This window comes from Melozone crissalis, unplaced genomic scaffold (assembly GCF_028551555.1).
Source record: "Melozone crissalis strain CALT ecotype California unplaced genomic scaffold, PUWL_Pcris_2 ptg000059l_1, whole genome shotgun sequence".
In the NCBI taxonomy this organism is placed as follows: Eukaryota; Metazoa; Chordata; class Aves; order Passeriformes; family Passerellidae; genus Melozone; species Melozone crissalis.
In genome coordinates, this window is record NW_026535837.1 from 1,850,805 (window position 1) to 1,908,765 (window position 57,961).

Here is a 57,961-nt window from a genome sequence, read left to right on the forward strand (position 1 = left end):
TGCTTGCACAGGGGCTGGAAGAGCAAATTCTGTGAATCTGTTCATTTGGAGCAAAGGGACAGATTCACCTCAGCATTCTGCAGCCCTCATCTCTTACTGGTGCTTTTATTGGTGCAGCTTTGCCTGTAGCATTGATTTCAGTCCCTGTTGGTACCATTTGCTGAGTGGGGTCACTGCTAGGGGACAGCATCAGTGACTGTGACATTGCTTGGCACCATCTCCTGTGGATCCCTCATTCAGAATAAATAGAGTACAGATTAAAACACTCCCTGAGTCTGCATGGTATTGCTCTGAGGAAGAGGATGAGTTGCTTCCTCAACATTATGTTTTCTCACAAGCTGAGTGCTGAATCACCAAAAGAAACTGGTTTGTGGTCTGCAAGTTCAGCTTTCACAGAATTTGCTCATTCAGACTTAACAGGAATTTCTCACCTGGAGTCCACAAAACCACCATGGAATTCCATGTTGGTATCAGCCTTCAGCCAGCACGTTGAAAGCTTCACACTTTAGCCAGTTCCTGTCTCTTGGGCCCAAGGAAAGGAGATTCTGCAGAAATTAAAATGTCAAAGGAGGGTTAATGCTTTATTTTCATAAATGCCCCCAGGACTGGGATATGTAAGACACGGATCTCCATGGGAGTGAAAGCAATGCTTGTATGCAAAAACAGGATGAAGAAACCAAACCAGTCCCTTTGCTAAAGCTCTAGCAGAAAACAAGGAGTGGGGGACATGGATGGATTGGAATCTGTGTGCCTCACTGTTCTGAGATGCTTTTCTTGTGCCAGAGGTTGCACTACTGCCCGGATTCCTGCATACTCTGCTCCAACAACAGGGAAGCTGGGATCACTCAGGGTGGTCACAGCAGGAGAGGAGGAGAGACTGGCAGGTGCTCTGCCCAAAGCTCTCTCCAGAATGGGCTTGGCCCAAACATCCTGCAGGACCAAACAGCAGTTACTGGATTTTTGGTTATTCAGCCACACAAGCCATAACAATTTCTGAGCCACAGAAATAATCCAGTGCAGCCATTAAAGCTGGTTTTGCTACAATTTAATCTTTATTTCAAAAACAAAATAAAATCCACATTCTCCATCAGCTCTACCAATCACTTCCCATGTAAGCTCATACTGAAACTGATTCACTGGTTGATTTTGTGCAGAAGGATGTTAAAAACCTTAAACACATAATTACACATGGAACTTTATATTAGTGTGATTTTACCAACTATATTATTAGTAGCCTTACATTAATGGAGTATCAGCCCAGAAGTACATCAAGAGAATGACTAGAAAAAATAAGTAATGCACAACTCACCATATTATTATTAGGTAATCATTTGATTACCTAAACTAGCTGCAGCAATCTGATTTTGTAGGTCAGGTTTTCTTTGAAGTCCATTAGGTGTTCAGCCTTCCTGCACCTATTTTGTATTAGCATGAAATACTTTTGTAATGCAGTGTTTGGGACAAGTTCCTTACACAAGGGGCAAAAAGCACATGGATCTGGCTCTTATGTTCTCCATCCTGGTCTTTAGAAGTCACTTTAAAGATTGATTCTTTTTTCTTACACTATCTTTGCTCATTTCTTCCTAGCTACCTTCATTTAAAAAACCCACAAAACAACAGCAACAGCAAACCTAGAGAACAGCATCTTTGAATGCAGTGTTTCCTGCCTCTTCCTGGTATGAGCAGATCTGTTTGGCCATAAAAACACCCATTAACTTATTCACTGTCTCTTCAAAGTCTCAAACAGAAATGGACAGACAACACTAAATGAAATTAAAAGCTACAAGCTCCAAGGCACAGAACCCTGCTTGGTGTAAGCCAAAAGGCTCATTGGATTGATGTGGTGAGCAGAGAAGGCACTCAAAGGGGTGTTTTATAAACTATATCCTCTTCTTGCAAATCCAGTTACAGAGGGATTGAATAACAGCCTCTCCTATCTAAACACCTGCTGGCACAAGCCCATCCTACCTGAGTTGATTTCTGCTGAAAATAAGCAAAGAGCGTGGATGAAATCAATCTGGCAGCCCAGGGGTGGGAACAGTGATGAGTAGAGCTGGATCTGCAGAGCTCCTGGGCTGATTTCCAGGGATGTGAAGGGGCTGTCTGGAGTAAGGGTCCTTCTCCAGCACACGCAGGCAGCAAGAAGCATTATCAGCAGAAAAGCCAAAATTACTTTTGAGTTACAAGATAAGGCAGTGATTTAAGATTAGCACAAGGTCTGGAGCAGAAACCCTTTTATATTTTGCATGTCCAAATTCAATTACTTCTTCCTCCAGCTGCTCTTGGATCATGGTCTTAACATCCCTGCAGCAGCACTCTAAGCTGGTGAGGTGACAGCTGTGAGGACACTGGGCATCACTCACTGCCACTCTGATTATAAATGACTGCTGGAAAAGGATCTCCCACATCCCAGATCAGCTTATAGAGTCAAATCTACTTTGAAAAAACTATAATGTAGTTAATTAAACTTGCTTTTCCTCCTCATTTCTCTTGCATGAAGTAAGACTTTGATCTACAGCACCAGAAGCCAAAGCTGGGATGCAAAATCCTTCCTTTGGCACCTACCCAGTGTCTTCACATCAAAGCGCCGAGCGTGCAAGCGCTGTCTGCAAGGTCAGGAGTCAGACTAAATCTGACATTTCTGAACTGTTAGTCTGGAAAATAGCACATAAATTCTGAGCAGAAGATCTTCTCTGTGTTTATTGTCTTTTACCAAGCTGCAGGAAGCCTTTGTTTTCAACACATGTGAAATGTCAAGGCAGGAAAAAAATGTGTCTGAAACACTGGGGCTTCATGCAACTGCAGATGGCCAAATAAGCAGCCAGATGTCCAATTTTTATATGGTCCTTTTTGAAAATTGGATGCTGCTATTAAAAAAAAATTGTCCAAGAAGGGCTGACATGGTTAAAATAACCTGCAGGAACATGAAGTTAGTTGGGAAGAAAATTTTAGATGTAACATGCTGTGACATCAATTTAGGAGCATACATGTACCTCCAACATGTGAACCTGCACACCTACAGCAAACCAAATTATAAGATCCCACCAAGCCAGGGCTAAATTAAAACACACTATTGCCAAAATAAATATTTTGCTTCTCTAAAATACCCAGCAACCCAAGCATTTCATCAGGTTCTGCATTTCCCTGTCTCTTGAAGCTCTGCCTAACAGATTTGGAAGTTTATTTCTCAAAGTGTTATTGCTACAGAGGAGTTATCCAGCAACACCACACATCCATTCTGGGAGAATCCAGCTTCACCCAGCTGTTCTGCCCAGCAGAGAGCACAGCCTGCCCCAGAGGGAGGTTACCCAACAGGGTGTGGGAAGGAATGAGGACACAAGTCTCTTATCAGGGGCTGAGTTTGGATGATCTCCAAGTTCGTTGATGGGTTTGTTCTTCTGAAAGAGGCATTGTAAGCTGAAATCCATAGGCAGAGGTGCATAAATTTTTAAAAAACAAAGGTAAACTTCCTTTCCTTTCCTAGCTATAATAAGAGAAATTCAGTCTTGAAACTGGGAGTGTGACACCTGTAGCTCCTCTCTGTGGTCACAGCTCCCTCTGCAGTCAACCCAGCTCCGCCAGTGACACCAGACAGGGAAGTCTCCATCAATCCTGTGCTGTGAACCAGACAGAATGCACCAAGTTCTGAAAATCCCATGGAAGGACTCAGCAAAGCCACCAGAGGGATCTCCAACTCGCTGGAATCACCCACCTGGGCCCTTGCTCTCCACAGGAGCTGATCAGTGCCAGGTTATAGAGGGCATGGGAACCAGGACACCCAAAATCACCCACTGAGCCAGGCTGGGGGTCTGTCCTTAGTGACCCCTGATCAGAATTCTTGGTGTTGTGGTCAGACCAGAGGCTGCTGAGAGGTTATGGCTGGCTCCAGGTGGGAACCACAGCCCAGACACCTCACTCCAGCAGCAAAGGTGCAGGACCAATACCTAACTGTGCTCAAACCTCACCTTTAAAAAACAAACAAACAAACAATAAAACCTAGAAATGCTGCATGAAGATGAATCACAAAATGAGGCAGAAGGTGCCACAAGAGCCCATCTCTGCAGCCTTTGGTCCTGTTTTGGGTGGAATGGAGGGGAGTGGAAACAAGCTGAGGGCTGATGCTTTGTTCAACAACACCCCCAGCACCAGTTTCTGAGCAGCAGCAATGACACAACACAGCCCTCAGTGCAGTTTTGCTCTGGTTTATTCTTTATTTCAAAAAATAGATCCTGAAAGCAAAAGAATCTTTCAGAAAGCAAGGAAAAACACTGTCAAAGGCAAGAGGATCATTTCAGTGTGCATCACTTCACCCTGCCACCACTGCATTCCAGGGAGCATCCAAACACTTCCTCAACCTGGCAGCAGCAAAAGGCTCCTTTGCCCAGACCTCCAGACTCAAAGGATTCCCTCGCTTCACACAGCCTTGGATCAGTTGTGCAAGGCCAGTGGGAGGCTGCTCTGTTGGCCCAGCAGCTCCCAACACTGTCAGACTCATATTTCACCTGTGCCACAGCTGCCTGGTCAGGTGTGATGCCACACCAAGCCATGCTTGAGGAGCTCTGCCAGCAATCATACTCCTGTCCATAAATCCCAATTTTCTCTGTGAGTGGTTGCTGCTTTCTCTTTAGCCACTTCCTTACACTGTTGATTCTGCTGGTACCAACATCCACACTAGTAACTCCCCATGTTACTGAGGGCTTGTCTAAAACTGATTTTTTTTTTTGTTCGGCACAGAAAAGGAAGTTGGAAACACTGGAAATTCTTGCATAAAATCCTATATTGGTATAGCATCATTCTAAAGCTGTGTCATGTTAAAAACTTTTAAGAAATAAGAATAAAAACACCAAGAAAATCAAAGTGTTCTTTCAAGACTTTGATTCTTTGATTGTCTAAGACACCTGCAGCAAATCTGTTTTTCTAGGTTAGGTTTCCTTTGACATACATCAGCTCAGTGCAATTATTGTGAATTAGCATAGATCGATTTTGCAGTGCAGCATTTGGCTAAGTTACCATTACAGAGGTCAGCAAAGGGAATTCTGCCTGTCCACAATTTGTGTTCTTCCCTCAGAGAAGCTCCTGCTCAGGGCCATGGTTTCCATCCTGCTCTTCTACAGGTTGATTCTTTCCCCTTGCACAAGCCGTGCTCGGAAGTTCCAAATATCCTTCAAAACAAAAATGAGACAAAGAAAAAGCACCTTGAGGGCCAGAAAAAAGTGACCAGGATTCCAGTTTACACAGATGGAAGTAGAGGATTACTTAGTTCTTATCATCTTGTGAAGGTGAAATAAAACCTGGGCACTCCTCTGGGAGAAAACTCCAACTCTGGCTAAAAACAATCCTTAAAACTGCACCAAAACACAGAGATTTCTCTGGGGTTTATAAGAACAACTTCATCTCAATAACCCCAGGAACTGAAAGCCAAGCAAGCTGTGGCTTTACAGCCATGAAAGATCAGCTTGCAAAACACAGCTGGGCACCCCAAAACACCCAGGCACACTGGGGGAAACACACAGAACAACACAAACCAGCAAGGGTGAAATGTGGCAGCAGCTCTCTGGCCACAGAGAGCAGCAGGCACAACTTTCCCAGGCATCATCCTGGGAAAGGCTGGGAGAAGATCAGAGAAAAGAATGATAAACAATTCTTATCTTCACTTGCTCCACCTGTTGTTGTGAAGATGTGGAATGTGTCATGGAGATTTGTTTACCAGAGGGTGGTTTCCTGATTGGCCAATGTGATGGTATTTAGATCAAAGGACCAATTGGGTGCACCTGTATCTGTCTGTAAGGGTGATGAGTTTCTTAATAAGTATAGAATAATAAAGTGATTGATCAGCCTCCTGAGACTCATGGAGTCAATGCTAATTGATACCTGGCTGGGGGCCTGCAGTGACAGTGAAAAAGAAAGTCCCCCCTCCAGAAAGCCCCAGATATTGTAAAACAAGTACATTTTAAAATAAAATTGCTGCTTTTACATCTAGACTTTACTGCCTTGATACTGGCTTTGCACACGCTTGGGAACTGCTGTGGATTAAGATATTCAGAACATTTTCACCCCAGTAACAAGGTTTATTTTTCTTTCAGTGGCTGGAGCCCTGAAGAATTCACATTTGCTTTCTATTTTACTCAATGGTCTCAGTTATTCAGCAAGAGTCCATTAGTCCTATTTCTATTTTGAGGCAGATATATATCCCTGCTATAGCCTCGAGTATAAACAACTGATGTGGGATTATATTTAAGCAAAAAAAAAAAATCCATTTGTTATTGTGATCAGATGTGGCTATTTGTTTTAAAAGGAAAATCAACCCACCATTGGTGGGGGGAACTGCAAGAACTGTGGACATAAAAACTGGACAAGCACTGAATTTATTCCAGTTTATAATTTTGAATTCAGGGCAAATGACCACATTTTTTTATTTACAAGCAGAGCTTCTGAAGGAATTTCTGGAGATCATGGGATGTGAAGAGGCTGCCAGTGAACAAGGGTTGTGAAGAGGCTGCCAGTGAACATTCTGAGGAAAAAGGCCCCAAAAAAGCCTGCCAGTCATCCTCTGAACATCAGGTCTTTCATCCTGCCAAGCACCTCTGCCTGGTGCAGCCTGATCTGCCAAGCTGGGCACAGCAAAGAGCACCAGTGTGCCACAGGAGAGACTGGGGAAAGGGAACTGACCTGGTTTGTACCAAAGGGCACTGAGTCTCACCTTGAGCTCCACATCAGTTGCATCATATTTCTTGCAAACCATTTCCTGCAGCTCCTTCTCCAGGTGCTCCTGAGTTGTGTTCTTGACATCGATGTAGTGACACTCTGAGCTGGCAAAGTGGCAGCTGATGCTCTGTGTGAGGAAAGTGGGTGTCACTGTCACACTCACTACAAACAACTCAAAAAGCTGGGAAAAACTCAGGCATTCCAGATTGTGGACACATCACTCCTTCCTTACAGATCATGCCAGCAAAACCCTTCCTCCTTTGCAAGAGCTCTGGAGAGTGTCCCCTTGGAGAAATACTCTTGCTGCTGACTTCCTTCTCTTACTCTTCTTCCTCCCCTTCTCCCCCTCACTCCCTCAGCATGAGCTGTACTGCCTGATCTCACAATATCAGCAGCTGGAGTGGAAATAGGGAGAGTCAGGGCTGGGCCAGACCTGTGTGTGCTCTAGGGGCTCCTGGTTCCTGCACCCAGGGGGTCACAACCCACTTCTTTTGAATCCACCAATAAACTGCCACAGGGGCTGAAAGAACAGGCCACACAACAGGCCAACCAAAATAAAACCAGTGCCTGGATCAATCCCTCCTGAGACAGGACCAGGCCTCCAAAGGAGGGCACTTCTGCCTGTTTCAGTTAAAGAATCATGCATGTCAACAAATGCTTCACAGCAAAATAGGTTGTGCAAAATATTATTTATTGAATTATGGAGATTCCTGTTATCCAGAGATGGGATACCAAGAAGACAGGGTAAAAAGATTAGATAAAGTCCTGATATCTGGGACAGCTGAAAGGGAGCTTTCAGAAAAGCAAGTACAGCCAGACAGGCTTTAATTTAAATGTAGATTCAACATCTAATTTCTACTCCTGTTCTGTTTTTCTCAAGCAGCTGCATGGTGTGCTCTTCTTACAGAAGACAGATGTTTAAAAATAAAATAATAAACAAGAGAGTGCTGAAGCATATTAGGAAGATAAAAACTCTTTAAAACATTCATCCACATATTCATGAACTGAGAAAGGATTCAAAGGGGGTGGAGGATAAAAACAGAGGGATAGTTGGATAATTTTCTTTTAAAAAAATCAAGAATATAAAAAACTATATCAAGAGATGTTTTCCTACCTTTCGAAAACCTGATGTCCTGTTTATCCCAGAGCCATGAATGAGCAGGGGGTGGAAGAACACTGTGTCTCCCTTCTCCATGACAAGGTGAACCTTGGGAATCTTCTCATCCTCATCAAGCAGCCCATGGAAAAGTTTGTTGGTTTTACCCTAGGAAAGAAGATGCTGAACTGAAATCACTCAGCTAGAATTAGAGGAAATGCTGATTCTCAGAGCACAGCAGGGACAGCTTTGGATCTGCTTTCCCCTGGAGAGAATATTCCACATGCCAAGCTAAAAATCTGACTATTGCCTACTAGTCCTTCTACCTCAAGCCTCAGATACAGAAAAATGACACTTTCTGTATTTTCTGCAGCTGGATTTAGACAAAGAAATTCACAGCTGGAGAGAACAGAGAAGAGCACTGGGAAAGCCCACAAGGGTGGCCTGATGCCACTGCTGGAGTCCAGCCTTCTGCTCAATCACCAATGACAGGCCAGGCCAGGAAACACACACTCTTAAGAGGAAGATACCAACTGATATTTTATTCAATCCAGCTGTTTACTGTCACACTTCTCCTCTTTGGGACAGCACACATGCTACCAGGCAGGAACAAGCTGACAGGAGGAGACAGAGCCCTCACACTTGGCAAGGGCAGTGGAAAATGCTGGCATGTGTTTATACTCTCATGCCACAACGTGCTGGACATTTTCCAGGTGAAGGTGGGAACAGAGGCAAATCCACCCTTGTCACATGGAGTGAGGTCACACAAGAAACTCTCTCCCAAATCAATGTCAGTATGTAAGAAAAATGTAAGAAAAAAAAAATAAATCACTGAAAACCTCAGCTCTGACCTGCACATGCTCCCCTATTACAGCGACCTGAGTGGGTCGCTGGGGGTGAGAGATGGACGAGAATCTTGTTTCTTGATCAGAAGGCTGGATTTATTGATATATGATATATAATACATTATAACTATACTAAATAGAATAAAGAGAGAAGTTGCAGATGCTGCTAGCTAAGAATAGAAAGAAAGAATCTATAACAAAGTTGTGTCCAGGGATTCTGTCCCCAGCTTGCTCCTGTGATTGGCCCTTAATTATAAACATGGGAACATGAACCAATCACAGGTGCATCCTATTGCATCCCACAGCAGCTGATAACAATTGTTTACATTCTCTTTCTGGGGGCCCTTGCTTCCCAGAAAAAGAACAAATCCCAAAGAAAGGATTTCTGTGAAAAAATGTCTGCGACACTCCCCTTACACTGAGTCCTTCCCACCCAAAACACATCCCCTTCCCCAGCCCTCCATGAGTCCCTACCTCCCACTGTGGGTAGCCATGAGGCTTCAGGGCTGTCCTGTGTGTCCCTGGCTGCACCACCAGGCAGCCATTGTCCTGGTGAGCCCTCTCCATGGCGGTCCAGGCGCACACGATGCGGGACGCGGGCCGGAAGGGGAAATAGTGCAGGTCCTGGTGCATGGGGTGCAGGAAGGTCTGCTGGGCTGCAACACAGACAGAAACCTGCAGCCCATCACTGTGACACAGCTGCTCCTTCTGTTCTACCACTGTGGCACATCCTAAGGATGCTGGAGACACCTGGTGTACTCAGTGCTGCTCCAGCCCAGCCGTGGAAGCCAAGCCAAGCTTCCATCCCAGCCCAAAATGGACCATGGAGGTGGCTCTTGGTCACACAGTGAAGGCAGCTTGGCCTGTGACCCCTCAGAAAGCTCCTTTTGCTTCCATCCCAGCCCAAATTGGATCATGGTGGTGGCTCTTGGTCACACAGTGACTAAGGCAGTTTAGTCTGTGACCCCTCAGAAAGCTCCTTTTGCTGCCATCCCAGCCCAAAATGGACCATGGAGGTGGCTCTTGGGTCACACAGTGAAAGCTGCTGAGCCTGTGACCCCTCACAAGGCTCCTTTTGCTGGCCTTTACCACCAGCACACATTTTTTTTTATCACTCATTTTGGCTGCTCTCCAGTTTTGAGAACTTTAACCAGCACAGAGTTGCACAAACCTCCTGAGCACAAAGCCCTTCCAACAGCTGTGCTCTCTGCAGGCACTGGATGTGCTGCTGTGATGCAAGCAGAACCAACCCTGTCTGTGCTGCACCCTGCTCATGTTTATTTAGCTTTTTCTTTAAAAGAGGGAAAAAAAATCCTCAATTTATGGACTGCAGCCTCCACAGAGAGTCTCTGCCCTAGAGGCTCTCTTCCATGAAGTCTAAACATAAATAAATATTCTTGAAGTTTTGCTTATTATTTTTTCCCCCTATGGAAATGGAAACATCATCCACACCAGAAAAGCCTTTTATATATAATTTATATACTTATTTGGCCATTGATTTTGCTCCTTAAATAGATACAGTTAGGATATTTCTGCTTGCCTCATTTGCCACACTATTTAGACTTTGTGCAGCCTCTCCTGTGTTTTCTCATCTTGTCTCATTAAACCAAGGTAAAAAGAAAACAAACTATCACCAAAATTGCTTTGTAAATTTTCAATGTTATTTGGATTTAGTTTTTTTTACAGCTTTTCTAAAATACTAAGTTCAATTCTGGCATGCACACAATAATTCATCCATTTTCCACTAATCCAAGTTTTCCTTACCAGAATCTGGAAGTTTATTTATCAGCATGGTGTGCATTGCCATGATGTTTGGCCCTGTGAAGCACTCAACATATTTGAGGACCTACAAAGACAAAAAACATTAGGAAAATAAATCAGAAACATGAAAAACAAGAAGAAATATTGCTGAGGAAGCACTGGGAGCTGGATGTTTGGCTGAAGACAAGGATACAGGAGGAGGAGGTCAGGGAGGATGGAGGGATGCAGGACAGGAGGCAGGATCTGGCTTGGCACACAAATGGGAATGGTGGGAGGAGGCCAGGCGGGAAGATGGCGCTGCAGGCTGCTGAGAGGGGTGGAAAAGATGGGGAGAGTACTCCCACAGAGCTGTATCTGCCACATGGATATTGGCTGCAAGGCTGGACATGGCCTGGGAGAGATGTTTGCCTGGATAAAACACACTCAGAACACGTGGCTGATCTGCCCCTCTAGCCTGGCATGGTTTGGCCAAGTCACATTCCTGACTGGCTCCACACCAGGGGCAGGGCAGCACCAGGGGCAGAGCAGCACCAGGGGCAGGGCAGCACCAGGGGCAGGGCAGCACCAGGGGCAGGGCAGCCCCAGGGGCAGGGCAGCACCAGGGGCAGAGCAGCCCCAGGGGCAGGGCAGCCCCAGGGGCAGGGCAGCACCAGGGGCAGGGCAGCCCCAGGGGCAGAGCAGCACTGCTTTAAGTCTTCTGCCCCAACCTCCATCCATCCCCTGCTCATGCAGAACACTCTTAAAGGCTGACTTATCCTCCTTCCTCACTTGTGTGTTTATGGGAGTGACCTGCAGGGTCAGACACCTCCATGCAGGCCCTTGCACCAGCAGCACCCTTTCTTTGTTTTACCTCAGGCAGAGTGCAGTATCTGAACAGCTCTTCATCTTCCTGGAAGTCCTGCACTTTATTAACCACGCTTTCAGACTGACCAAACTCAGATTTCCGGGATTCATCCTTCATAATCATAACTCCTGGTGGCTTCACCTCTCTTCTGCAGATCCTGGTGAACTCCTTCCTGCAAACCAGAGGGCACATCCATGTTGGAAGAGCCCAATGACCTCCAGCTCCCCAGAGCTCTCCCCAGCCCGTCAGGCAGTGTCTGTACCTGAAGCGCTCGATGTCCTGGTCAGACACGAGGTTCCTGATGAGCAGGTACCCATTGTCCTCATAGAACTGCCTCTGCTCCCTGCTCAGCACAGCGTTGTCCAGGGTGTAGCTGGGACACAAGGGACACGTTAACCACCCTAGGCACATGTTAACCACGCCTGGGGACACGTTAACCACGCCTGGGGACACGTTAACCACGCCTAGGGACACGTTAACCACGCCTGGGGACATGTTAACCACGCCTGGGGACACGTTAAGCACACCTAGGGACACGTTAACCACGCCTAGGGACCAACCCGTGTGCTTGGGGGCATGTAAGAGCTGAAATGAGGGATGTGGGACTCCAGGGGCTCTCCAAAATGCTGTTTATTCCATCCAAGCAGTCCAGGGTTGTGGGTGACAGAGCCTGTGCCTACAGCTGTCAGCTCCAAACCCTTTGGTTTTGGTTACATTGCATTTTATACTTTTCTCTGCTGAGCATCTTCATACAGTAGAACCAATCTATACCTTAACTTTTATCTATAGCCTGTCATAGCTACTATAATTACCATATTCATGTTACTGTTCTCCAATCACTAAAAGTCAGTACATTACAGTTTAAGCTAGAAGTTGCTTTTCAGTTTTCTTGCAGTGGAAAATTCTGAGACCTTTTTTCTACTTGCAACTTTGCTGACTTGTTTGCCTGTGCTATCTTTCTGCTTGGTAAAAACATCTTTTTTGAGGTGGGTTTATCCTTTGCTCTAAGTCATAAAAACCCCTTCTAACTAACAGACCCTTTGCCTCCTTGGTTATGAGTAAGACAGGCTCAGCAATTCTTTTCTTCTGTATCAAAACTTGCTTCCATCTCTATTCCTTCATCAGACTCTACATTTAAAAATCTTTCTGCCAAGCACAAATATCTGTGAGACTTTCTTGTCAAACTTTCATCCTTCCCAACAGGGGAAGAAAGAGCTGAGCTCTGAAGGTTGTTTTGCTTTCATCTCTACCAAGGAAGATGGAGCTTACCTAAACCTCTCTGAATGAGGAGCAACACTGACTTGGGCTGAAGTAGGATTGCTTATCTGGGGTGGGAATTAAGGAATATACAATCAAGCAAAATAGATTGGAACATTATCTACAGGTATGGGTCCTCAATCCTACAGTGCTGTTCATCCTAAAGGCAGGTGCTGTGCTGGACACTCAATCCACATTCTTCTTCGTTTTGCTTCCATAATAATAAATTATAATAAGAAATATTCTATAAATGAAAAGAATCTGAAACAATAAAGGAAGAGGAGTAAACCTGAGGCTTCATGTTCTCACAGAGTGTTGCAAACCCTCACCTTCTCTCCAGTTACTGCAGAGATCAGGTCCCTTCCAAATGACAGGGATAGCAGGAACAGAGGAGAGCTTTAGGCTTGTCCTCCACTTCAAGTCATTTCAACAGGTTTTTAAAAAGCTTTTTTTTTCTCCTATGCAGAGACACATTCTTATCAACAGGGCAATTAAACCCACTTGCTAAAGAAGCCACACAAGAGCTTTATGCATGGTATTGAAGTATCATCCATAACAAAAATGGGCATCTTCATGCTGATCTTTTGGTCTGCACATGCATGTTTGCTTCAGGATTTCATGAAAACCACTGACTTTCCTCTACTGCTCATAAAACCCTGAATGCTTTGGGAATGAGAAATAAAGTTTCATCACAGCTGTTGTGTCCCCACACCAGGAAGCTTCAAGAGTCACACAGAGCAGGAGAAGAACAACACATGCAAAAATGTGTGGCACAAATGATGAGAGGGAGGAAAAGGTGCTGGGAACTGGGTGGAAGACAGAGAGAAGAACATGGGGGACCTGCTGCCACAGGAGGTTCCAGAGCAAGGAATCCCTCAACTGAGGGCACCAGTGCTCCACACACACCACATTTCAGGCCTAATTTCAGTGAATAAAGGACTCCTGATCATTCAGGCTCCTAAATGTCCACAGAGAGCTGATGGGGAGACAGGCACTGGCTGAACCCCAGCATGGGACCCTCCTCAGCACCTCCACCTCCCCCTTGAGGGGACAGCAGACAAGCCCACCAGTGCTGGACTCCATTTCAGCCCCTTCCTCCCAGGCTTTCTAGTGCCTCTTCCCCTCACTGGTTTTTCTCTTGACACTTGACAATGTTCAGAGGACAAGCCTGGACTGCCTGGACAACCAAAACCACGAGGCACAGATATTAAAACAAAACCAGCGAACTGATGTACCATTTGATGTACCAAATAAATCATTCTTATCAGTCTGTAATTTACTTTACCCACACACCTTTCTTGCTCCAGCCCAGCTTAGACCAGGTTTTGGTCCAAAGCTATTTGCATCATGACCCAGATTTAAACACAAACAGGTTGTGCAGCACCTCTCCTTACTTCCTGTATGTTACAACCAGGGTGTTTTTCCTATAATTTATTCTTAATTTTGTGTTCCTACTTGTGTTATGCCAGTCTGAGTCAACAACTATCCATCTGCCTTCATATTTTAATTTTATTGTTTTTAATCGATTTGAGGACTTCTACATCTTGTTTGATCACAACCTATTCTATGTATTGTAATTCAGAGGTAACTTGTTAGCATTCTGCTCTGTGAAAAAGCTTTTTTCTAAAGCAACATTTATGACAACAGCTTTAAAAATAATCACAGCAAGCAGACTCCATTTAAGTTTTGGAACTACACATAACAACGCAAAAACTTATTTGTACCCAGGTTTCCTTTGCCTTACGTTGGCAGCCTCCAACATTTCCACCTCGGTTGCCACTCACAAACCAAACCTTGATGTTTTTCCTGCTGCTGCTCTGCCAGTCCGGTGTGTACCTTTCAGCGAAATCTGTGACTTGTGCAACTTCTAAGTCATGCGGAATTCCTTGAATCTCTAGGAGGAGAACTGGCTGCAGGGAAGCCTCTGGCTCGGTGCTGGGGGGCACGGCCAAGATCCGCACCCCAGTTCCCCACAGCCTGCGGGGCGGAAGCTCAGGGAGAGGCTTTGGGATGGGTCAGGTACTGACCCCCAAATTCCACTCGGGGCTGCCAGGAAGCGCTGTTCTCCAGCACCAGGACACAGGGCAGGATCGCCCCGTGTGTCCCTGCCAGCCCGGCGTCCCTGTCGGACACACCACGGGCACACAAGGGCGCGGGGAACGAGGGGCAAAGCGAGCCAGGCTGGGGGAAGCGGGGCCCCGACCCACGGGGGGCTAAAGCGCTGCTGCCGCCCCTTCCCGACCCCACAGCAGAAGGATACAGGAGCCGGGGCCGCTGCCAGCCGCGGGGACAGGTGCCGCAGGATGGTGTCCAGCCGCGCCGCCGAGCGCTCCCCCAGCCGCTCCCCGAGCCGCTCCATGACGCCCGGGCACCCTCAGCGCTGTCCCGGCCGGGGCGGAGCCCGGGGCCGCCGCATGCTCAGAGCCCCGGGACGGCGGTGGGAAGGGCCTGAGGGAAGCCAGGGCGGAGCCGGGAGCCCTCAGAGCCCGGATCCCGCCGGGCTCCGCCGTGCCTTGGGTGTGCAGGGCGGGAGGAGGCCGTGAGGGACCCCGCGCCCTCAGAGCCGCGGGCCGGGAGTGCCCCCGGGGAAAGGGCCTGAGGGAAGCCAAGGAGAGCTTGGAATTTTCCGTGCAGATTTCTTTGTGTTCGTCCTCCCGCTTCCCCTCATTTTCCCGTTCTCTGCCAGCAGTGAATTTCATCAGCCCCGTGTGGAGAGCAGCGCTTGGCACGATGCACTCCTGAGGCCGGCATGGATCGATGCCTTATCTCCCGTCTCTAAGGAGACCGCCAGAGTTCGCCTCATCCCTCCATGAAAACGTTTGGAGAGATTCTTTGAGCCCCAGTGTTTAAACAGATCTCACACCTGCCAGGTTGTCCATAAAACCCTCACTCATGGGCAGTCCAGGCCCTGTTCCCAAAGAGGCACCATCACAGGTCTCCTGTAGCTCCAGGCAGGCCCATGATGACAGAATGTGCAGCAAAATTCTGCTTACAGCTGCTTTAGGAAGCTCAACTCCCATTCTGCAACAGGTTTTGGTGGAATCTGGGCTGACATGTTGGTAGATCAAAAACTCAGCTGTCAATACACAAAGCTTCTGGTTAGTGCTGCAGATGAACAGGAGCCAAGGCATGGTAGGAAGGGTTTCTGTACATGACCTGTATAAAGCTGGTTCCCTTCAAAACCCAGTGGCAAAACTCCTATTGATTTAAATAAACTACAGCAGATTTACAAACTGGTCTGTGGCACATTTGTGTTTATGGCTCTTACAGTATGCTTGGTGGAGTTACTCCCTTCAGGGACCTAACAGAACAGGCTGCTCATGGAAATGGGACAAACAAGGTTGGGAACCCAGGAAAAAAAAACCTCTCTAAACGATTTTGTGTAGTCACAGAGGTAAGAGTACAGGCACTGTGAAAGTACAACAGCAGCAGCAGTGACAGCACCCATCATTGCCAATAAAATCAGACCTTTGACTCCTGAGCCAAAGGAAAACTCTTAGTCATAAGAAAACAGAAAGTTAAAAGTCCTTCAAATCAAACTAGTGAGAGGGAACAGAAAAAAAAAGCAACTAGAGTAATAGCTTTATCACTGAACTCCTAATTATAACCGCATTGAAAGGCCTATATATAATTTAGATCTATGCTGCAATTGCTTTCACAATCCAAACTGAAACAGGAACCTCAATAAATCTCATGTGTTGCAAAGTTTAGGTAAAAGCCCTGTCAAAAAGATGAAGCAGAATAATACTACACATGCCTATTGCAGCATGGACCTGTTTGCAATGTAGATATTTCTTCCACAGGTACATGTTTGACAGCATCTTATGCAAAGGTGTCTTTCATACCTGTAAAAAATAAACAAAAAGTAGGGATTTGGCTGTACTTATTCAGGAGAATCAAGATACTTTTATATATACATAATATACACTTACATAAATATATATAGAATCATAGAACATCCTGAGTTGGAAAGGACCCACAAGAACCATCAGTCCTACTCCTGAAGTCCAGTACAAGACAAGCACAAGAATCCCACCCTGTGCCTGAGAATGTTGTCCAAAGGCTGCTTGAACTCTGTCAGCCTTCTTGGTCTGTGACCACTTCCTGGGGAGCCTGTCCCAGTGCCCAACCATCCTCTGGATGAAGAACCCTTTCCTAATATACTCATTTTTAAACAAGAAGACCCTCAAAAAACCCAATATCTCTGTGCATTAAATACCATTATTCCTTTTTACATACAGCCTCTGTGACAATCTCCATACCAGTGACTCCCGTGTCACTGACTGCCCTGCTGTATTCTGCCACACCCCAAAGAGTTGAGGACACCCTGCCCACCTCAGCAGGAGAGCGGGTGGCCGAGGTCATTGCCCTGTTTTTGTACCCTCCTGCTGAGGGATCGAACTTTAGCACAACTAAAGATCGATCTGGCACTGCCGGCACCACTCAGTGACAGGAGGCTGCTGGTGGTGTAGCCACACCCCCTGGAATTAGAAATGTGTGGACCCCTAAAAAAACCCCCCATCCTTTGCATCTAAACAGTCCAGAGTGAATAATTTTCAAATCCATTGATAAGCATCACTGAAATACAGGCTGAATGTCATGAACCCAGTAAAAGAAACAAGGCAGAAATTTTCTTTGTTAAGGAAACTGATGGTGGCATTAATCATTGTATTAAAATGGATGGCATTTAAGAGAGGCTGTGTCTTTGCAAAGTACTTTTACAACTATGTCTGTCAGTTCCCTGAATTTTATAGAATATTTTTATACAGATGGTTTGCATTTGGCTTTTTGTTTTAATGTTTTCTGTTCATTAAATCACAAAACTAATAAAAACTAAACGATTGAGATTCCTCCAGCAGCACAGGAACATTCCTAATGCACAGTCTTATAATTTAATAAGCATCTCAATTGACTATTAAAATCCACATTATGATCAGAACTGTAATTCCAAAGATGAGGTCTTCTGAAAGCTTAATTTACTGTGGTGAGAAGTGGCAGCTGCTCCAACTCAGCAAAATTAGCTTTTTTAACTGAGATGCCAGGGAAAACAGATGTTGATGAGACAATAACAACAAAATCCACCACCAACGTGCAGGTTCATTTCTCACCACCAGAGGAGTCAAGAAGGGCTTCCATGGATGGTAGAAGGGAGAAGGAGGGAAAGGGAGATATGGATTAATCAGAGAATAAAACAAGGGGCAGAGTGACAAAGGACATGGAAAGGGTCAAGGGTCTCCATGACTTCTCTGCCTTAGGCTTTGCTTTAGTTCCTGGCCTCTGCTGAATTCCAAACTTTCTGTCAGGCTTCTCTGCAGCTGTCCCAAACTTCTCAGCTGGGGTTGCCCACCCATTCCTTATTGACACATCCCTTTGGAAATACCAGACACAGCTGGACCCACCAGTGCTCTGAGCACAGAGTGTAAAAACCCCAGCTGTGGTTGGCTCTTGTGGTGCCAGTGAACAGAAAGGAAAAGTCTCCCTCACAGGCATGTTGTTCTGAGTGATGTCCACAGCTCCCAAAAGGGTTCCCATTCTCCCTCATGACCACCTAGCTGGGAAAAACACCTACCAAAGGGCTGAACAAGAGGGTATTTTATTGCCTTTCCTCTTTCCAAGAACCAGTCACACGGGTTGCAATCACATCTCCTGGTCAGACTGCAGACATGGACTCAGGTGGCTCTTCCCAGCTGTTCACCTGACTTCCAGTGAGACACCAGTGGAGCACTAAATATCAGCTACTGTGTCCACCCAACTCCCCCATGGCCACCCAGGTTTCCTGCCCTCTCACTGCAGCAGTCACATTAACTTTCATTATCTCATTATTAGAAAAGCTATAATCCTGGATTTAGAGTAGAATATGAAATCAAAAAATACCTAACAAAAAAGACCAACTATTCTGTCTTTATATACTGCCAGAAGTTTAAAGTGTTGTTTTTCCCTGATGCAGGGGGGGAAGCAAAACGCTGAGGAAAATAACAGCTAAAGAGCAACAACTGTTACAAACTTTCAAAAAATATATGCTGCTTATGAAATATGTTGATTAGCCTAGTGAATATTTCGATTATTAAATGCTTTCTTTTCAAAGAAAGACAGGTTTTTTTCTCTACTCTTCACAACTTGGATGGAGTTCTGTAAGCAGGAAGGGAACTGATGCATGCAGAGATTCCTGTGTATGCAAAGTACATTATGTTTGTATAAATGACTGGACATAGCTACTAATAACAGCTTTTCACTGTTGCTTTCTCACAGCTTTTTGACACCAGCATCTCAAATCCCCTTTTTTTTAAGAAGGATCTCTAAGCGTTTTGCTTAATGGTGAAGGATTTAGGACTTGCCAGTCGCTTACAAGATACCCTCCTACAGCTCACTGGGATCTCCAATCTCTGATTTAGCAAAACAAACCATAAAACTTGGTCAACAAAGGTGATGCTCACAGAGGACTTCCCAAGTTATCATCACGCACTCAGCGGCGCAGCAGGAAGCACTTTGGGATGTAAATTCCTGCCGTCAGGAGGCACTGGGAGAGAGGTTTATAAATCGGCTCACCCGAGGGTTTTCCTCGTAGCTGTCTCCAGCGGCCGTGACAGGAAATCTTCCTCCGAAAGTCCAGAGAAAAGCAGCCTCCTTGGAGATGGGCCTTCTGCCATTCCGGGCACGTCCAGGCAAGGACAAGTTTGGTTTTACACCTGGCTGATGAAGCCATTATCACAGCGAATGAAAAAACCCAACAGCATCGACCGACAGGGACCTTCTTCTGCCGGAGGGGAACTGACACACATCCAGCGCCACTTTCAACTACAAGTGACCTTTCTGCATGCACTCTCATACAGAAGAACTCAACTGTTCTGCGCCCATTTGATCTACTTAAGAGTTTTTTAAAATTAAAATAACCTATATAGATACAGTCTTGCCCACGACCATAGAGAAAATGAACAGAACAAACATCACCAAACAGAAGGGGAAAAAAAAAAGAAATCAGTATTTTCTGCACAACTGGTTTTTGATGCTTTATTTTCAGAATTGCCATGAAAAACCTAACAGTTTTTGGAGTTTTTTTCTCAAAGCAAAGTCAAAAACTTGGTTACTGCTTTGAGGTTTTGTGGTGAACCCACAACTCTCAGACTTCTTTTCCAGGAAAAGGAGCATGAGGGACTGTGTGGTATTAGCCATTCACAAGGGGGGAATTAAGAAAAAAACCAAAACATTCTAGCTTTGCAAAAGGTGTCTGTTAAAAGCACTGCTGAGTGGAAAAAAGATGAGCCAAGGTTTGCCAGAGATGCCATTAGAGGAAGACTGGAAATTTAAACCGTGCATGATGCAAGACTCGATCTGACCCAGTAACTCGTTTTTTATAGGTGGAAGCCTTTGTAATTCTTGCTGCAGTGACAATTATCCAAGATTTTCTTCTCGCTGGTCTGAGTATCAAGGAGAAAATTCCAGAACCTGGGAGAAGCTTCAGGAGCGGGTTCAGCGCAGCTCAGGACAGCAGGAGTGTCTGTGCAGAGCGGGGTCAGCGGTGGGGCTGCTGCAAGGGGCAGCTCCCCGTGCTGGCCGGGCAAACAGGGGCTCCAGCATCCCCTCCACAAGCCCTCCTCTTGCTGACAGCAGGCACAGCAGCACTCGCAGGGGAAACAATTCAAAATGTTGCAGACTTGGTGCTGGTAAGTAAAATAAACAAAATCAAGTGGGTAATAAACTTGGAGATAACCTACTTGCCCTCAGCTGTACTCGAGGTTACCACTGGACATCACAGCTTGGAGAACTGATTCAAGGAGTGATCACAATTATCAATATAATCACACATGCAATATAAATGTTAAAAATTAGGATTTCTCCTCTTTTAGTGAATAATTCAGATAGGAATCAAAAAAGTTCATGCACTTATACAAGAGCAATAAAAAAAATTAAATATTTATTTTGAATAACAAGCTTAAGTTCAAGCTGCATTGTTGGCAATGTTGGTTTTAAACACAGATCACAAAAGCGTGCAGAAAATTGTATTGAGCAAAGAACAAAATAATACTAAGAATTATACTAAACAGCTGCTGATTTTTAAAGAAACAAAAAAGGCTTGTAATCACTATACAAAATATAAAATGTATTAAACACTACCATCCACAGAACAGAGGTTTATTTTAGTTTGATTATATTTAAAAATTATTTGTGTAGTTATTTATATAGTGAATTGTAAATGAATATTATACAGTAACCTCCTTTTGGTCTGCAAAACCTTTGTTGCACTATAGCACATCCAATCACGTTGCAAAAAAAAAAAAAAAGATTTATTTGTCCTTACTATCAATAAAGAAAACAATCATTGATAATACAGTAAATATTGTCAGGTCTACAAATAATGAAATTCAAAATGACTCCTTCGACTCTGAAGCGCTTTCCATGCAAAAAGTCAGCACTTGCTGTTTAAACTGAGTGCACTACCAAGCAATGTCCAGGGTCGTAGATGCTCTTGGTAAGACTAAACTTTACCAAAAAATTTAGAAAATAAAATAAAATAATTTTTTTTTAAATCAAAGATTGAATGCAATCATGCAACCTCTTACTACTGGGTAACCCACTGTGTGTCTTGTCAATTTATTGCCTTTCTGGAATATCACTCAAGGCATCAAAATTAGATTCATGATAAATATACACATAATGAAAGGACACAAACTGCTATTCGACACTACTACTGGTAATGTCTGTGCTACGTGAAAGCACCTTTAAAAAGAGCCTATGCGGCAAGAGATAAGTGTCTAAAGATTCAAAATGAATCAACAGTATTGGATAACAATATAATTCTCAACTCAGAAGCTGCCTCAAGATTAGGTGCATCTTCAGTTAATGTAACAGGAAAAAAAGGCAATGGATTTTATTATTTGTATCCACTCATAAACTGACCTAAGGCCACCAGATGTGCAGACACAACAAGTTTTCTTTTCTTTTTACAGTTCTTTAAATTGTAGGATGATAAGGGAATAGATCTATTCAAAAACAAACAGCTATTTCATCTCTATTAAGAGGTGGCACCGGGCGTGGGGTTCACGTTCTGAGTGGCCACCTGTGGCGCCACTTCAATGATCCGGGGTTTGTCGATGATCCTGGCCGTGCGGTTCCCCTTCTCCACAATGCCGATAATCCACGCCTGGTGGCCCTCGCCGTATTTGGGGGACTTGATCTCGGCGCAGAAACGCGCAGCCTGCTCTCGTGGTAGGCAGATGAGGAGGCCTCCTGCAAAGAGAGAGAGCAGAGCATCAGAACATCTGGCTGAAAAGTATTTCAGCCTTGGTCTGCCATGTTATAGTAGAAAAGTTGCCCATTTTTTTAAAAGGTTGCAGAGTTCACAGGTTGCTGCCAGGGTGGAGTTCTGTTTGTTGTTGTAATCACCTGTTGTTAATAGTTTTTGTTAACTACCTGCTATTGATGGTTGGGAATTCCCCTTTTTTGTCGAGTAACACCTTGCTGCTTCCTGGAGGATGGCACCCGGGATGGTGAAGAGGAGGGGACATCGGGGTTGGCATGCAAATGAAGAAGCTCCTCACCAAACCTAGCAAAAACCCCTAAGAACAACGAGCCAACACAGAATTGAGGGGTCAAAGTGATGTCTGGACGTGACAAACAGAATCCAGTGTCTGCTAAGACCCTTTTGACCCCTCACCCTAACCTAAAAGATGTTGGCTGGACAGAGGACCTTGAATGTCAAACCAAAAAACAAGGAATCTCCTGGTGCTCTCGTGAGGATGGAAGCCCCAGCTCTGCCCACAGAGCAGTGGACACAGCTGCACTCTTCCTCCTCCTCTGTGCCACTCCTGGGGGCAGCGGCGGCAGCGTGAGCGTGACCCATCGGTTCTTCCCACCCGAGCTGATTTTTAATAAAGGCATTAAAAGGAGAAAGATCTATTTCATGCCAGAGCCCTACTTGGACAAGCACTTGGTGACTCCAGTGGAGTCTGCTGAACTCCAAAGACTCCAAGACACAGGAGAAGTCCGAGCTCTGACTCTACAGCAGGATGTCTGTGCCTGAATGCAGTGTTTAGTTTCAGATAAATGAAGCCAAACACACACAAAAGATGTTGGCAAAAGGCCGTGGTATTGATGCCAACAAATGACATACTGAAACAACACCAGCATTGTGACCTTCCTCACAGGACTGCAGAGTGCCTCTACACAGAAACATTTTGGATAAAGGTCATATGCAGATACCTGTAACCACATATTGGTGGCAGCTGATTCTGTGAGTAATCCCCTTGCCTGCAATGAAATCATTCATCAAAGCAGGGACCACTGCCCTGCTGAGAATGCAAGAGGCAGAACATGAAGCACAGACCTGATCCAGTGCTCCCCGTGACTGCCCTTGTGACCCCTTTGTCTGACAATTTTCTAACCTTTTTAGCCTTTCCTGTAAGTTTTTTTCTCAGATACAATAGAAATTACTTCATTCACTAATGAAGGCTTTCAGAAGCAGCACAGTAATGAGTTAGTAAGCTCACCATTCCACAATTAAACCCAAAAGCACTTCCATTCTTAGAATCACAAAGCACTGAAAAAGATAGGTTGGCAAGTGAATTGAAAATGTTTGGAGAACACAGGGAGAGAGGAGATTCACACACCCTGGAATTTGGGCACATGCTGAGCCTCACTTGTCCTTGACCCAAAGCATTCTCATCCTCACAAGTTCTGCCACCAGCTCTGAGCCAGCCCTGGGGCAAAGGGCCACCAAGCAGGTCACCGTGGCCTCGGGTGCCACATCCTCCTCCTCCTTCACAGGCAACTGCTCAGCACAGTGGGCACCCTGATGTTTGCTCTTCTGAGCACACAGACCCCTTGTGGTGACTAAAGACACTTTTCATTTAGGGCCATGAAGAAACAGCGACTGAACACGAGGAGTTAATTAAAAGGGTAAGTGGAAGTGTGAAAGCGATTTTCTTAAATTCTGTTTGAAGAAAAGTGTGCCAGCCAAAAAATGCCTACCTCTCTGACATTTCAAAATAACACCCCAGTATTTCCATCCAACACAGCAACAAAAAACCCATAAGTTTGAATGACAGTGGCTGTAACTACTCCAGATGTAACAGACAAATCAATTGCAAAGGAATTGTGTGACATTCCCATGGAAGGCTCTAAATCCAATTTAAGAGAAATTTATGTCATGGTGCAAGTGGCAGTGCAGAGAAGGTGCAAGCTAGCCAGAAGGGAGATGTGCAAGTATAGTATAAAAAGGAAACAAGAAAAAGCAGAAAAATAATCTTCACTCAATTTTTTTTTCACACACATGCTCTTCCTGCAATTTTGTATCACTTGTACACATACCCCCTTATCATCCTCTGGCAAGATCAAAAGCATGAACAAAACCCCAGTTTCTGGTGAAAAAAAGAAATCACTCCCTACCTGCAGGCTACATCCCAGTCTGATCAATAATGCTTAGAAAGGCTATGGGCTACTCTCAACCTGCAGCAGGCTTTCTGTATAGTATTTCTGTATTATAGTTATTTCTCTGGTACACTGGCCAGTCTCTTTAACCCTTTGGGTAAATCCTTAAGGTGTTTTTTAGGCTAGTCTGTGCTCTTGGCATTCCCAGCTGCTGTGCTTTTGGGGATTGAAAGGATGCAGATATTTGGTGGCTGTCCTGGCTTATCTTTGTAAGAACAAAAGGGTTTTTTTTGTAAGAGGCTTTGAACGTTGCTGGTTTTAACAAGTAGTATTTCAAGCAGGGAAGTAGACACAGAACACTTCAAAAGCAGGCCAGACCAAGCTCTGTAATTAAGAGCAGAGATACAAATAGTCCATGAATCAAAACCAAGTCCTTGCTCCTGCTAATGGCTTTCTCCTGCAATGACTTACAGCAGGATGACATCATTAGCCTTGCCTCTTGTCAGGCACTGACACAGCCCTTCCTTCTTTTCCATCCATCTGCCTATTTCCACCCCATCTCCACAAATACCAAGTTGCTGAGATACCTCTACTACACTGAGTCATCTGACACCATCCAAAAGTTATTAGGAGTGAAAAATACATACATGTATCAATGTCCTAAACAGGGTTACTCTTACTTATCTCTGCAAGTAGCCACTCTAACAAACAACTCATTCTTTTGAAACCAAATGCCTGATTGCAACTTTAACCATTACCAAGGAGTTCCCTAAAAGAGAGTTCAGAATCATATAAAAGTGCAATTTTAGGAGACTACACCATTAGCAAGAGTGCCTCAAGGATGGAACAGATGACATAATACATCTTTTCAACACTGGCTTTTGTCAACAGGTGCCCAGCAAATGCACATAGGGGGAAAAAACCCCAGCTCAATAACCTTAAAATCCATTCAAATAGTTTTCCAGTAAATTTCTTACTGCCTGTACACTCAGCTGAAAAACATCTGTTCCCAGATGAAGAAGCTACAGACAGAGTGTGTCTAGAGGCTGAAGCCAACAGAGAAGAAGTGTCAGAGTGAGCAGAGCAGCCCCAGCAGGCCTCCCCACAGCTGGGTATCAGGCACAGCAGGGCAGGCCTTGGCCTTCACATAAACCAAGGCCAGGACAGGAGGAGTGCAAACAGCCTGGTCTGAATGCAAATGAGCCAAGCCAGCAGAGCCTGCCCAGCTCACACTGCTGACACCCACCAGGCCCTGCAGTGCAAGCCCAAAGCCTGTGGGTGGTTATTCAGCTTCCTGGCCACTGTGTCCACGTGGCCACAGATCTTTTTTGGGGATCTGGCAGACACTGCCCTGTGACAAATCCCTGTGGCCACCTGTAATGCGAGAAACACAGTGCTGTGATCAAATCAGACAGATGTGTTTTGAGGCACCCACAGTTCACCACCAAGCAGATCTGTCTGGCTGTTTTTCCCATCATCATCCATCTCTGCACAATGCAAGCAGCTCAGCATTTCAAAAAGACCTCTTGCTCTCACTCCCAGAAGAGATTCTGAAGTCAAGCATTTCCCACTTCTGGCAGTGCATCCATCTGCACTATTTCACATTCCTGCAGTGAAAAGAGAATTGTGGGTATCCCCAAGGTGCAGCACAGGCAGCTCTGAAGATGTAAGCACTTGGTTTGCAGCTAAACCATTCCCACACCAACTGCAACCCAAACCTCTGCTACAGCCACTCACCTGCAAGGGCACCTTGCAGCTCCAGCTCTGTATCATGCCATTTTTCTGGCTTTTTCCAAATAATAAATGTACTGGCACTCCAGCTATGTGGGCTCCTGGGTTTTAAGAATCTGACTGGTATCACCAGCCTTACTGACACAGCTTGCCAAGCTGCCACCAGATATTTCTGCTCCCTTCTGACTCTGGATTTGGAAAGGGTTCATGTCCCATATCCTGTTACACATCATCTGAGCCACACAGTCTCTGTAGGATAGTGTCTGCTCAAGCACAGAGGGCCAAGGAACAACTCAGCAGATCAGGGTAAGTTATGTATTCACTAGGGGAAAAGTTTATTGCTCTCACTGTGATGCTTTTTTCCAAATCTTCCAACTGTTTTGCTTCAAGGGGCCCCCTCTGTTGTGAACTGCAGAGAACGTGGGTAATGCTTCTGAAGAGCCAGAAGATGGCAGGGAAATGAAATAAGAGAAAAAGACAGATGCATTGCTACATCTCTTCATTTCCCAAAGAGAAAGAAGAGTCAGACTAAACTAGAAAAAATAAAATTAAACAGAAGATTCAGACAGAAGTTAAATAGAAAGACATCCAGCAGATGACAGTGATCATGCTCATCAGAGAAGAGCCTACTCTTAATAAGGCAACTTAAAAACCATCAGAAGTTCTCATCATCTGATGACTCTGTTTTTGTCCATAGCCAGGTTTTCAGTGCAGTCTGTTGTACTCACTGTCACTGCAAGTGGCAGCTTTATTGAACTCAAAAAATAAATGGGTCAGAAAGCAACACTGATTTTTCTGCTGCTTGTCACAATCCCTAAAGTCAGATTTCATACAAGTAAGGGAGAAAAGCTGTAAGCTGTATTCTTGGATGTCTGTATGCTGTGGACAGAGAAGGCCTCAGTTGCCAACACTGGCCCACCCAACACTCTATTTTATAGTACCAAACCAAACACCACCCTCTGTCAGGCAAAACTACTGCCAGTGGCTTGGCTTTTGAGAAAACTGTGCCAGGCATGGTGGAATTTCCAGATATCCAATGTTCTGCAGTTAACAGTTTCAAAAGAATTCAGAATCATCATTAACTTCTAACTGCAAACTGGAGGGCTGCAGGGTTTCTGTAACAGTGTTCCATATGGGAGCAGAAGACACTCAAGACAGGATGGTGGTTTGCAAGTCCAGCTGAAGGAGTCAGCTGTGAACAGCTGTGTGGCTGCTGCTCATTAGCCTGGCCAGGTGCCAAACCACTGTGCCTCTGAACACACAGCACCAATTTGTGCATTTGAAATGGAATTCTGAGGTGCAGGTGTAGGGTGTTATGAGTAGACAAGTTGTCCAATTTTTTTCAAGGTTGCAGAGTTAACAGGTTAAACCAATTGCTGCTAAGTTGGAGTTCTAACCATTTGTTGTTAATAATTTCATGTTGTAATCACCTGTTGTTAATAGCTTTTCTTTAATTGCCTGTTGCTGATGGTTAGAAATCCCCCTTTGTCGAGTATCACCCTGTTGCTTCCTGGAAAATGGCACCTGGGACTGTGAGGAGGAGGTGACATTGGGGCTGGTATGCAAATGAGGAAACCTCTCACCAAATGTAGCAGGAAAAACCCCTAAAAACAACAAGCCACCATGGAATTGAGGGTTGAAGTGACGTCTAGAGGTGAGGAACGGAGTCCAGTGTCTGCTAAGACCATTTTTACCCCTCACCCTAACCTAAAGACGTCGGCTAGAAAGAGAACCTCGAATGTCAAACTGAAAAACTGGGAATCTCCTGATGCTCTTGTGAGGATGGAAGCCCCAGACCAGTGGGCAAAGCTGCACTCTTCCTCCTTCTCCATGCCACTCCTGGGAGCAGCAGCAGCGGCGTGTGCGCAAACCGTTGGTTCTTCCCACCCGTGCTGATTTTTAATAAAGGCATTAAAAAGGAGAAAGATCTCCTGCCCTGTTTATTTCATAGGGAAGGAAGAGGGTGGCCCAGCTGTCACCTACCTGAAGTCTCTGGACAAGTGCCGTGCATGAGGCCGAACATGTTGCCACAGGCCTTACTGACAGCAGCCATCTTGGCCAGGACGGGGAGGTTGTGGATGACGAAGGACACCTCGTTCCTCTGCTGCTTGGCAAGGTTCTGTGCATGGCCCAGGATCCCAAAGCCTGTGATGTCTGTGGCTGCATGTGCATTGAACGTGTGCATGAGGCCAGCAGCTACAGGGGAGGGAGGGGGAAAGAAAATACACATCAGAAAATACCCAATTATCAATATTGAACAATATTGTACACAGTCCAAATGAAGCTGCATACCTTTAATGCAAACCAGGTTGGGTTAAATAAATAAAATCAATAAAATTGTGCTTGAAGAGAACTGGAATTCACTAATAGTGCATGTAACATTAAAAAAATTCAATCTGTATTTAAGACATTAAATCATGCTGAAAATCTGCCATGGAAGTTGCATTTATGAGCATGGGCTATTAGACACGTGCTACTCATTTACATTGGCAGTCTGAGAAATAGAGGTTTGCTTCAGATCCAAACTTCCCAAAGCTGAGGGCCAGGGAGGTTCTGAGCTCAGCTTTGCTCCACTAAGGGCAAGGACCACACATGCTCAGTCTTCTCACACCTCTTTCCCTGCAGTGGTGACATCAGAACTTGAGATGTGGACACTGGAAGTTTAAGAGCTGAAGAACAAAGCCTGCGGCTGTGGGGGAAGGGGCCCAGCCTCCCCACCTATACATTCCTGAAATTCCTGCACATTTGCAGCTCCAGGGTGGGAAAAGGGCACCCCTGCCTGCAGGACAATAGCACCAGGTAAAAGTATTTAAGTGTTGTTAAAGGTGTCTGACAAGAGGAGAGAAAAACAAAACGCTTTGACTTTCTCTGGGTGCTTCCCAACGCAGGAGCAGGACAGAGTTCTTTTCCATAAGGCCATGCTGGTCATTTATCTTTTCTGGAAGACTTTGACAAAGAATGAAAAACCAGGAGGATGACATAAGAAATGAAAACTGAATAAATGGGAAATGAGATGTTTAACTATTCCTGTTCCTTCAACTGAGAAGTAAGTAAGGAAACACTTAACTCAATTCTGCACTCTGCCAAAAGATGCTTTGAACAGAGAAGGGAAATCCTGGATTAAAACTTCTAGGGTAAAAGCAGAACCTTTACCAAAATTCAAAGCAAAAAAAAATCACAACAAAAAACCCACTACAGGAACAGTAAAAAGACAAACAGAGAAAGAAAACTAAATTCTAGATACATTCTCCACACTGTGGAAAACATAGTACAAGACCGAATTAAAACAAAGTAAAAACTTTTTAAAAATCAAAATTTAAATTGAAGCTTACATAAGTTTAGAGCTTTTCCTTTTTTTATTCTATTTCAAATTCTTTTAATCTTATCACAGCCAGGCCTTCTCTATGCAAGAAAATAAGGAACAAATCCAATATTTTTCACTGTAAAACATCCTTTAACTCACTGGGATGTTACTTGCAGCACTCACATGAGTCATAATCACATCCAGCAGCTTTGTGTTTTTGCTGTATAATTACAAGAGAGCGTTTGATTTTAATTTGCTGGTTTTGCTAACACTGAATAGCAGAGAAATGGGGCAGAATGAAAGGGATAAAGTGTCACAGTTCCCCAAGGCAGTGGAATGAAATTGATATGGAATTGGAAATACTCACAACCCCTCCCCTCCAACACACACATCTCTTCTTACCTGTCCTGTTCAGCCGTGCCATGTTCATCATTGCCTCCTGATATGCCAGTTCTACATCTTCCTGCGTTACCACCAGTTTGATTTTATTCCACTTTTCAGGCTAATGGATGAAATAAAAATGGTTCTTTTAAATTTTCAGCTGTATATTTTAAAGCACACCCTGACCACTTAAAAAAACACCAAACCCTTAATCCAAAATGTACTTTTTTTTAACAGTTAAAGAGGGGAAAAATGTTCCAGTCGGGTGTGTGCCTTTGCTGTGTACCCCAGCAAAGTTCATTTAAAGATCTGTTAGGCACTAAGTACCTCAAATGCTACTTCCAGCAGCTGAGTGGAGTGAAATAAACTACCCTAGGGAAAGAACTCCTTCAAGGCAACTCTCTGGATTGAACTCCCACAGCCAAATTAAAAAAACCCAAAAAACTTTGTTGCTGGATGTTGAGATTTGTAATTTCTGGTTTCTTGGGTTTTTAAGAGATTATTCTTGACTTCACACCTGGGCACTTTGATGAGGAAAGACCCTGATATCCACCAGTCCTGGTCAGAGGAATGTATGCCAAGGCAGGATAAAATCACTCTAGTTTAGGATTGAGGCAGTTTCATAAGCCTCCTTTACAATTTAATACCAACATCTTCCTCCAGTGTCTGGTATGGTCTCATCCCTTTATCCTATTCCCATAAATGCTCTTCATCCCAGAAGGGTTTCACAGCAATTTAGGAAACAGTACCTTTATAAAGGGTAATTGTTTCATTCAAAGCTGAAGTGATTCCAGATCCAGAATAAAACAAAGCAACTATTTTATTTTTAAAAGCCATACTACAACTGATTTAACTTTTTTTTTTTGCAATGAAAATAAAATTACAGAGAACTGAAAGTCAGAGAAAACAGGATTTTTGAAGCCACAATAGTTACACTGCCATATCATAGAGTAAATGTGTAAAACAAACATCTTACTTAACAAAAGGTGCAGGAATTACTAAGAAATGGTAGGTGATGCTACACTGGGAAGGAGCTTGTTTCAACAAAAGAGTGCTGACTTCAAGGGGTGTAAGAGAGAATCCAGAAATGGCAAAAGGGGGAAAGACTGGTCAGCCAAAATAAATAAATTGTTAAAGAGCAAGGAATGATGGCAGTGGGACCAGAGTTCCTGATATTAGGTTGAACTGGATCTACCAATCAAAGAAAAGCATTTTTGTTTACACAAATGAGAGACCAAGTAAAAAAATAAGATGTGGCTGTTACAGAGATGACAGAATAGTGATTATTCTTATTCTGGGAATGACTGAAAAAAATCTGAGCAGTCATTCTGCCTCAGGTTTCAAAACCAGTTCTGAGGCTGATCACAGGACAGAAACTGGTCAGATGATGGCAATGGCAATCACAAATGATGTGAAAGCAGAACTCAAGGTTGAGGGTAGAAGAGCCACAAACACAGGTAAGATATGAATTGGAGGAAAATTCCTCTCCACTACAGCAATCAAAGTACTGGGGTTAGTCAACAGGGAATTAGGGTGGAAAAATTTGCAAAAACTCCCAAACTGGTTAAAAAAGCAAGACTGGATTTCCAAATAGGAAGGGTCTGTAGACAACAGCAAAGAGCAAGAAACCCTCTCTGAAGGGGCACATCCCAGCCCCTTTCATGCCCTTAAACATGCATATCTCTACACTCCAGTTTGCCTTTCTTGCCTGTGCATACACTTGCTATACTATACCTTCTCCCACACACATTTTAATGTGAAGTCCAATTCCCCACCAAAAGTTGATTTACAGGTGGATTTGTGATGGGTAATTAATTCCAGTTTCACCTTCCCTTTGCTTTCACAAAACAAAGCTAAAGAAAAGGTAGCATAGCTACTCAGAAATTTTCCTACCACAAAGATATATTCTGCTTACACACAATAATAGCAGCATTGATTTCCTGGCTGTCCTCATTTTTCAGACCAGGTTTTTCTGTTTGACAGTTGAGGAAATTAGTAGTATTTGAAATATATGGAAATTCAGAATAGCCTTAATTTGCAAGTCTGCTCATCAGTACAGCAAGAAGATATGTTAAGAAGTAAGATTACAGCCAGAAAACATACTATGGAATTGGAATCTTGTTTCACCTCATTTTCATATCAAGATTATCTGAGGCCCTGATCCTTGTATCTGTGGAAAACACAGGATTCTGAAGAGGTCAAAGTTGCTAGGCCAGACCATATGAAGAAGGAGAAAAATATTTTTCCCTTGTTGCTCACACTTCAGACTCCAATGAAGATTTAAGCTGGTTCTCTCCCACTTTGGTAACACTAGCTGTGTTCATTAGAATTCATCTGACAATGCAGTGGCCAACAGCCAAACCAAAGTAGATTCCAGCTCACTCCTCTGCCAGTCTTTTGGCTCAGGAGTCCCAAAAGTAGAAAAGATGCATCTTTTTAGAGTGTAAACTGAGCAGTTACAATTTGGAAGTCACGTACTGGGAGCCAGACAACATAAGCAGATGCCAATTTTGCAGTTACTTTTCAGTTCAGTAGTTACATTTTTGCCTGAAGTAACAGATGGAAGTATGTCTACATCCATAATGCTGCTAGAAATATTCTTACTGAATGCACAGGGCAATACATGTGAAACGCAGATAAACTTCCATGCACACAAGCAGAAAGGACAAGAACACAGAGAGAGCATTCCTGGCCTAACTGCCATCAGCAAGTGTTGAAAATTATTTTGGCAGGTGGAGTAGGGCACAATGTTGCCCAGGGTGATGATAGTCTGTTGTTCTGTTAGTAAACAATTTTGGTTATTACAGCAATGCCTGAGAAATAACTAAGAATTAGGTGCAATTAAGATGGGCTCACTAAGCACAAAATTGTAAATTGCCTTGATGCCAAAGGAATGCTGCACACAAGTAGGGAAGGCTGGGGGATATCAAGGAGGAAGGAGGAGAGAGGTGACAGATGAGTCCCATCTGAGCTGAACTTTGTCATGTTGAGGGAATGAGCAAGGTCATCTTTACACCTCTTCCCTATTTCTTTTTTTGCAGTGTACTCACAATATCTAGCCACTGGTGGACAGCTACAGCCACTTGTGTTCCCAAGGGTTTAGTTAATACAAGCACATCCCCTGGCACTGCATTGTCTGGCCTGGAAACAAAGAATTCATATATTAACTACACAGTTATTAGGAATAAGTGCTGATAATTACATTTTCACAGACCCACACATCTTACTGCACAGTTAAAAAACTGACTAATTGCAGAATCACCCTTTGGGATTCACTGCCATGCAATATTATTGAGGAAAATGCTGCAAACTTGTTTAAAAAGTGCTAATCCTTCTTTCTTGGAAAAAACAATGCTTGCAGTCAGACACACACCAAATTACATCTCATCTTTGAAATTGTTTGAGAAGACATAAGAGAGGATAAGGGGAAAAATTTACCTTTTTTACCCAGATAAGATATCCAGCATTGAGATCATGAATGAGTTCATTTGTATGGAGTAACATGCCACAGTGGGACATTCAAAATCAGCTACTGTTAAATGGACAGAATGCTCCAAAGACAGCAGTTCTGTAGTTCTCTACCATTAACAGGATAACTGGGACATGGTTTAGAAATGTATGTATAAATGTGGCAGAAATTTATGTTCAAAACAGTCTCCACTGCCTTTAAAGATTAGACACTTAATTCTCCTGTCAAAAGGAGAACAGGATCAAAAAGGACTGGGGGGTGGGGAGAAGTAAAAGGACATCCTGTTCAAAAAAAAGCAAATATGTACAAAGAGATGTGGCATCTTGTGGAGTGCTAAGGACAAAAGCAAGCAGAAGGTACTGCTTTATTCATCAGAGACACACCACAAGATCACAACACAATGCTTAAAGGATTTTTACTGTATCCCTCAGACCAGTGCCTTTGATTGCTTAGTGATTTAACTTACATTATAAATTCATTAGGCTGACAGACTGTCGTGGCCACTCCTCCTAAAACAATCCAGGGATTTAACACTGTTTGGCCACCAGTAACAGATGTTCCTGCCTCTTCTGCTGCATCTTTGAAACCCTGGATAATTAGAGGCATCACTTTGTCTCTTTCCTAGAGATCAAAACAGAAGTCAGAGTTCCATACACAGCAGTGCTATCATTGCAAGACTGGTCCAAGGCTTTAACCACTCCAACCAAATGCCCTTGTGGCAAATATTCATGACAGAAAAGCAACCCCCAGAAGAGTCTGGCCTCCTGAAACCTCATGTTATCCCACAGAGTTACAGTTTTACAGCTCTGTGTGGAAGAGGTGCAAAGGCACTCTTACATTGAAGAAACATTGTTCAAAAGGTCATACAGGAGTAATTAGATTTCTGGAAATTCAGAACAATTATCCTGCTGCTGTAATCAGGTACAGCCACAGCAGAGCAGTGCTAAAAGGCAACATTTAACCAAGCTGGCATTTGGGCTCCATCAACCATCAAAGTTTCAGCTTACATCCTTCTAAGAATAAATGTTCCTTTTTTACTACAGCAAAACAAACATACATGCTGATCTCTTCCACAAAAAAAAAAGAAAACAAAAAAAAGCAAAACTATCCCATAATCATCTATCCAGATTGATAGATGAATTTGCCATCAAATGCTGGCCTTTGATAGAAGGAGGCACCCCATGAAGGCAGCAGAATACAATGCCACAGAAAATCAAACTTTTAGCACATGACCTCAGAATATTTATGAGGCAAGATCCTGGGAACTAAGCCACTCAATAAGACCATTTCTTCTTTACACTGCTTCAAACTTTGAGGAGAAAATACACTAAAGGTAAATACATTCTGAGCACATTTAGCTGTTTGACTCTTCCTTCAAGAAAAAGTGTCAGAAGTCTTACCCTATCTGTCATTTTATTGCTGATTCCAAGGAGCATCAACATGTTGTCACATTCTGTGACCCCCATGGCATAAAGGTCACTTAGGACATTGGCACACGCTATTCGTCCCTGAAAAACAAAGAGAGACAAGAAAAAAAATCTGCAGCACTCTTGGTGAACGTTTAAACACTTCCCACAAGCAAAGCTTCCAGTGTGAGTTTGCATTCTGACACAGCTTCTTACTCCACAGCATTAACAAGCCCAGCTAGAGATGTGGTATGGTCCATTATGGGCTATGTGCCCACCTAGAAGTGCAGGTATCCTTCCTTTTACAGGCATGAGAGAATTCATCCCAGCTGGCTTGCTCAGCACTGACTCCACAGGAATCCCAGAGCTCTCACTGGGATCTGAGCCCAATCTGAGAGGCTGAAGTTAAGATCAGCAGTCTGTCCCTGATAACAAGCTCTGTTTACTTTACATGGTATATTCCTGTTAACTTTATTCCAGCACAAAACTGCACATCCTGATGGAGATGGCCATGGCATGGAACTCACAACTGCTAGGAAGTTAATCCAAAATGCACATATTGCTCAGAATATGCAGGAGATGGGTCCTTGATGACAAAGATGTTTGTTCCCTGCCCTGCTCTGGAGGCCATGTCTGCAATGCTCAGTTTCTAGGATAGAACTCCTCTTCCCTGAGGATACAGCTGTGCTGCCAGCACACACCCACACTGGGCTGCTTCCTCTGCTCTGGGGATGGCAGCATGTACAGGGAATAGAGAAGCTCAGGGCTCTCAGGAACTGGATTTGCTGGGGGAAGCTGTGTACCCCCACCACTCACATAGTGAGAGAAATGTGTTTATCTGGCACTTTCCAGGTGACAAGATCAGGCTGAATTTTGCTACAGCACCAACAACTTTACTGACTGTTGTGTGTGCATGTGAGCATCTCCACTAACAAAAACTTGTACAAGAGACAGAACTGTCTGTCTGCTGAAGATGGCTCTAAGAAATTAGGAAGCTGACAGGACTGAGAAGCCATCATTCACATTGCATGAGGTTAGTTACTCTAATTGTACTAAATTAATGGATCTGAGTCAGGGTTTCTGAGGTATGGACCCAACAGAGATGACACATCAAGTCTCCTGAAGAAGATGCAGGATTTCCTCATACAGACCGTGCCCTAAGGGACAGCAAGATATTTTAAAATATAGGACAAATTCTGTTGTGTTACTCTAGAAGACTCCATGAATTCTGTGAAAGTGTTTTAGGTTTACAGTTGCAGAACTGTAACCAGCACCTGACTTTATGATTTTAAGTCTGTGCTTTTCATTATGTTCAAAGGCAACATCACCATGGTAAAAGCAACAACATGCTTATTTGATACAATTTGCAAATAGGTAATATTTTCAGGCAGTTAGTTCACTTGCTGATGACATGAAACATCTCCATCACAAATAAATATAATACAGTTTTTCATAAATTCAAGAGTTTTTGGTGGCATCAGGGTAATCCCTGATATTTGGAACTGGAATATATTTTAATAATTCAAAATTTAAACTATTAAGAAAAAACTTGTGTACTGCACCATTTGATGGATATTAGCTGTTAAATTTCTATAGGCCTGCCATTTCCCTTTTGTGGAACTATCAAGCCATTCTCTGTTATCTTCAGTATTTACCAAGCAAACTGCTGGTTTGTTCCCTGTTAGGAATGACAGATAAGTTTTTAAAACCATAAGGACAATACCTCTGATAGCCAGAGGTCAGTCTATAATGCTTTTGCCAACTGCCAAAACCACTATGGAAACAAATTCAGGGGAGTGCAATTCCCAGGTCTGAGGGAGCAGAGAGAACAACACAGGTTCTTGTGAACACCAGCAAACCCAGCAGGGCTCACAGACAGGGGTCAGCCTGGCCAGGTCCTGCAGGTCACCTGCCTGCTTGCACAGTGCCCTGAAACACAAAGTCTGTGTGCAATACACAGAACTATTTGTAAGGGCAAAGGATGAAGAACCAGACAGCCATCTCCAGTTTTGAGTGAAGGCTCCTAAAACAGCAAGAAAAAGGTTCCTGGATGGAAGGGGAAAGCCAGCTCCCTGCTCCTGTGCTCAAACATGCATCTCCACAGTGCTACAACAGAGGCCAGTATCCAGTACTAGTCCCAGTGGATTGACACTTATTACAAAACCTTTTATTGATTGCTTGTAACTTTCCTAATAAGCCATTTAAGCTAAATAAATCCTATGCTTGGTACAGATTTTACAGGTGTACATCCTAGGGATAATTTTGCACATGGACTGAGCATTTTCAAGGACAAAGTGAAAGTGAAGGAGAAAGAGGAAAAGAAGGAAGAATGATTTTGCATATAACTGCAGAACTTAGTTTTAAAATAAGCAGTAGGAGAGTGAAAGCTGTTTTCTGGAGCAGAAATAGGAAGTGCAGCTGAGTCCACAAGCAGTTTTGCCTTCCTCAGCTGTTTCCTAATCCCTTCTATCACAGCACCCAGCTTGGAGTTCATTTGCACTTCTGGCTTTCCCTCTTTGCTTCCTCTCCTCCAATTAGGAAGAGAGAGCAGATAAGGAGCTGCAGGTACCAAACTGTGCACAGAGAAAGGAAGAGACTCTAGATCAGGGAACACACACTCCACTCAGAAGTGCCTGGGTAAGGAGACTGAGGGGAAGGGCAAGGACAGTGTGCACTGCAGGTGAGTGATACTGGTGCCACAGTAACAACAGGTGTGGGCCAGGGGACACCTGGACTTAAAGCAGGGAAAATAGCACTTGGAGAAGCAGGGCAGCAGCAGCATCTCTCGAGCAGAGGAGGCCAGAGCACCCCCCTTTATACAGCCTGGGCACCAGCTCAAAATTCCCAAGTGTAACAACCATCCATAAACCCCGTGGCAAACTGTATTTGACTGTCCTCTAACTGTCCCTTGGGGTACTCCTGCCCTCAAGAGAGAGGTCTGAGCAGAGGGTCCAGGAGCAAATCCTGCTGGATCATCATTGGTGGCATCAGCAAGAAGGCTTGAGACACAATCCCCATCCTCAGTTAGCTCTTAGGAAGAAATACACATATGTAAACAGATTAGGAAGTGGCCAGCCACCAGATTAAAATAAATGCCCTCAAGAATGAAAAGTGAAGGGCTTGAGTCAGACAGCACCAAGGTTACAGCTGCTGGTGCATGTGGAGCACAGCACAGACTGTAACTATGATGCAACCACTGAAGCTGGACTAAGGCCAAATTTACATTCCACTCCTACCACACTGACCTAAACCTCATCTGGGCACAGGCCCATCTACCTACTCCTGTGGCATTTGTATCTCCAAACAAAGCAGCCCTCCCCCTACACCACAGCCTTCAACACTGTCCCTCAAGTGCTTGTTACAAGGTGAGAAGAGAGTTTCTCAGATGATGAACCTGAGCACAGATCTCCAAAACATTTTTTCTCCTCTGGTCCCTGACAAGTTCCCACATGATATTAAAGCAGCCCACTTTAATCAAATTTCTCAGGAGAGCTCAACAACTCCATACTCCAGAAGCCAGCCTGAGATTTTTGGCTGCTCAGTTTGCAGAAATAGAGCTCTCCTGGAAACTATAGGAGCTAGGCTTACATATGTGCACAACACATGGACAAGCATGCTAAAAAAAAAAAAAAAAGAAAGAAAGAAAAAAGATGGCCTCCATCTCAAACTGTATCCAAAACCCACCAGAGAGGTCTCACAGAGCAAACAAACTGACAGCAGCACATAAAACATTCAGTCACACCAAGAAGAAAAGCAATGAGTCACATCCAAACCACAGAAAACATGAATTCTAGCACCTTTCATTTAACATTTCCTTATAGCTTTATTAAAGTATTTTTTAAAGCTCATTTGTTTCCCAGGATCTGTTCCAGTCAATACTGATCACTGCCACACATGCAGGAATCTCTGCTGAGCCAGACTAAATGTGACAGGAGCACAGAATGAGCCAAGGCCAAGGTGCACACACCTTCCCTCCAGTCATTTCCATGTGCCCATGCTCAGGTGGAGGTGGCACCACAGGACAGCACAAGGCACTCTGAAACTGCCAGCTGCTATTGCCAACTACTGACATTGGGTATTTCCAGTTCTCATGGGTTACCTGGTTATTCCAATACCTCAAAAAAGGCCAATTACAATGTGGTTCTGCTTCTAGTTGGGGTTTACTCTCTGCTACTTCCCAGGCTGCTCTTTTTCCCCCTTTAGGGCTTTTCAAACCAAATCCCACAGAACAAGAGATGAAGGGAAATCTGAATGAAAGGTGGCAGTTCTCCCAGCTTTCACCTACATAGAAAGCAGCACTGCAGCATTCCTGGCCAACATGGGAGATTCCAGGATGAAATGATGCCTTTCCCTCTTCATGTCTATTTAGGAAAGACTCTGAATGCAATTAATCACACAAATAGCACCACACATCTAGAAGAAAATGTCAGAACTGCCATCAGGTTGGTGAGAAGCCTGAATCAGCAACAGACCCAGAACCAAGTTTAGCCAACTTACCATCATATAAGGGTCATCCACAATAGGATAAATATAATCTGTCGTCTGGACTAATGACAAACCTCCATGTCTTAATGGAATAACACAAGTGTCCATCCCAATTCCTGCAAAGACAGAAATCCATGAGTGAGGTGAGTAACTGTGCCCTGAATTATGTGTTGCTCTTAATTAAAGAGTTTATAAAACATGTCTGTGAAATATAACTCCTAACACTGCCTGAACAGACAAGGCAAATTCCTATGCCAGAAAAAGTACATGGCACAAGTTAGAGGAACAAACAAGCAAAGAAAGAAAACTCCTGGTTGGAACTGAACATAAGTGCAAATGGCTGAAGGCAAGAACTAAACTACAATGTTTTTTATTCTTTTGCAGCAGCATAGCAGCACATCGAGAACATCTGTGCTTTTATGTAAGTACATTTAAAGTTAAGAGGAACTAAGCACACTGATATTGTCAAAAGCAAATAGATTTTCCTGTCACTCCAATCTCAATAAAAACACAGTGAGAGTTGTGAAGGGACACAGCATCTCATAAAGGACATTCCCTCACTTCAGAGGGAACAGGAACTCCACAGGTCACAGCCCAGGCCCTTGGTGAGAGATGATTGACCCACTTGGAGCTTTAGCAACTGCATTAGCCTTGCTTTGCACGGCTGGAAGGCTGCAGAGCACCTGAGAGACACAAAACCCCTTGGAGAAAACCACAGCTCTGAGCACCACAACCTCTTCCCTGGCAGAGGATATTTCAAACAGAACATGAGACATTAGACCCTCCCAGCATTTGCTGCCACAGAGGAGCCCACACCAAAGGGCAGGTGACAAATCACAACATGCTGGCTGAGCCACACTGCCCTGTGGACAGCCCTGTGCCCTGCAGCAATGCAGGAAGCTGATCTCCTTCCTGAGCTACCTGGAATTGCTCTGCATGCCCCACAGGGCAAGAGTCTCCACAACAGCCCATTTCTAGGGAGCAGATGTCACACAGGAACTTTTCACCATGAATTAATGAAACACTACCCTAGCAAGAGCTACAAACCAGTGTTTGGCAGAGTCCTGTGCAGGGATGGAGCAAGGTGCTGTCACCTGAGGGGACAGAGGTGTGCCAGGCAGTCAGTATACAGGTGAGAGGATCTGGCCTCCCCTGCCTAGAGAGGAAGGAGATCTTGCCTTGGAAGGGCACTAACAAGCTCTCAAGCAGTAATTCAGGGCTGCTCAATCTCCACAGAAGCTCCCAAGCCACTATGCCTGACATCCATGCCCCCAGGGAAGGGCACACATGCAGTTCCAGAGAAGTGGCTCAGGTGCAGGAGCTGTTTTGCCCTCAGTTCACCTGTTCATGCCATAATGCTGCAAAACCAACTCTGACAGACAGACAGACCAAGGGGCTGGGATGATGGTCCTTCTGAGGATGTGTTAATGTTCCTCCAAAACAGCTCTGAATAACAAGGGAATCTGTTCAGAGCCATGACTGATTTCAGATCTGTAACAGCTCTAGGAATAAACATCAGATTTGCAGTTTTTTACTCTCAGTCCTATTTAAGTTTGCTCTGGGTAACATCTCTTGCAGAACTAAAAAGGGGAGAGCTTGAACCTGCTGCTGGCAGCCTCCCTCCTGACTGCATTTCAAAAGCATGATGCCTGTGCATAGGGGGCAAAGCTACATGTCTATTGCTTTTCAGCACAAGACATCAAAGGCAAATCTCACACCAAACTTATCCAAAGACACATTTGCTAAAGGGATACTCATCACAAAAGCATATTTTAAAAGACATCTGAACTCTTCACCTTCTATTACTAACAGATTTTCTGTTACATAGTATCACACCTACACACTGATGGCACAAATCTACTTTTATACCTTTTCATATAGTTGCAGAAGAAGTCTACTAGCAGTTCCATTATTGTTTAGAGCCTCTAAGTTTGTAAGAGAAAAGAAATCTAAATCAAATTATTGCTGATTTTACAAAATTGCCAAACTGAAATGCTGCTGTGAACAGCTTATTTAATCTAGAAAAATACATATAACTTTGGGGATGAGAAATTATAAATTTTGGGGATGAGAAAAGAGGGAAGTGTCCTCTATCAGGGAATATTAAATTATAGTGCCACCCCAGCTTCACACACAATTGCTGCTTAGATACTTCATACAAAGATCCTCATTGTTTAAGCAAGAGCATGGGTGCCTTACTAATCTCTGATTATATTCAATCTCTACCAGAATAGTGGGTTGCAGCCTGTTAGCCTGCTAATAGACAATTAGTAATGTTTATATAATTTAAATAAGGTTACTGAACACTAAACTGATAATAACTTCAGAATAAATGCTCCATTGATATTCTTAAGTTGAGGGGAAAAAACCATTCTGCACTGCAAAGGGATTTAATATGCAGGGCTGAGTAAATAGACAAACAGAATTAAAAGTGTCATTAAACACATTATCTACATTAATTTATCTATATCAATATTAGGTACAGTAGCTGGTATCAAAATACCTACGTTTGCCCTGTTCCCCATGTAGGTGGCTTGTGCAGGTTGTTTTCCCTTATTGCTTGCATCATTGTGCAAATATCAAAGAGAAAGTGAAGCTGGCAAGAACACAGAGGTCTTGGAAAGGCACCCTTTCCCAGGCAGCTTCTACAGGTGAGCAAAAGAGTTAGAGTGGGGAACAAGGAAAGGACTCAAAGGAAAAATGACAGCTGTGAAACAATTTGCTCCCAGTCAGCTGAAGCAAGGAAGGTTCTTGCTCACTTTCTGTGACCCAGGAACAGAGGGGAGGGGAGGGGAAATTCACCTGGGAGTCATCCAAATTCATTCATCCATTGCATGAAATTCCAAATGCAATGCATGAACATAAAAGTCTAGAAATGAACTGAGAGGATTTCAGTTTGCACAGCATCTACTGGGGGGAAAGGCAGGAGCAGACTAACACCTAAGCTTGTGCCCATCATAATGGCCATTCCTGAGTGTTTTGCCGTTGTAGCTGAGTGCACTGCAGGATGTTAAATAATTAAGATAATATTCTTGTATCCCAGATGCCAACAAATGACAGCATGAGATTCATCCTTCAGCCTTCTGGATGCTGTGCATGCATTATACAACACACAATTTTCAAACTGGTTGAACAAACCACAAACGTGATCGTGTCACTAAGTAAACCGAGCAGAAGGACCAGCAATGTCCAGAGCAGCAACTACTTACCCAACCTGGGCATAACTGCCCCCAAGAACTGTTCATCTTCCTGAAAATGGTTTTCTTGTAGAGATTCGAGCAGTTTCTGTAAGACATCCTGGGGCACTTTGCAGCCCGTGCCCTTGAGTTCAGTGAATCGGGTCAGACGGAAGCTCTTGTCCAGCTCGTAACTTTCGGGGTTGAAGGACTCCCGAACAGACATGGCTCTGTCCTGCGGCCTCTCCCACCCACAGCAACAGGATCACCTTCTCTGCTGATCAGTCTTAGTGGAAAACAAAAACAACAATTACAAAAAAAAAAGGGAACATTGGAAAGTCCTGCAAGACAACGTGTTTTCCACATGGTGCAAGTTAAAAGGAAAAGGAAGCGCTCGTCATGGTTGTTCACCTGTTACGACAGGTGTGCACATCTCACACAACTTTCCCTACAAAGGGATGACTCCTCATCCTACCTTCTGACATTTCAAACTATAACTATGCCAGGTGAATCAGAGAATTAAACTCTTTCCCAGATATACTGCGTAAGGTTTTTATTAAAAAAAGAATCCAACACACTTACTGTCCTCATTTAACACAGAAGTAATGAAAGAAATAATAATTCCCAGAGCACAGAGGCCAAAAGGCAGCCTGGGCCCTGATCCTGCAGCATGCTCAGCACAGACATCTGTTTGTACTCAGCTCACTGTGGGGTCATGATTCTAGCCATTAACATATTAATCTCAAAAATGGGATGCTTTTCAAATAATGGCTCTGCTTCAGTCCTGAAGCTTCATAATACACCTGTTCTCCTTGGGAGAAAACACAGTCCTGGTGCTCTGCTGGTACAGGCAGCAGAACAAAGAGGCAGTATTTGAGCAGAGTGCTTCACCTACAAGCATGCCAGTTTACCTTCTAGCATGTTCATAAACAAAAAAATGTTGGAAAGTTTCTTGCTTCTTCAGCCCTTTTTTAGTCAACTAATGATACAGAAAATCAGAGGATTGTCCATTAAAATAGTAATGTAAAAAGACACTGATGCAATTAATTTAATAAAATTCTTAACAATGCATGTCTAATTTTAGAACGTTTTTCCACTCTGACTCACATCCACCACACTCCAAAACTAATAAGGGGCCTAAGTGAGACACTGACTTCTAAACAGGAACGGCTGTGATAAAATACAATTCATCTTTCTCAGAGAACAAGTTTTCAGGAATTACTAAAAGCAATCTGTCTAGTAGTAGTTTCTTAGAAAGCAAGGTTCCTATGTAACAGCAACAAGAACAGAGCTCAGTGGCATCACTGACAAAACCTGACACTGATGGTCATGCCCTAATGAGGTTAAGCTGAAAAGAAGAATTCAAGGGACTCATACTTGCCAAGTTCAACGTTTCTAAATGAGGGAAAGAAGTAAATCTACAGACTGTGCTGTATCTGCCCTGCACAGCACTTACTAATAAGCACATCTGTTCCATAAACCTTTAAGTCCATTTATTGTCTGTAATTTGTAGGAACTGAAGTTTTAAGTTCCCTGAGAACTTTTTGATGTGAAGCCCAACTCCCCTTCACTGTGTTTTCCCTCCTTCTCTGGGAGGTGTGGCACTTATTTAAAACAAATCTTGCAAAGCCTAGGCTCGGGCAGAAATCCAAACTCTAGTTACAAGAACGTGTCTTGGATGAGCAATGAATTCAGTTCCTAGCCGTTGTCTTTTAATGCAAGACACTAAGCACTTGCAAAAAAAAAAGAAGTGTCTGGAAAACAACCTGTCAACAGAAACAGGAGACAAAAGCTTTTCATGGAAGGGGGAATTTTTTTCTTCATTCTTTTATTAAAGCTTCATTCTAATTAATTCCAGAAAATTATAAAAAGCAGCTTGCCCCACAAGAGAAACATCTTCCTTCATCTAACCAAAAAGTGCAATAAGCTTAGCACCCCCTGCCTACTTACACAGGGATGGATGCAGAGGCCACAGCCTACCAGGAACTTTTTGCAGCCTTGAGGAATGTAAGGACACAGTTCCCCCGTTTGAAAACAACTCGGGAAACAAACAAGACGATTTCATTAAATGGAAAACATCTCCAATGCAAGAATACGGTAACTTTTCTAATAGAGATCTGATTAAAGCTGTGCACAACTGTGTAATTCGCAGACTCCCATATGAGCAACATTCCAGGTTTTGGTGATTTTGGTGGTCACAGCACCAAGCCTAGCAGAGTTCACGGAGAGTTTGGACAACTCTGAGGCACGAGGTGTGATTCTTGGGGCTGTCCTGTGCCGAGGCAGCAGCTGAACTGAGGGCACCACAGAGTCCCTTGCAACTCAGAACATTCTGCGATTCTCGCAGTCCATGCAGCGCTGCGATGTGAGTGACAAGCATCCCTCCCCAGCAGCAGACAGCACCTCCTAACCCAGACGTTTCTTACTTTAAAAGAGCGGCATAATAAATATTAAAAGCTAACGTTTAACCCTTGCCTTCCTAAAGAGCAGAGAGAGGGGAACACAGGAGCAAAAAGGGGGGGGAGGGAGGGAGAACTGGAGCCAGGTACGTACCCCAAACCAACCCCAGCGCACCCAGCGCCAGCCCGACCGCCCGAGGCACACGAGGCGAGGCGCGGCAGCCACCATCGATCCGGGGAATGCGGCGGGCAGCGCTGCGGGCAGACATGGCTCCGGGACACCTTAAATTTCCAGCCGCTGCCTTTAGAGGCAAACCCGGGGCCTTCGCTGCCGCTCTTTGTGCGGCCGGAGAGACGGCGGGGGAAGAGGGCGAGGAGGAAGGAGCAGCGCTCGGAGCGGCGGTGGCAGCGGCCCCTGGCCGGGCTGCGGCGGGGACGGAGCCCGCGGGTGTCCGGCCGCGGTGTCCCCCGTGTCTCCACGTGCAGGTACGGTGTCACCGGGGCGGGGTTCACCCCTCGCTGCCGGGGACGGCCGGGGGGATGTTGGGAGCAGCACCCCCCCCCCCCCCCCCCCCACCCCACGCCGACACTCCGTAATGGGGAGGGAGAGAAGCACGGGGGTGGGGGGGAGGAATGGGGGGGGGGGGAAAGGAGGGAAAAGGGAAAAAAAAAATGTCGGCGGGCGAAAAATTTAACCCGTCCGCTGCCGGCGTCCAAATTTTTTTAAAGCGGCCGCATCGCGGTGAGGCGCTGCCCCCCCATCCCCGCTCCTTCCTCCGCCCTTCCCCCGGGGCCGGGCCGAGGGAGGGCGGCGGGGCCCGGGCCGGGCGGGCACCCCGCGCCCCGGCCGCGCCGCGCCACCCCCCGCGCCCGGCCCGGCGGGAACGGCAGAGGCGAATTCCCCTTTAAATCTCCCCGCCTTGCACCCCCCCTCCTCCTCCTCCTCCCTCCTCAGGTCTCCCTCTCACCGGCTCTCGCCGCCTCCTCGCCCTCCGCCTCCTCCCGCGAACGGGACTCCCAGCGCGGTCCCACAATGCACCGGGCGCGACGGGCTCCCTCAGCGCCGCCTGAATAGAAAATGCCGCCGCCGCCGCCGGGCACGGGGGGGTTAAACCCCCCCCCCCCCCTTTTCCTCCCTTTCCCTGCTTTTCCCTCCCTTTCCCTGCCGCCTTCCCACCCCCTCCCGCTCCCCCTCACGCCGCATCCCACGCGCGTTCCCGCGCGGGGGCGCGCGCCGTTGCAGCGCGACATGTGGCGACACCGCCCCCCCCACACACACACCCCACAGACGCCCCCGCCCCTCAGCCCGGCCGTGTGGGCAGCCCCGGTTTGTGTGTGTGGGGTCCGGTCCCTTCATGTAGTCCCGCAGCCATCGAGGCTGGCAGAGACCTTTAAGATGGAGCAGTGCGAGGCAGCAGTGCCGCTGTAACCCCTTGGATACTGAGCTTCAGCACCTCTGGAGCTCAGCTCCGGGCACGGTGACTGCACCGCCTGTGTGGGCAACCTAACAGGGAAAATGCTTCTTTAGTATCCAATCTGAATCTCTCCTGTCTCTAAGGCCATTTCCCCTTATCCCAGAATTGATTAGAAATCGATTGGAAAATACCTCTGAGATCGAGTCCAACCTGTGACCAAACACCACCTTGTCAACCAGACCATGGCACTGAGTGCCACATCCAGGCCTTCGAGGGATGGTGAATCCATCACCTCCTTGGGAACCTGTCCTCACCTCCTTGGGAACCTGTTCTAATGTCTAATCATCCTTTCTGTGAAGAAATTCCTCCTCACACTGATATTTCCCCTGAGGAGCACAAGTCTGCCTGTAGAATTCCTTGCTTGGACACCTTCTCCTTCAATATGAAAACTCTGAGATTGGGAACAATTTGGGTGGGAAATTGAACCAGAGCAGAGGAGACCTGGCATCTGCAGAGCCAGGTCCTCCTCCGATGATGAATTTTGCCCAGAAACTGGACAAAAGTCACATTTGATCTATGTCACACCAAAATGTTGGGCTAAAGGAAAGTGAGGTGTTCAAATGGACCTGACAATGGGTAAAATCTGGCCAACATTAAATTTTTCTGAGTGCAGAGCCAAGACTGTAGCCCCAGGGAGATAGAGGTGTCATTTCCTCAGGTCTCCAAGGGGTTTGATCAGTGTGTGGCCCATGGAAGAATGCAGGTACCACTGCCATGAGGCTGGGTGTGTCAGCTGGGGACTTTTTTACCCAGAATGTGGTTTTGAGCATGCTTCAGGAAAAATGTAATCCTGTTTTGCAGCAGGTGGTGACAGGTTCAGCACAACTCTAGGAAGCTGAGCTGTGTTTTGGTAGCCAACAGCCAGGATTGTCACAGACTACTGCTCAATTCAACCCTTTTCCATCACTGATTTGCAAAGCATCCCATTTTTTCTCATGCATTTAATATACAAATCACTGGAATCTAACATGTCTGATTTCCAGTGTCTTCTCAGTTCATTTTTCTCCCTGAAAGTGCTTTTTGTGCTTCCAAAGACCCTTTTCCCAAGCAATTAAAATCAGGATTCAGATGAGTCTCTTGCTTTATGTGCAAGACAAGTTTTCTCTAGAAAGGAGGGAATTTCTGTGTTAGGGATAGCACAGGGCCCAGTTTACATTTCCAAATAGATAAAACAAGCACTTTGCTTCATGTAATTTGCAGCTAAGTACCTAATTAAGTAATTGCCTCTTAATTCAAAGATTGCTTTTCGTGCAACTGGCTTTGAAAAAAGTCTTGTCTAAAAACAAGCAGAAAGGGAAAAAAAATAAATTGTTGCTTTTCTTGCCTGATTTTAATTACTCTCTTTATCTCCCAGAGAATGTACTGCCCCAGGACTGTGGTGCAGGGGACCAGAGGTGCATGGGAGCTCCCAGCACTGAGCACATTTAGGAAGTCACTAATATTTGTATAATTAATTGATTTTCAGGCTCCTCCTTGTTGCTCTCTGAAAGCATTTCGAGCTCCACACACAGAAGCTGTCTCTCAGTGAGCAGCTGTGGGGCATTTGGCTGATGGTTTTGACAGCAGAGATGAATTGAGGACGTGGCATCTGCAGTCCTGACCTGGAATTTGAACCCTTTAGTGCCTCTCCCAGATGGAGAGGAGGCGGAGGATCTCGGAATCTTCTGATTGCCATCGATCTGATTTTGCTGAGCACTGGCCTCGTATCACATCTGTGTGTTCCTTGAGAGGTGATTTCAATCTGAAAAAAACCCCTGTAAGTATATTGAGAGCTGGAAATCAGATGCTCTGATCTAACATTTCTCCAGCATTTAGCCATTACCTCTACAACCAGCACCTCATTTAAAAAAAACCCCAAACATGGAGTGTAAGGAAAACCATGAGATAACCTTGCTGATTTTGAGCCCTGACTTACATGATTTTTCTTTCTGATATTTTTGGAGGGAAGAGGGAACTGGATCATATTTATATCTTCTTTTTTTTTTTTTTTCCCACATCTTTAAAGACTAGATATTTCTTTATCAGAGGGGAAAATAAAATAAATTGAGATTTCCAGGTGGTAACATGAAAGAAAACATGAATACTTGGAAATTCATGCTCATTAGTACTCCACAGATGTGGCTCTGTAGAGCTGAATCTAGCCAGGACCAGGGTATAGAGATGAGAACTGCACATAATTGAAGCCCTGATTAATTAAAAGCAATTTCTTGGCACAGACAGTGATGGAGCATCCTTGGGTGGATCTGCACACGTGAGCCCCAGGCCCTGCTGCTTGTGCTGGGGTGAGGCTTTGTGTGGGCAGGCAAGGGGTACAAAAGTGGCTTTGCCAAGGAAGCCAAGGCAGGAGGAGCAGGGAGCCAGCCCTGCACTGCAGCCTCAGGTGTGCTGCTGCCCCCAGCACTCACCTGCCCCTGCTTCTCCAGGTTCTCCACGCTTGGAACAGCTGCTGGAAGGGACTCAGGGTATCAGGAAGGGAGTCCTGTGCACACAGGGGGTGTCCTTTTTGTGCAGGATCATAAACAAAACCCCGAGAGAGTAGTGATGGATCCAGCAGCAGCCCTAGGGAGGCCCCACACTGCTGGAGCCACCAGCTTCATGGAACAATTTCCTGGAGTCCAATAGTGGTTTTCTAGACTTAAAAACTGATCACATTTCCTTTCCTCCCTCCCCTCCCAAAGGCATTTTTTGTCATCTATGTCCAAAACTTCCAGCAGAAACTCCATGATTGGAGCAATTTGGTCCAATGCCATGAGAAGGGACTGCTCCACACACTTTAGGAAGAGCAAAAAGGAGAAAGAAAAGAAGGTGAAGCCATCTGTGCTGTGCCTGATCACTCATCAAAGGCAGCTGCCTCCTGTGCTGGCTTGAGGACATGACAGATGTCTGCAGCCTTTACAGGTGCAGGGCCTGCATTTCATCAGTCTTTTTTCCATGGATGACCTGCAGTGTGGTTTATTAGCAGCTCAGATTTCTTTGGCCAAGGTGCTTTGTTGTTTACACATCCGGGTTAAAGCTGAGCAATATTTCTGATCCATGTAGGATTCTGACTCGGTCCTGCATCTCTGGTGTTTACAAAATTTTCAAAGCTTGAACTCTCCCTGTTCTGTTTCTTAAATGTCAGCAGAAACTTTTTCTTTTTTTTTAAAAATAAAACAGTGCAGCCTTCCACTGCAATGTTTGTAACCAAGAAACTGTGGCATCACAAGAGCATGAGGAAACACTGGCTGATTAAAACCAGGGTAAGAAATGACAGCGAAAGTGTTTGTCTTTTTTTTTATTTTCCTCATTTCAGAATTCACAATGAAGTTGCTGGTAAAATGGGACCAGCTGCTTCATCCCCACTTGGGCTGAATATGATGTTTAATGTGCTGAAACTATGAAACTACTTCTACTGGCAAACTTTAGTGTGATAATTTAATTTCTCATGTAAAGCATATCTCACAGCATGACTTTTTTCCCTACCTCTCTCTGTTTTGACAAAGTAAAGTAAGTTTGGACTATTGTTGGTTTGCTTTGTCTTGTTTCATTTCTTTTTCCTGCCTCTCATTAATATACAAGTAGTATTAAATAGTAATGATGCCAGTATTGACCTCTGCTGCGCCTTGGTGTTTGCTCATTTTGCTTCAAGGAGCAGATGTCTGTCTTTGTTTTCTGTTGCCAAATGGGGACCTTGCCCCTTTAACCTTTGATAAGGTGCATTAATAGTCTCTGATGTGAGATTTTATCAAAAGCCAAGTAAATCACACCTGCCTGGCAGCTTCTTTTAAACATTCCCATCGTGGTTTACAGCAGTTCAAGAAAGTGCAGTGTCCTCTGTGTTTTTGCAGGCTGCATTTATCCCCTGAACCCAGCTGAGCATCTTCCATGGAGAGAGCACCCATGGGGGCTCCTGGGGTTCTGCACCCATGGGGGCTCCTGGGGTTCTGCACCCTTGAGAGCTCCTGGGGTTCTGCACCCATGGGAGCTCTGAGATTCTGCTCCTGGGGTTCTGCACCCATGGGAGTTCCTGGGATTCTTCTCCTGTGTTTCTGCTCCTGGATGATGCTCCAGCACCAGTCCCTTGCCAGCTCCACCCTGTAGCAGTCAAACAGAGTGATTTTGCCTATCAGTGATCTATGGGGTCTGACTAGACTCACCTGGAGCCCATTTTCCATCAGTTGCTGATGTGGGATGGGGAGGGTGGTGTGTACACAGCTGCTGCTGGGCTCTTGGTGCTGGTTCCCTTGCTGTGTGCCCAGAGAGGGGCTCCTGGCTGCTTTTGCACCAGCAGTTAAACACCACTGTGCTATAAAGCTGCTCTAACCCTCCCTACTAAGAGGCACTCTCACAACATCTGTCCCTTCTTCATCCCTTTTGCAGCATTTCATACTTTGCTCCTGCACTTGGCCATCCCAAAAGCTGCAAGGGAAAGTTCGCTTCTCAGTTTCTATTTGTTTTTTTGCCCAGGCACCCACATGGCTTGTACAAGCAGCCAGCAGCCCTGGGCTGGGGTGGTGAGGGCTCTCCCCAGGGTGGGCAGGCTGAGTTGTACCTCAGGTGGAAGCAAGCCTGGCTCTGGGAAGCCTTGTGGGCAGTTTGGGAAGGTGGCATTTTGTGTCTGAGATGTGCCTGTGTGCTCTCCCACTGCCTCTTGCAGTGTTAGTGGCTGCTTCTGCTGAAGCCCTCTTGGATTTGCACACATCTCTGCAAAACTGCATTGGATTTGGTATTCCCACCCTGCCTGTCACATCCTCATGGTGTCACATGTGGGGGAAGCATTTCATGGAGCCCCTTTGTTCTGCCAGTCTGGGGCAGCAGGCACAGCACAGCTGCTCTTTGTTACTGGGCAGCACACAGAAAATAAAACAACCACACAGGGCCTGGTGAGGCAGCAGCCTGTGCCACACTGCCCTCAGTGTCACTGCCCAGCCCATGTGGGAACCTCCTCCTTCCCTCTCCAGACCTGGAGTTTCACCTGTGCTGACAACACCTGCATGGGGACAAGCCTTGTGCCTTGCAGTGCCCACAGAATGCTCCTTGTGTCCTTCTCCCTTTGCAGGGCTTTGTGTCCCTAAGCCACATCCCAGCAGACTTGAGCCATCCCCAAGCATTTCCCACTTCCTTTGGTTGGGATGAGTCCTGGGCAGAGCTGCTCCTGCGGTGGGGATGGCAGGGGCACAACCCCACCACCACCACCATGGCCTTTGCTCCCAAGCACAGCCAGTGCTTTTCTGTGCCAGGGTTTCCCCAAGGCTGGAGCCTGTAAATAATCCAGCAGTGTCTCCTCCTGCCCAGCCTTGCTCCCTCTCTTTGTTTCAGAAGAAGCTGTGTGGTTCTGCCAGCCAGAGCTGCAGCCACCCAATACAGGCTCCCTTGGGATGAGCCTCCAACACTGACTTCCCAAATTACTGTCTGGAGTGAAGGGTGCAGCCAAGCTGAGCCAGCAATCCTATTCCAGCTGCTGGCACGTGCCAAAACATCTGCCTGCCTGTGCTGTGCTTGCTGATGGAGCTGTAAGCAGCTCCCAGCATGTCATTTGGGAATATAAATTGAGTTTCTCCAAGCTGGAACCACCTGCTTCAGATAATTTCTCTGGCAAGGAATCTTATTCTCCATCCAGGATTTTCCTGCTTTCCTCTGCTGCCAGCCCTGTGTAGTAGCTGGGGGGTTGGTACTGATGGGTGGGAATTTAGGTGAATCCAGAGGGGAAATGTCCTGCTGCCAAAGCACAGCAGAGGGCAAATGTTTTGAATTTTAGAATCCCTGTCTGGTTTGAGTTGGAAGGGACCTTTAAAGTTCATCTAATCCAAACCCCTGCCATGGACAGGGACAGCTTTAGATATATTGGGTTGGTAAAGGCCAACCTGGCCTTGAACAGTTCCAGGGATGGGGCATCCACAGCTTTTTGAGATGCCAGGCCCTTCTTGATGCTGAACTAAGGCTGGTGGGATGCACAAGCAGGGAAACAAACAGCTCCCTGGGAAATAGGTGGCTGTTGCAAGGAGCAAAATGGCCTCAGCAAACCTGGAAATCAGGGGTGTGGGACTGAAGGATGCTGCTGCTCCCAACTTCCCTTTTCTCTCCCTAGGGTGACATGCAGCCAGCCCTCCAGATCTGTCCCTGTCCCTTCTCCTGCCCCAGCAGTATCCATTAGGTGAGTTTGTAATTATGATCCCCTAAACACACCTGAACTGTTGATTGTCAAATCCCACTCAGAATTGTGCCAACCAGGCACTTAAAGCTTGAGCAAATGGTTAAAGTGGTTTATATGGGAAACAGGTGTAACATCAGCCAAGTGCTCTCAGAGCTGCAGGTGAGGTGCCCTGGAAGAGACCAGGTGTGCCCAATGCCACCTCTCATCTCCTCAGGGATAACCAACCGTGCCAGGGTGTGTTTTCCCCGTTGGAAAAGCAAAACTAAACCAAGCCCAAGTCCCTGAGCAGGGGCTGGGTGGTTTGATCTCCTTGAGGGGTTGGATGTGAGTGTGTTGCCATAACAGTCTCACAGGAACATCTCTCCTGCTCCCAGTCCAGGCTAGCAGGAGGAATGAGGATTGCTGAGCCCACAGGCTGTGGCTGCCCCAGGAAACTCCTGGAAAGCCCCTGATTTACATGCACCAAGACATGCAAAGGCTGTTTCAATGGAATGCTGGATCCTTGGAGCTGCCAGGAGGTCAGACCCCTCTGGTGGGACTGGCTGGGATGAGAGGGTGGATGGAGGAGGATGTGAGGCCTCCCCATATCCCTGTACCCCCAAATGCAGCCCTGCACTCAGCAGATGCACCTGGCAGAAGTGGGAAGTGCTCCACATTCTCCTAAAGGGCTTTTCCCCAGCATTTAAAAGTAAAACCCACAAAATCCCACAGGGAGGGAAACAATCACACATTAAATCTTCCCATTTCTCTATTTCTTTCCCATTCCTTGCATCCCACTGCTCCTCCTCCCCTCCCTGCTGACAGATTTGCGTGTGTTTTCCCAGGATTTGTGCCCAGCATTGGCATTAAGTGAACTCTGCACAGCAGCATCTGCCTTTGCAGGACCTGAGGCTGGGGCAGTGTGGAGAGGGGCAAATGCTCCCTGGGGGGAGCATCCCTCCAGGTGAGGCATTTCCCTGTGCAGACAGGGGGGCAAAGCCGCTGATGGGCAGCGCCTGGGGGAAGCAAAGCCCAGCAGAGAGCCCCCGTGCCCGCTGCTTTGTTTTCCAAAAGGCAATTAACACCCGCCCGGTGCGGCTCCATTCCAGAGAGCAGAGCAGCAGGAAATAGCTGCTCTTCCCAAATGCAAAGCATTGCCCCAAGCCCCGTCTGCTGCCAGCTCGAGTGACCCCTGCGGAGCCCAAGGAGTCACAGCAGAGCCAAGGCTGAGCGCTGTTTTTAACTGGGCTTTTGATTTAATCCAAGCTGCAGAGCTGCATCTCTATGACCAAGATCCTTAGCACTACCCATACAGCCAGAGTGTAACCGATGGGTCAGGGAGTAGATGTGTGCTCCAAAAAATGGAGTTTCTCCACTTTACTTTAGGGTTGGTTTGATCAGGATGGCTCTGCACAAGCTGCTGTGAATGTGGGATTGTGAGGAATGGAAGCAGGATGGTGGATTGCAGCAGAGGAACAGGGAGCTGGGGCTGGCTGCTGGTGCCACTGAAACTGCCACCAAACATCAGCTTCCTGACACTCAGCAGGTAACACTGGGGCCAAAGGAGTGAACCCTTCCCATTCCTGCCAGTTTGAATAAAATCTACAGACACTGGAATGTCTCTTGTTCATAGAATCACAGAATGGTTTGGATTGGAAGGCACCTTTAGAAGTCACCTGGTTCCAAACCCCCTGCCATGAACAGGGACATCTTCAACTAAACCAGGCTGAAGTTGAAAACTTAAACCCCAACAAACCTGACCATGAATGTTTCCAGGGATGGGGCATGTACCACCTCTCTGGGCAACCTCTTGCAGTGTTTAATTGATTTCATTGTAGAAAATATTTTCTTTCTATTGAGTCTACCATCCCCAAGATGATCTTTGTGGTGCACAACACTGGTGGTCATGGTGGTCCTCCTCTGCTGGTGGTGCCATCCTGCATTGCACCCTCAGCATCCCACCTGGGTGGGACCATTGGCATGACAGGGATGGACAGGGTTTGTTCCAAGGGAATTCCCACTCCCAGGAGATGAGTCCAGATATCTCATTGAGTGTGTCAACCACTCCTAGAAGCAAATACAGCGTGCAGTTTTGGGCACCACAATATCAGAAAGATGTTAAACTCTTTAAGAGTGTGCATAGGAAGGCCACAATGATGGTGAAGGGTCTGGAGGGGGAAGCTGCTTGTGTAGGGGCTGAGGTCACTTGGTTTGTTCAGCCTGGAGAAAGGTGAGACTGAGGGGAGGCCTCATTGTGCTTTTCAACATCCTCATGAGAGGAAGAGGAGGGGGAGGCATTGAACTCTTCTCTGTGGTGACAGTGACAGCACTGGAGGGAATGGCCTGAAGTTGTGTCAGGAGAGGTTTAGGTTGGATATCAGGAAAAGCTTCTTCACCCAAAGGGTGCTTGGAACAGGCTCCCCAGGGCACAGCACTGAGCCTGACAAAGTTCAAGAAGTGTTGGGACAATGCTCTCAGGCACAGGGTGTGACTCTTGGGGTGTCCTGTGCAGGGCCAGGAGCTGGATTTGCTAACTCTTGTGGTTCCCTTCCAACTCAGCATATTCTGTGATAATATTTTAGAGGTGATCTTGAACAGGGGACAATATTCCAGTGAGTTATAGACCGAGGAGACATAGTTCAGGGTAGAAAATTGCTTATAAGTTCAGCCATTTAGGATATCAGCATTAGTTTTGTTTCTAAAACTTCCCAAGTGTGAGCAAGAATCACCTCACCCACCCACACTCACTAAATATTTAGTCATTTTTAACAAGTTAAACAAAGCCCTTTGATTGGATTTATGCTAATGGCTCCTCCGTAGGCATTTCTGATTCATTTACATTTCATTTTAAAATTGCCTGTGTACACTGCTTCTTTTCACCAACACCATTAGCAGATAAAAGGAACAAGCAGCGGGTCACAGACGCCACAAGGTGGCAATAGTTGAAGAGCAATTTGTTTCTGGAGGAAGAGCTCTGGGGCTCGCAGTGAACCCTCCCCGGGAGGGCAGCACTGCTGTGCATTAACCTTGGCACTCACTGAGGGCTCTGTGCCCACCAAAGCTGAGGGGTTCCTGTGTGGGGTGGGGGGTTCACCTCCCCCCTCGGAGCAGGATGGAGAACACGGCAGAGCTGCTCAAGGTCGGCCCAGCAGTGTTCTGCCTCACGGTTTCAAGGACCAAAACCTGCAGCATGGAGCAGAGAGGGTTTGCATACCCCAACACAGAGCCTCAGAGCCCCGGCTCTGCATGCCAGGGTGGGGTTTTGCTGGGTCAGAGCCTCTCAGGGGTGCCAGCATCCTGTGGGAATCTGCAGCACCTGATTTGCCAGGTCAGAAGAGGTGCCAGCACCCCTAGATCCAGCACGGAGGTGTTTCAGTGAATGGGAGTGCCTGATTCCATGACAGGGTGAGACAGGCTGCCACCTGATTAATCCTCAAACGGTATTAGATCCTGTATGACCTACAAGCCACAGCAGTGGGGTTCAGGGCTCCTGTAAGGCTTCTGATATGGTCATTCCCATCACTTTGGCCTCGAGATGGAGAGGTATGAGTTTGATGGAGGGGCTGTTTGGTGGATATGGGACTGGCTGGATGGTCATGTCCAAAGAGTTTGGTCAAGCATTTCATGTCCACATGGAAACCAGTAAGGAGAGGTGTTCCTTATGGTTTTGTACCAAAACTATTTAATATTGTCATCAGCAACACAGGCAGTGGTTTCTAGAGCACCCCCAGCAGGTTTGCAGGTGACACCAGGCTGAGTGGTGCTGCCGATGTGCTGGAGGGAAGGGATGCCTTCAGAGGGACTTGCACAGGCTTGAGGAGTGGGTCTGTGTGAACCTCATGAGGTTCAACAGGGCTGAGTGCAAGGTCTGGCATCTGGGTCAGGGCAATCCCCAGGGACACCATGTAGGGGGATAGAACACAAGTAAATAAAGGTAGTATGGAAAGTACTCTTGCCCCCTAAAGAGTTGCAGCTGGGTTAGTTATTAAGGATTAGGAGCAGGCCTGATGTTAACAGGCCACACCTGTAGCCAAAAAGAAAAATGTTATAAAAGAGTGGATTGGTTGGTTGAGGGGACCTGGAGTCAGTTGGCTGCTGTGAGGACAAGGAAGAGTCAGTGCTAGGAGGAGCTGCCTACAAGAAGCATCAAGGAGGTACAAAACTCTGGCAATATGGAACCCTTGCAATGTACTGACAATAGAACTCTTGCACTATAAGGACAACAACAGCATCCCTCTGGGATGGGTGCTGGGGGTCTGCATGAGGCAGGAATCTCCACTGCCCTCCCCAAAGGGACTTTAAATGAGAGTTGGGAGCTGATGCACCACGCTCAGTGAAAGGCACCAGAGGAGCCATGTGGGAGCCCATTTGTGATGAATGTTAAATGTAAAATCTACATTAATGCACTGGGGTTTGGCACTCTGTGCTGTCCAGGAGATGGAGCTGGGAACATGATGCCCTGGTGAGCAGAGGCTCTAGGAAGTGGAGATCTCAGAGCAGTGCTCCATCTCTGTGGGATGCAGGACATCCACTGCCATTCCTTGGGGCTGGCAGCAGCACCTGGGTGTGCAGAGTGGCCTGGGCTGCTTAGGAACCTCTGCCTGTGCTTTAGTCCTGGGGGAAGGAGTGAAGGCAGCAGGACCCCCAGGCAGGATGGGACTATGTGGTGTCAGATCACATCTGTGGTGCCCTGGGCCAGAGGGACAGAAAGGACAAATCCACAGTGAGTCACTGATGCTGTTCTGTTGTCCAGCCAGACCTTGGTGATTGGGCAAATTTTATGCAGGTAGAGGTTCCTTCTAACCCTGAGGCAAACCCCATTCCCTGCAGGGTGTCCAGCCCAGTCTTGGCTCTCCTTACAGCATCAGGGCAGTACATGAAGGGTGGATGGAGATGCAGGAAGGGGATACCCCACTGGTGCTGCCAGCATCAGGCCAGGGAGGTGGAGGTCTGTCAGTTTTGAGGACGGAGCCATCACCAGGAAAGAGTCAAGAAAACAAAGGGTGGATGATGTCACCATTCTCAGCAGCCAAAAAGTGAGGCAGGGCTTACCACAGGAGGCAGGGATGTGGCAGTGGGGAGAGCTGGGCACTGAGGGCCCGTGCAGGAACTCGGGAAAAGGGAAATCAGGGGGGAGCAGAGGTCCAGCTAAGAGCAGAGCTGCATGCATCCCCTGTGCCGTGATGAATGGAGACATGAGATACAGTCGGTGAATGCTGAAATCTCTCGGGATTAAATGATTACATTAATCTTTGCTTTCTCTAAGCCGTGGTAATGGCAGTAGCCACATGCTGGTTCCAGTCCAGATCCACCCCTGCTAATTTCCCAGTGACTCCTTGGGGAGCTGGCACGGGCTCACACTGTCCTGACACACAAATGCCCCCCTCACCCTTCTCTAGCTGACACCCCTTTCACCTGATGTCTCCAGGGCAGTGCTGGGCATGGGGCAAAAGCAGAGGGATCCTGTGGTGTGGGAGCATTGCTGCCAATGAGGATTTTTAAGGTCTCCTGGATGATTTCCTTTGCTGGAATGCACATGCAGTCCATAGGATTTGCTGAACCACCCTGGGGCAGGAAAGACCCTGCAGGCCACTTGAGGGTCAGTGGATGGCAGAACTGTGTGGGGTGGCCTTTTCCATCCACCCCAACCTGAAAATGACACTTCTCCTGGGTGTGCTGGTGATGGACACAGCCAGGGGACATCTCTGCCCATGATGATGGTTGCCAGTCCAGGCTGGCCCTGTGGCCAGGCCCTAGCGGGAGCCATGGGCCACCATGGTACTCTCACCTGTCCCTTGCTGGGCAGAGGTGGATGAAGCTCTTCACCTCATGCTTGTTGGTAGCTCCAGGGGCAAGGGTGGTGTTGTGAACACTTTAACATGAAGTTACTGCCCTTGTTATCAGCTGGGTGTAACAACATGTGCATGGAGGGGATAGAAAAAGCTGATGGAATTATTTTGAGTTTTTTAAAACCCAGAATTGATGTTTACACACTGGAGCTAAATTATTTATACACATAATGTTATAGGTTTCACATCAGTGGCTTTTATTAGCAGATGAGAAATCATACCTGACCTACTTGTACAAATTCCTCTCGTGCCTCTCTGCGATGACAGCGTGGCAGAAAGGAGTGCAGGTGCTAACCCCAGGC

At 45.8% G+C, this 57,961-nt stretch overlaps 2 protein-coding genes across 2 annotated transcripts; both read right to left on the reverse strand.

The window, feature by feature from the left end:
* Positions 1–4,666: 4,666 nt before the first annotated feature.
* On the reverse strand, positions 4,667–14,867 carry PHYH (phytanoyl-CoA 2-hydroxylase). The gene is made up of 9 exons (XM_054287560.1): positions 14,769–14,867; positions 12,521–12,576; positions 11,514–11,624; positions 11,258–11,423; positions 10,411–10,492; positions 9,121–9,302; positions 7,820–7,969; positions 6,701–6,832; positions 4,667–5,162 (listed from the first exon to the last, which is right to left on the reverse strand). The coding sequence occupies exons 1-9, from the start codon at positions 14,865–14,867 to the stop codon at positions 5,109–5,111; spliced, it is 1,032 nt and encodes a 343-aa protein (XP_054143535.1). The 3' UTR covers positions 4,667–5,108.
* A 4,857-nt stretch (positions 14,868–19,724) lies between these two features.
* SEPHS1 (selenophosphate synthetase 1) lies at positions 19,725–42,062 on the reverse strand. Its single transcript, XM_054287545.1, has 8 exons — positions 41,858–42,062; positions 38,661–38,764; positions 34,158–34,265; positions 33,224–33,378; positions 32,339–32,429; positions 29,310–29,409; positions 27,587–27,799; positions 19,725–21,733 (listed from the first exon to the last, which is right to left on the reverse strand). Exons 1-8 carry the CDS (start codon positions 42,048–42,050, stop codon positions 21,519–21,521), a joined length of 1,179 nt encoding a protein of 392 aa, XP_054143520.1. The 5' UTR covers positions 42,051–42,062; the 3' UTR covers positions 19,725–21,518.
* Positions 42,063–57,961: the final 15,899 nt, after the last annotated feature.

What these genes read in the sequence shown, in the direction of transcription:
- PHYH (XM_054287560.1), bottom strand. Translation starts at nt 14,867, where the DNA reads ATGGAGCGGCTCGGGGAGCGGCTGGGGGAGCGCTCGGCGGCGCGGCTG. An exon ending in TGGCAGCGGCCCCGGCTCCT is followed by an intron (nt 12,577 to 14,768) that starts GTATCCTTCTGC and finishes TTCCCACCCCAG; the next exon opens with ATAAGCAATCCTACTTCAGC. An exon ending in GGACATCAGGTTTTCGAAAG is followed by an intron (nt 6,833 to 7,819) that starts GTAGGAAAACAT and finishes TTCCTCACACAG; the next exon opens with AGCATCAGCTGCCACTTTGC.
- SEPHS1 (XM_054287545.1), bottom strand. Translation starts at nt 42,050, where the DNA reads ATGTCTGTTCGGGAGTCCTTCAACCCCGAAAGTTACGAGCTGGACAAG. An exon ending in GGCAGTTATGCCCAGGTTGG is followed by an intron (nt 38,765 to 41,857) that starts GTAAGTAGTTGC and finishes CTGTCTTTGCAG; the next exon opens with GAATTGGGATGGACACTTGT. An exon ending in GGCACGGCTGAACAGGACAG is followed by an intron (nt 27,800 to 29,309) that starts GTAAGAAGAGAT and finishes CCTCCCCTGTAG; the next exon opens with CTGCTGGCCTCATGCACACG.